General features: G+C 48.3%; 1 protein-coding gene and 1 long non-coding RNA gene across 2 annotated transcripts in view; both read left to right on the forward strand.

Annotated features, from left to right (window-relative positions):
- TLX1 (T cell leukemia homeobox 1) overlaps window positions 1-220 on the forward strand; it is a 5,289-nt gene extending 5,069 nt beyond the window's left edge. The window contains exon 3 of the mRNA XM_068549021.1: window positions 1-220. This exon is cut by the window's left edge and continues 3 nt beyond it. Coding sequence (XP_068405122.1) covers window positions 1-220 — 220 coding nt within the window.
- Window positions 221-7,464: 7,244 nt separating this feature from the next.
- Window positions 7,465-32,065, forward strand: LOC137767768 (uncharacterized). The gene is made up of 4 exons (XR_011074565.1): window positions 7,465-7,569; window positions 10,709-10,802; window positions 12,249-12,319; window positions 31,921-32,065. It is a non-coding gene; the product is annotated as an uncharacterized lncRNA (long non-coding RNA).
- Window positions 32,066-71,901: the final 39,836 nt, after the last annotated feature.

A 71,901-nucleotide genomic window follows, 5' to 3' on the forward strand; every position in this document is an offset into this window, starting at 1 on the left:
GCAGACCGCGGAGGAACGTGAGGCCGAGAGGCAGCAGGCGAACCGCATCCTCCTGCAGCTGCAGCAAGAGGCCTTCCAGAAGAGCCTGGCGCAGCCGCTGCCCGCCGACCCGCTTTGCGTGCACAACTCCTCGCTCTTCGCCCTGCAGAACCTGCAGCCGTGGTCTGACGACTCGGCCAAGATCACCAGCGTCACGTCCGTGGCGTCGGCCTGCGAGTGAGCCTGCCTGCTCCGCCCCGTGAGACCCGGGCCCAGACAAGGGTCGCGAGGCCTGAGAGCCGCGACTCTCGCCGCCCTCCTGCCGAAGACTGCGCGCAGCAGGGGAACGCCGTGCCCCTCCGCACCGGCCCGCGCTCCCGCGCCGACGCTGTTCTCTTTTTGGTGGAAAAGAAGAGAAGACCGTGCAAGAAAGGGACGCGCGGCCGCCTCCCAGATGCCTATGCGGTCCTGCGCCTGCTGGAACTGTTCGGAGTCCTCCGTTTGCGTCTCTTTTATTTTATTCTGATTTTTAACGTGGGACTGAGAGAGGCAGGAGAGGTGGAGGAAGAAGAGCTTCTGGGATCCCTAGAGGACAGCATGAGCTGTCATTTGAACTTGCCCTGGGGAGAGCACTCTGTTTTCCACTCCCCATCATACACGGACACCCACAGGCCCTCGCAGAGGTGATTTCACTGTTCCTCCTGGTGTCACCCCACAGTCACACACAGGGGACCTATGGCAGAGTGTTATGCACACACAGGGCCACAGCCTTCACACCCTTGACCCTTACTATCAGGGGTGACCCAGATTCATTCTGAACAGCATGGCACTTCTCACAAACACAAGGCCACGGTCACACTGTGACACATCGTCACACACACAGCAGTCACAACAGCGTCACTTGGCCTGCCAGACCCCCATCACATAGCCTAGCCGCACCCAGGTACGCACAGGCAGGCTTCCACACAAACTCAGCCTATTTCTCCAGATCCTGTTCGTTGGGGGCATTTAAGTTATGCACTTATAAGGTGTTTTCTGTGTAACCTTTTTATAAAGTGCTTGTGTAACTTATGTGAAAAAATAATAAAACCCTCCGGATCCGGAGTCAAGGCTGCCTGCTCCTTGCTGAGCCCAGCACCTTGCAGCTACTTGGGTTTGGTGTGAGCTGGTGCAGCCAGGGCAGCCCTTGGTACCTAAATTTGAGGGACATCTGGGGGCCAGGACCTACAGGCTCTGGAGAGAGGAAAGAAGGAGGGGAAGAAATGGAGAGAAGGCAGTGCTGAGGAAAGTTGGGAGAGCCAGGGTCTCCTGGGACAGCCAGTGCTAGAGATTTGTCTTTGGGTGTGAGAGTTATGCGTGTGCATTGTGTGTTTGTGATGGGTGTGGGCAATCAGGATTTCACTGATAATGAATGTTTGTAAGTGTTCAAGTATGTAATTTTGTTTGCAGTTGTGTGTGCTTATTCTGCTTAAGTTGCAAATCGAAACTACCGTTATACATACGAACTTGTAGTGGTGTATGTGTGACCATGTATGAATGTGGCTTTTTGGATTGTTGTGTAATCACCCACCAGTGTCTGTGATTGTGAACGAATCATGTGGTAATGTTTGTGAAAGTACATATTAGTTTCTCATTGTGCATCTATTTTTGTGTTAAATGTGTGAATGTTTGTGATTGTGTATCATCTATAATCGTATGAATGCAATCATGTATGAGATGTGTTTTACCGTATATATTTGTGTGGGACCGTATATAATTGGGGGAGTGAATTAACGGGGAGTGTGGATCATTGTGGGTGACTGTCCCTGCAGGTGAGTGTGTGTGGTGTTGTGTGAGTGGGTGTAATTGTGCACTGCTGGTGTACATGGTGGTGGGGGTCTAAGGTGGGGTGTGCAGATACATTGTGGGGGTATCAGCATCGGCTTGGAGTTTGGGGGTTCCAGGCTGTTACCCAGCAAGCTGGAGAGACTGGGGCATGCTGTCAGCAATCGGGTCAGGATCCTCTGTGGTGCTCAAAACAAGACTTCCCAGCTTCCAGCACTAGCCTGGCCTAGGAGGGAATCTGAAAAACAGACTTCCCAGGGACCTTCAGGGAGGCCCCAGACCACTTCAGCAGGGACAGCAGCCACAGTACACAACCCTCCGCATAACATTTAGTCCCCTGCCTACTAGACCAATCTCAGGATGCACAAAACTGACTTGAGCCTGCTTTTCTGGAAGAAGCTAGGTGGTGAAGGCTTTGGGGAACATGCCATCCTTGTATAGGAGGGTGGGGGCATAGGGGGCTCTTTCTTTGGGATGGGAGAGTGAGAGAACTTTGTGGCTAAAAACTAGAAGAGAGTGGGGTGTGGGGCTTGTTCGTGTATGCAGAGTTGTGTGCACCCACACTGGGGTTGAGTGGAGGAGAGTTATGGAAACCATTAGAGCCCTCATGCTCGCCCAGACTGCCATCCTGGATCTGCCATATGATATGGGGACAAAGCACAGCAACCTCCAACCCAAGGAGGTCCAAGGGGAAATTTGGCTGAGTGGGCAAAGGGCAGTGTTGTTCACCTCTCATCTGTGGCCCCCTTGGAGTAGGATCTGGGCAGAAGAGGATTCTGGGTCCAAAGGACTTCCGGGGTAGAGGGGCTACCCCACCCCCAGGCCCACCCGGTGACCAGGCCAGGCCCTGACGGTGTGTTGGTCGTGGGGAGAAAGTTCTGGCCTCAACGTCAAGTCTGCAGTGGGTCTCCCGCCGGCACTGGCTGCCGCATCCAGTACCGGGCCAAGCGAAATCTGGAAATGGCCTTCTGGAACCGCAGAATTTGGCTCCTTCTGCCTGGGCAGGTCTGGCTGTTCTTCCCCTCCCGCCGCCGGGACTGGAGCTGCCCAGCCCGAACCTTCTTCGTTCGGTGAGGTATCTCTCCTTCATTTGCGTCTTTAAGAGGCACCTTCAGTGCCTACCCGTTGTAGTATTCCAGAGTTGCCGACCCCAGAGGAGTCTGAGGTCTTCCTCCCACCTCCCAATCTCTGGGACCCCTCAAGAGGCTGGGCGCCCGAAGGCTCCTGGATATTTTCTGGCCGCAGACTGTCCAGCTGAGGAGCTGGGGCAGGAATGGGGAGTGGCTGCCCGGCCCAAACTCAACCCCCATATCGGCTCCGAAGTCCGACTCTTCACCACCACCCCTTCGCCCCTCCTCTTGCAAGACAAACGCAAGCAAAATTAGGCAGAACACACTTCCTCCCCAAATACCTCCTACCTGCCCCGATCTTCACAAACAGCTGGGGTCACACTCAAAACGGCGCGGGCCTAGGCCCCTCAGCCCCGCTGCTCTCGGACCCTGTCCAGCTTGTCGGGGACTCGCGGGGGATTGGGCTTCCGCACGCCGGATTGCCGGGCGCCCAGCGCGGGAGGCCACCCGACTCCGCGTCCCCACTCCCGGTTCCCGCGCGCCTGCTCCCGGCGCTCGCTGGCGGCCCGAGTCGCACACTCTCCCGGGGCCCCTCCCAAGCGCCCGGGCCCCGGGGCGAGGCGTCCCAGGGGGTGGGGGCAGACTCTCCGGGGCCCCGGGGCCCTCGGCGCTGAGGGACGGCGCGCAACTCCCTTCTCTCCGCCGGAAATTCGTTGGGGTGGAATCTCGCCGAATCCCGCGTCGGCCGAGGGCCGCGGCTAGGACAGGCCGGGAGAGCGGCGGGGCCTGCACACCCCGTCCCGAGGGGACGCAGGCTGGAAGGGAGTGGGCAGCCAGGGTCACAGCCAAGGCCAACTACCCGCAGCAGAAAGCTCACAAATCCCGGTCTGCCACCGCCCCTGCCGGAAATGGTCGGTCTCTGTTCAAAAAGAGAAGAGGAACAAATTATCCGAATAATGGTGTGTAGGGGTGCGGAAAGAGAAGAGGAATTAACGAACCTGCCTTTCTGCCCACTTCCTTCCTTGGCTTGAGTGAGATGATTGCACTGACCAAATTCCCCGGTGAGTGAGGCCCCCATCACCCGCTCAGACCTGGCTCAGCCCAGAGCAGTGGCTGACAGAGTGGTGGCCTTCGGGGGCCCAGAAACCCATGCAGGGCTGGGGTCCTAGCATTCCCCGTACTGTGCCGCGTGGCACACAGAGAATCTGGCTCAACCTGTTAACTATAATAGCGGCTTTGTGTGGCCGGATCTGTGCCTGGGGGCTGTGCCTGGGCACGGCCTGAGCACTGCCTGGTAAAGCCCCCACTGTAGTGGCAAGTGTGGGGTTTGCCCTGGGCCTAGGACTCAGATAGGCATCCTGTGTGTGGCGTGACTGACTTGCAGATGGGCAGGTCGGTTCCAGGTGTATGAGACAATTAAGCGGGGACCTCCAGGCTGCGCAGAACTGGAGCAGCTGGGATTCAGAGGCCATGCTGGAAGGCGGAGTGGGGTGGAGCTGTGGCCCCAGAGCTGCTCTGAGGGCCCCTGAGGCCAGATGCTGGAAGAAACCCACCCCCACTCCTGCTCTGTTCCTCCTGCTCTGCTCAAACCCCCGCTCCCCACACACACTTCTCACTCCCTCCTCGCAGACCCTGCTCTTAAGCAGCTTCTCACTCTCCTAGTCCTTCCTGATCAGCTCAGAGTTTGGTGCCTGGCGGCCAAGTCACTGCCTGGGCAACTAAGAGAGCTGCCCGCGATTTTCCTCATGGCTCGAACCCACTGCCCTCTGTCCGCCCAGGAAGGCCTCTAGAATCGCCCACCTGCACTCACGCCTGGATTCCTTATCCTGAGGAGTCCCATAGGAACAGGCTGAGCGATTGCGAGGGCTGGAGCCAGTTTGGATTTTCCAAGGAGTTCAGAGTGGACTCGGAAGATGTTGTGTGAGATTGGGGGTGTGGGGGGGGGCAGTGGTGAATGGAGGAAGCGATGAGTACCCATGTTGTGTTGAGGGATGGGTACAAACTCACATCCTCTCACGCACGGCCTGCGTCGCTGTGGACAACCTCACATACCTCCTCCAAATGTACAACAACTGAGGTGTGCGATGTTAAACAAGGCGAACTACAGGTGTGCCATTCGAAGCACACAGTCTCCACTTCTGGGTCCGCAGTTACCCCCAAAGCTCCCATGGGTGGTTACCACGCGGCCATCCTGCCAAGGGCTCTCCTCCTCTCCTTCTCCCACCTCTTCTCCCCCAGCTTGGAGGGAGGAGGGTCTAACTCGACTGCCGGTCGGCGTGGGGGTAGAGATTGCTGAGGCCTGCGCTTTGGTTTCTAGCCCCGCAGCTCCATCGGGCGAAGAGACCCCATGGGCTGAGAGGCTGGGCTTGGGGGCAGCAGGCCGCCCTGGATTCCGGCCGAGGACCCTAGCAAGGCCCAGAAAGTCCAGCGGCCGCCGCTGCCTCCCCGAAGCCCTTGGCAATCCGGCCTCCTTGTGTGTGCGAGAAGATGGGGGGACAGGGGGTGCGAGGCCCCCACTGATCTGTGCCGCTCTAGGGGAGGTTTGATAGGAGCTGCTCCTGCCACCTCACGTTTTCCGCCCTGTGGTCCCAGAGCCCACGTATCTTCGGTTCCTGCGGGAGGAGTCACAAGTCCCCATATCCGAAGGCCCAAAAGCGGGAGCCGGATCTGGGGCTTCACCGCAGAAACGCAGGACAAGTGAGTTCCGGGCGCCCTCTAGGGGCCGCGCAGGGAGAGGCGCCTCGAGCCGAGGCCCTGGGAGCTTGAGGCCTGAAGGACCCTGGAGACCTCAGGGGCGGCTGCTACCAGCCCCGGTGGAAAATAATAACGATAATAATATTAATAAGCAACATTATTGAGCACTTGCTGTGTTCCAGGCACTGTACTAGTTTTTAAAGGTATTAATACATTCTTAACAACCACCGTATGATGTAGGTGGTATTTTCATCCCACTTTACAGACAAGGAAAATTGGAGTCCAGAGAGGTTAAGCAACTTGCTTAAGAGCACGCGACTGATAAAAGGTGGGGCCAGCATTCGAACCCAGGGTCTAACCCTAGAGCCAGGGTCTTGGGAGGGATGGTAAGTCCAGGGGTGTGGTGGATTTGAGGAGGACTCCTCAAGGAATGTCTCATTTTGTGGAGGGAACTCGTAGCTCAGAAGTCCACTGGGATTTTGCTCCCCTAGGACTTTGGGAAAAAATGTTTCCAAGCTGCTCCAGTCCTCTGGTTCCCCTCCAGCTCTGACTTCTCCCCCCCGCCTTCCAGGATCCCCTCTGTAGCACTGCCAAGACCCTGAGACCTTGCCCTCCTCCTTCCCTGCACCTATCCAGTGCCCACCCTTTTGGCCTTCCCAGCCTGAGCTTGCCACCTTCCAGGAGCCCTTTGGGATTGGAAGGGAGTTCTGTACACTTCCACCCCTCCCTCTTCTGGGTCAGCAGGATGGGGGATTCAAATCAACAGAAAGTTAAAAATAGAAGTGAATGAATCACACTTTATTGGACAAAAGAGTGGAGAACCAGGAAGAAAAATCCTTCCTCTCCTTTTCCATCTGCTCTGTGCAAAGCCTGTAGCTGGGGGAGGTTGCTCTGGGCTGGAGGATGGGAGAGCATGTTAGTGGGTCAGAGAGTTAGCAAGGGCTTATGCCGAACTTGTAAACAGTAAGATTCAGTTAGAATATGAAAAGAAAAGAGAGCACGTTCTTCCCTTCTTCCCTGCCTCCTCCAGAGTGGTAGAGGAATTGGGGGGGAAGTGTCCCTGGCGAGGCTCTTTTATATACAATATAAGGTGTATCCATTTATACATAAATTGCACCTGACAGTCTTAAACTTTAAGGTATATAAGAAACACTTGGGAACCTTGTTAAAATGTAGATCCTCATTCACTATGTCTGGGGTGGGGCCTGAGATTCCAGATTTAGGACAAGCTTCCTGTGGTGCTAGTGCTACACTACCACCCTATGTCTGAGATTCATTCCTGGGTTCTCAAGCTTGCCTGTCAAATATGGCCTGTAGTTTTATTTTATTTGCCCAAGAGGATTTTTTCTATTTTATTAATTTAAAGAAATGAAGAATACAGACACAACAGATACACTAAAATTCACTCTCCAGCACGCCACAGACCTCACCACTTCCCTGTTACCTGCACGGCCCCTCTCTTTCCCCACACCCTCTTCCTTCTGCACCTGTCCCTCTGTCTAAAATCCTCTTTCACTCCCAGGCGGCTGCTGAGGTGACTTTGGACATCAACCTAGGTTTTGAGCTCTTCTCTGCTTTCTAACCTCGGGCAAGTTAATTAAATTTTAGGAGCCTGCAGTTCCCTTCCCCAAATGATAAAGCCAACTCTTCCCCGCATTACAGAAGGGATTAAAGAGATAACGCAAGTAAAAGCGTTTGACTCTTCGCTGGTGCTCCAGGAGTGGCGCCGGGAGCCCCCGGCGTAGCTTGACCTGGTTTTTCTGCGCACCAGGCTGGGTGGGGCGGTAGGGGGCGGGGGCGGGGCTGGGGGGCGGTGGGGGCGGGTCCTACAAGCTGCAGGGGCCCCGCCTTCCCCTCCTCATTCCCGGATGCTTGATTTCCGGGCGGAAGAGTCGAGGGGCTGCTCTTCGCGACGGCAGCTTTCCGGCCTCAGCGCTTCTAAGGGAGCCTTACTGTGTATTTAGGTGCCGCGCTTCCCGCCCCTCCTCGGAACAAGGAGCAGGTTAGCGAGTCCCCGCGTTCACAGGCGCCCGACTGTCCGCTGGGGTGGGCCGGCGGGGTGAGAACTGGTACAGACCCAACAGGGATGGGTGGAGACTGGCCCAGCCCTAGAGGGCCAGAGGGCCGGAGGCCCGGACAGGGTGGGGCCGCTGCAGAGCAGTGTCTACCACCGTCCCCTGCCGGTACGTGCACCGCACACCTCCGCGCTTGCTCACAGGCACACACGGCCCTCTTCCTGTCTCAGACTCAGGCTGGGTCTCAGACTGACCAGTGCGTCCACAGAGGGGGACAGTCCTCCGCATGTCTACACATTTACCCACTCATTCCTTCGAGATCCTTGGTTACACAATAGCTGATGTCCCCAGATCTCACCCTCATGTTTGCCTCCAGTTCAGGGAAACGCAGGATTGCAGGCATTCACCCACTTGTTCCCAGGTGGCCACAAGGCCACACCTGACTGCATATGGACTTGGAGGTGGGTCCCACAGGTTCATAGGAAAACACTTAGGGGCCTTCGCAGAGTCCTCTCACCAGTTCACTTGCTGTCAGGGGAAAACCGGCTCTTGCGTGTTGGCACATTTGTTCAGGAGACCAGCCCACGAGCTCACAGACGCACAGCGGTACCCTTGAACCCATTTCTACCCACAGGCTTTCCTTCTCTGCCTTTCACATCTCAGGTCAGAAATTGGGTGCTTTCTGGTCAGCGCAGGGGTGGCATGTTTGCTCCACTGAGACGGATTCTGCAGGTTGGTGGGCAGGAGCAGTGGGAGAGGATGGTTTATTAACCCCACAGAAGCCCTAAGTCAGCTCGGCGTCCTCAACTACTGTCCTAAGGGAGAGTAAGGCAGTGGCCCACCTCTGTGCGCAGGGGCCCTGGGACAGAAGGCAACTCCAATCCCATTTATAGCGCTGGTGCACACCAGCCACCCTAGGTGCAGTGGGAGAGGCTTCTAGCCTAGAGAAAGTGAGGGGTGGTGGCTCCTGAGGGACTGGATGATTCTCAGTTGGGAGTGGGGGGTGACTGAGGCAGCAGATCCCTGGAAGGCCGGGGGCCTTTGACTGCACAGACTGAGCAGAATACTCAGTGCAGGCCCCCACCCCCAACCGAGTCCCCGAGCCTTCTGCCCTGGGGTGGGTTCCACTGTCCCCTCCACACAGCTTGTTGCGGGGTATCACCACCAGTTCACAGGAGTTCATGGGACTCCAGTGAGCTCCAGCGCCGACCTGCATGGAGCTGCCCCGCCGTGCACAGAAGACAGCCCAGGGCGAGGGGAAAGCTCTGCTTTCGCATACACACAGCCTGGAGCCTAAAACGTAACCAGGCCAAAAGCTCAGCGGAAAGCTCTGTAGGGACCATTAGTGAGCGACTCAGAAGCGCCCCGTCGCCTCCACCAACCAAAGGGACTGTCGGGGCCAGACAGCAGGGGACACTCGGAGGCAGGGGATGACAGGTTGGAATTGCAAGAAATGCGACAAGGGTGAGAAACTGGCTCTCATTTTGAAGCCCGGTACCGGGGAATCCGGGATGAGGAATATAAACAGGTTCTCGGAGAAGAGGGGCATCTTGTACTTCAATCCCCCAAAACTGGTCCTCTGGGGTGTCGAGAGGCCGGGCGGCCGGGGAGAAAACACAGCCTGCATCCTTCGGCTTGGATCCGATCGGTACACAAAGTAAAGCCTCCACCCAGCCCTGACGCGGACTCCCCGGGCCCGGGGGGTGTGGTCTTGTCGCCACAGGGCTGGGGAATTACGCAAACCTGGCCCTTTCTTTAGTGAGTTGCTCCGCTCGGCCACGTGGACTTGAGCGCGCCGAGAGGCCAGGGAATCCCGCCGCCCTGCGCTGACATGGGCTGCGGGGGTCGGCGCCCTGGGCCGCCCGCAGAGAAGGGCTTGCCTTTTATTCCTGCGCTCCAAGGACACGTGCCCGAGGCAGCTCCGGGCCTCAGCGAAATCTGCCATCGGGTTCTCCTGTGGGCTTCATCCCTTCCTGGGACCCAAGACCCGGGCCTGGGCAGGAAAGTGCGCGGCGACCTTGCTTTTTCTGCCTACTCCTGGACTCCCCATCCCACCCCCGCATCCAGAAATTGTGGGAAACGCGCGACTGTACAGAGGCCGTAGAGGCCCCGGGCCCTGCGCTGCCCACCCCGGGGACCTCCCTGGCCGCGGATTCGCTCCTGTGGGTTTTGGGGCAGGGACTCGCGAGCAGCGCTCAACAAACGGGGATCCGCCCAGCAGCAGAAAGGTAGACGCTTGAAAACCCGCGGGAGGAGCAGGGTCCTGCGGGTGAGCATTCATTCTGTGGCCTGGAGGAGGGTTGCAGGTTAAGAGCCCGGAAGGAAAAAGGCACACTTGCCTGTGGCTCTCCGGCACAAGTAAGCACCACCCTGAGCCTCTTTCTCTCTAGTTGTACCTTCGTCCCGGGCCCTGTGGGGCACCAGGAGGACCTAGGGAGGGCATTACTCCACTACAGAGAGATGACAGCCCCAAGGGGCCCCTATGGAATCCTCCCCCAATAAGTTCTCCCCTTACTTGGCCCAGCTGGCGGCATCCATGAAGGATCAGGGCAAAGGCAAGTCGGATAGAGGAGTTCAGGTACCCATTATTTTTTTGTTGAGGAGAGAACACCTTGGGCTCCTTGTTACTGGGAAGCTCCCCTATAGCCGGGTTGTGAGATTCATTATAGTGAACGCTGCTGTCTCCTCTTCACATTCCTTGGAACAACCAGCAATCCCAGGAAAAAGAAGAGCTAACCCAGCCCTGACTGCTCCGCCCCAGGTAGCTGAGCCTTCCCTGCCTCTCTGCCTTTATGGCCCTTGGATGTAGGGTGTAGCAGGTAGGAGTGCTGAGTCTTTTGGATCTCTGGGCCACAGGTCTGGCAACTGTCAATAGCCACCCCGGTTGTCCTGACAAATGAGTCTTCTTAGTGACCAGAGTCCAAAAAAGGGACCTTAGGGAAACAGAATCTCTCTCCAGCCAATACAGGACAGAAGCCCTTCTCACCTACAAAAGGTTCAGAGAATACTTCTCAACCCTAGACTGCAAAGAACACTCCCCTTCTTTGAATCCTTGATTTTCCCCATGCCCATCAGTGTGTAAGTGTGGGTTCAACTAACTCAAGAGAAAATTTAACTTATTTTCAGGGATACTGGATAGTTTACAGGATCAACATGAAGGCTGAAGAATCGAGGAAAATCATTTCAGGAAACACCACAAGGTCACACGCAGGAAAGCCTGGTTAGTGCACTGCTGCTGGCATCCCTGTCACTAGACTCTTGGCATAAGTATCTCTCACTATGTGTAATCTTTCAAGTCTACTTCCATCCTTACTAACTTTAATCCTTCAGATTCAAATCTTGTGTGGGATTGTTTGATTGGCTAAACCTAGGACATATGTAGGTGCCAGCTGTCAGAGATGGGTAGAAAACAAACATAGTCCTTTAGGTTTCTATATGAAAAGCTAAAACTCCCCCACCAATATTGACCTTCTTTGGGGAGAGTCTCCCCAATCAGGAAGAGTGTTCAGAAGCTAGGAAAATGATAAGTGCCACTACAGTCCACCCCTTTGGCCGCCCAACATCCACACATGCATTTCTTTCTAAATTTACAGTCCTTTCCCCCACAAAATGCTCCCATCCAACATCATGCTACTGTCATTCATACAGAATGTATTCAACTTGCCCCCAAGGGAGACAATCCAAACCCTCATAGCTCTAAATTCAGGATCTTCATTCTATTCCTCCTCTAATTATTCTGGAATTCTATCTCAGCATTCTGCAACCTGTGAACTAGACAAATTGTAAAGTTAATCGTCATCACACTTAATAATACAATAGCAAGGGAATAAGAACTAGAAGAAAATGCAACTGAGTTCAAATATATAAATGTCTAATATGACAGAAGGTCAGGAGGTAAAAGCCACTTTCTGCAATATGAGATTCTATTTTGTATTTATGACATCCCTCCTCCTTTTTCCATTCTGTGTTTCTTTTGCCTTCAGCTATCACCTGAGCTGGTTTGCTCTTTACCCAGGGGAGGAGCAAGCTTCTATTCCTGAGCGATCTGGGCCCTTGATGGTCCTGCCTATGAAGGGTTGTAGTTAACTTTAACTTTTACTTCCATTAATGTTTTAAACTTTAGTTTCCATTAACTTTTACCACTGGACATAACAGCATTAGGAGACACCCCAGGGGAACCCTTTGGTTCCATGAATACTTCATTTTGCCTATTGTGTAGAGAAAAAATCCTGCTTGACCTTAATATTCAGAATTAACCACCCTGGCCAATCCCATAATCCCCCTTTAACCTGTTCATCCATTGGCATGAGCAACCAGAAGTGACCAGGTAGCAGTTTCTGCTTACAATTCAGTAAAAATATTGTTGTTTCTCCTGGTGGGAACTTTCTTCCTTTGAGGACTCCCTAACCCCAGTCCAGCAGAAACAAGGGTCATAAGAAGTGAGAGGGTGATTAGGTACTTGTAGGAAGTGCTACCCCCTCTTTTTGGACCCATATAGTTGGGTTATGGGAGAAATAGCATTCTATATTTATCACTAGCCCACAGCATATACCTCATCCTTGAAGTACTATAGCACACCACCATAAAAAGCTAAGTTGTTCTAACAAAGAGTCCCAAAACACAATGACTCAAACTAGATAAAAGTTTATTTTTCTCTTACAACCAGGGAAGAGAGATAGCTCTGCTCTATGAACACATCTCAAGACCTAAGCCAATGAGGAAGCTCTGCCATCCTCAGTAAGTACCTTCCAAAGTTTTCGGTCCTGGCCAGCTGGAAGGAAAGGGTACAGCAACACCAGGGCAGGCTCTTCAAGATGACTTGAAAGCTGTACTTATCAATTCCACTTACATTCCATTGAGGAGAATTAGCTACAAGGGAGGTTGGGAAATGTAGTCCCTATGTGTGCAACCATATGCTCAGGAGAAAGGGAGGATGGGTTTGAGGGGACAAGCCATAGTCTCCACTATACCATTTCATTGATCTGTAAAGTCAGCTGCTTCTGGATGATGGAATACATAAGTAAGATCGGTGAATATCACGGACGTTAGCCTGGTTTTTAAACTGCAATATGAATTCTTGTTAAGAAGCAGTGTTGTGTAGGAAATCAGTTATAGGGCACAGACTAAAGTCATGGGAAATAATATTGGCAGAAGCTTGATGTTCAGTGAAGGCATATCCAAACCTTCTACTAGATCCCTCCCTGGTCCCCCTGGGGTGATAGAATAGGGGACCTGGGGTTGATTGCTGCTGCTGCTGGCAAATTGGGCACTTTGCCGTGATGGTAACCAGGTTAGCTTTGGTGAGATGTTGAGTTCAGGTACAGCTGTCATTTCAGTCTTGGGGCCATTTGTTCGGGAGAAGATTGAGCAGGCCCTGGAGTTCCCTGGGGAAAGAGACTCAGATCCAGAGTGTGTTCTCTTGTCTGCCTGATTATTAAGAACCCGTTCTATAGTGGGGGACTTTTGGTGCTCAATTTCATAAAACATGAATATTTTCACACTCTGTATCCATCTCCAAAGATTCTTCTTTATACTTTTTCTTTCCACTTCCTTGCCCCAAGTCTTTAATCTCATTCCTTTCAAGTCCTTGACCATCTGTCTAAACCATCGGCCACCACCCATATATTCACTGCAAATCCTTACCTCAGGCCAGCTCTTGTCGACAGACAGAGAGAGCCACAAAATGTACTGTTTAACATTCTGCCCACTGGGAAAGTTTCTCTTCTCTTGCTTTTCACGGCCACCCTTGAATGGGACTGTACAGCAATGGTCTGTTTCTGGCCAGGGTTGGTGTATTGCACTATAAACTAGACTTGAAACTTTTCTTCCTCTATCACTTGGTGTTAGGGTATTCCCCATGAGATCATAGATGTGGAGTGAGGGGTGGCATATTGTGGTATGCGTGAGGGTGAGGCAAGTTGGCTGCCTGTTGTGAAAAATACAAGGAGGCATTTACTCTCAGGGTCGTGCAAGTACTGGGTCAGCCCCTGAGTGAATGCCTCCATAAATTTTACACCATAGGTATCTTGTCTACCTCCTAGTCTAGGCCCTGGTGAGTGGCCTGCACAGACACTTACTTACGCCTTCAGGACCTACTTGGACCTGATTCCATAGATTCCACTTCTACTTGATGACAGACTCTAAAGGGTACAGCCAGCACATGGCTAGATAGATCAAACAGCAGCCAGCTCAGTTCATCTTGGTGTCTCGTGTATTCCTAGTGATTTATAGCAAACCAAGCCCCCTTCTGTGAGTAGCTATTTTCTTTTGGGGAAAAAAAGGCTATTGGTTCTTTCCTGGACCATGAGAGTTACCTACACTGTGATTATTATTATTATTTTTTAAACATTTATTTATTTATTTATTTATTTTAATTAATTAATTAATTTATTTAATTTATTTATTTTTATTTTTGGCCGTGTTGGGTCTTCGTTTTCTATGTGAGGGCTTCCTCTAGTTGCAGCGAGCAGGGGCCACTCTTCATCGCGGTGCGCGGGCCTCTCACTGTCACGGCCTCTCTTGTGGCGGAGCACAAGCTCCAGACGCGCAGACTCAGTAGCTGTGGCTCACGGACCTAGTTGCTCCGCGGCATGTGGGATCTTCCCAGACCAGGGCTCGAACCCGTGTCCCCTGCATTGGCAGGCAGACTCTCAACCACTGCGCCACCAGGGAAGCCCCCTTACACTGTGATTATTATATCGTGACATGCCACAGGCTCCACGTAGCACCCCTATGTGCTCTAGGAACTTTGAACTTTCTCTGAGCCTTATTCATGTTCTTCTGTCTCTTGATAATTAAATGCAGATATGATAGGAATCATCACCCTTCACTTTTATAGTCTTTCATGGTATAATTTTTGCAATTCATTCAGGATGTAGTTTTTGATCTACTATTTTGGTACAAAGTGAGAGCTCCAGGGGCTTCCACTGTGCCTTTCCAACTACTAGATTGCCAGTGTGTGTTTTTTGCTAGTTCCTGAGGATAGAAAGGAAGATAACCATGGAATGGTTTATACTGGGCCTGCTGTAGGGCAAATTGAGTCAAAAATTATCTCATGGAGATTGGTTCAAGATGGCGGAGTAGAAGGATGTGTGCTCACTCCCTTTTGCGAGAGCACCAGAATCACAACTAACTGCTGAACAGTCATCAACAAGAAGACACTGGAACTCACCAAAAAAGATACCCCACATCCAAAGACAAAGGAGAAGCTGCATTGAGATGGTAGGAGGGGCGCAATCACAATAAAATCAAATCCCATAACCGCTGGGTGGGTGACTCACAAACTGGAGAACACTTATATCACAGAATTCCACCCACTGGAGTGAAGGTTCTGAGCCCCACGTCAGGCTTCCCAACTTGGGGGTCTGGCGATGGGAGGAGGAATTCCCAGAGAATCAGACTTTGAAGGCTAGCAGGATTTGATTGCAGGACTTCAACAGGACAGAGGGAAACAGAGACTCCACTCTTGGAGGGCACACACAAAGTAGTGTGCACATCAGGACCTGGGGGAAAGAGAGTGACTAAACCAGACCTACCTGCTAGTGTTGGAGGGTCTCCTGCAGAGGCAGGGGGTGGCTGTGGCTCATTGAGAGGACAAGGACACTGACAACAGAAGTTCTGGGAAGTACTCCTTGGCATGAGCCCTCCTGGAGTCCGCCATTAGCCCCACCAAAGAGCCTGTAGGCTCCAGTGCTGGGTCACCTCAGGCCAAACAACCAGCAGGGAGGGAACTCTGCCCCACCCATCAGCAGACAACCAGATTAAAGTTTGACTGAGCTCTGCCCACCAGAGCAAAACCCAGCTCTACCCACCACCAGTCCCTCCCATCAGGAAGATTGCACAAGCCTCTTAGATAGCCTCATCCACCAGAGGGCAGACAGCAGAAGCAAGAAGAACTAAAATCTTGCAGCCTGTGGAACGAAAACTACATTCACAGAAAGAGAGAGAAAATGAAAAGGCAAAGGACTATGTACCAGATGAAGGAACAAGATAAAACCCCAGAAAATCAACTAAATGAAGTGGAGATGGGCAAATTTCCAGAAAAATAATTCAGAATAATGATAGTGAAGATGATAGAGGACCTTGGAAAAAGAATGGAGGCAAAGATCGAGAAGATGCAAGAAATGTTTAACAAAGACCTAGAAGAATTACAGAACAAACAAACAGAGATGAACAATACAATAACTGAAATGAAAAATACACTAGAAGGAATCAATAGCAGAATAACTGAGACAAAAGAATGGATAAGTGACCTGGAAGACAGACTAGTGGAAATCACTGCCACAGAACAGAATAAAGAAAAATGAATGAAAAGAAATGAAGACAGCCTAAGAGACCTCTGGGACAACGTTAGATGCACCAACATTCGAATTATAGGGGTCCCAGAAGGAGAAGAGAGAGAGAAAGGACCCGAGAAAATATTTAAAGAGATTATAGAAAACTTCCCTAACATGGGAAAGGAAATAGCCACCCAAGTCCAGGAAGGGCAGAGAGTCCCAGGCAGGATAAACCCAAGGAGAAACTTGCCGAGACACATAGTAATCAATTTGACAAAAATTAAAGACAAAGAAAAATTATTAAAAGCAACAAGGGAAAAATGACAAATAACATACAAGGGAACTCCCATAAGGTTAACAGCTGATTTCTCAGCAGAAACTCTACAAGCCAGAGGGGGGGGTGACATGATATATTTCAAGTGATGAAAGGGAAGAACCTACAACCAAGATTACTCTACCCAGCAAGGATCTCATTCAGATTTGATGGAGAAATCAAAAGCTTTACAGACAAGCAAAAGCTAAGAGAATTCAGCACCACCAAACCAGCTCTACAACAAATGTTAAAGGAACTTCTCTAAGTGGGAAACACAAGAGAAGAAAAGGACCTACAAAAACAAACCCAAAACAATTAAGAAAATGGTAATAGGAACATACATATCGATAATTACCTTAAACGTGAGTGGCTTAAAAGCTCCAACCAAAAGACACAGGCTTGCTGAATGGATACAAAAACAAGACCCATATATATGCTGTCTACAAGAGACCCACTTCAAACCTAGGGGCACATACAGATGGAAAGTGAGGGGATGGAAAAAGATATTCCATGCAAATGGAAGTCAAAAGAAAGCTGGAGTAGCAATACTCATATCAGATAAAATAGACTTTAAAATAAAGAATGTTACACAAGACAAGGAAGGACACTACATAATGATCAAGGGATCAATCCAAGAGGAAGATATAACAATTATAAATATATGTGCACCCAACATAGGAGCACCTCAATACACAAGGCAAATGCTAACAGCTATAAAAGAGGAAATCGACAGTAACACAATAATAGTGGGGGGCTTTAACACCTCACTTACACCAATGAACAGATCATCCAGACAGAAAAGTAATAAGGAAACACAAGCTTTAAATGACACAATAGACCAGATAGATTTAATTGATATTTATAGGACATTCTGTCCGAAAACAGCAGACTACACTTTCTTCTCAAGTGCGCACGGAACATTCTCCAGGATAGATCACATCTTGGGTCACAGATCAAGCCTTGGTAAATTTAAGAAAACTGAAATCACATCAAGCATCTTTTCCAGCCACAACGCTATGAGATTAGAAATCAATTACAGGGGGAAAGAAACGTAAAAAACACAAACACATAGAGGCTAAACAATACGTTACTAAATAACCAAGAGATCACTGAAGAAATCAAACAGGAAATCAAAAAATACTTAGAGACAAATGACAATGAAAACATGATGATCCAAAACCTATGGGATTCAGCAAAAGAACTTCTAAGAGGGAAGTTTATGGCAATACAATCCTACCTCAAGAAACAAGAGAAATCTCAAATAAAAAATCTAACCTTACACCTAAAGGAACTAGAGAAAGAAGAACAAACAAAACCCAAAGTTACTAGAAGGAAAGAAATCATAAAGACCAGAGCAGAAATAAATGAAATAGAAACAAAGAAAACAATAGCAAAGATCAATAAAACTAAAAGCTGGTTCTTTGAGAAGATAAACAAAATTGATAAACCTTTAGCCAGACTCATCAAGAAAAAGAGGGAGAGGACTCAAATGAATCAAATTACAAATGAAAAAGGAGAAGTTACAACGGACACCACAGAAATACAAAGCATCATAAGAGACTACTACAAGCAACTCTATGCCAATAGAATGGACAACCTGGAAGAAACGGACAAATTCTTAGAAAGGTGTAACCTTCCAAGACTGAACCAGGAAGAAATAGAAAATATGAACAGACCAATGACAAGTAATGAAATTGAAACGGTGATTAAAACTCTTCCAACAAACAAAAGTCCAAGACCAGATGGCTTCACAGGTGAATTCTCTCAAACATTTAGAGAAGAGCTAACACCCATCTTTCTCAAACTTTTCCAAAAAATTGCAGAGGAAGGAACCTTCCCAAACTCACTCTATGAGGCTACTATCACCCTGATACCAAAACCAGACAAAGATACTACAAAAAAAAGAAAATTACAGACCAATATCACTGATGAATATAGATGCAAAAATCCTCAACAAAATACTAGCAAACAGAATCCAGCAACACATTAAAAGGATCATACACCATGATCAATGGGATTTATCCCAGGAATGCAAGGATTCTTCAATATATGCAAATCAATCAATGTGATACACCATATTAACAAATTGAAGAATAAAAACCGTATGGTCATCTCAATAGATTCAGAAAAAGCTTTTGACAAAATTCAACACCCATTTATGATAAAAAACTCTCCAGAAAGTGGGCATAGAGGGAACCTACCCCAACATAATAAAGGCCATATATGACAAACCCACAGCAAACATCATTCTCAGTGGTGAAAAACTGAAAGCATTTCTTCTAAGATCAGGAACAAGACAAGGATGTCCACTCTCACCACTATCATTCAACATAGTTTTGGAAGTTCTAGCCACGACAGTCAGAGAAGAAAAAGAAATAAAAGGAATACAAATTGGAAAAGGAGAAGTAAAACTGTCACTGTTTGCAGATGACATGATACTATACAGAGAGAATCCTAAAGATGCCCCCAGGAAACTAATCAATGAATTTGGTAAAGCTGAACTAATCAATGAATTTGGTAAAGTTGCAGGATACAAAATTAATGCACAGAAATCTCTTGCATTCCTATACACTAACAACGGAAGATTAGAAAGAGAAATTAAGGAAACAATCCCATTCACCATTGCAACAAAAAGAATAAAAAACCTAGGAATAAACCTACCTAAGGAGGTAAAAGACCTGTACTCAGAAAACTATAAGACACTGATGAAAGAAATCAAAGATGATACAAACAGATGGAGAGATATACCATGTTCTTGGATTGGAAGAATCAATATTGTGAAAATGACTATACTACCCAAAGCAATCTACAGATTCAATGCAATCCCTATCAAATTACCAATGGCATTTTTTACAGAACTAGAACAAAAAATCTTAAAATTTGTATGGTGACACAGAAGACCCCGAATAGCCAAAGTAATCTTGAGGGAAAAAAACGGAGCTGAAGGAATCAGACTCCCTGACTTCAGACTATACTACAAAGCTACAGTAATCAAGACAATCTGGTACTGGCACAAAAACAGAAATATAGATCAGTGGAACAGGATAGAAAGCCCAGAGTTATTCCCACGCACCTATGGTCAACTAATCTATGACAAAGGAGGCAAGGATATGCAATGGAGAAAAGACAGTCTCTTCAGTAAGTGGTACTGGGGAAACTGTACAGCTACATGTAAAAGAATGAACTTAGACCACTCCCTAATACCATACACAAAAATAAACTCAAAATGGATTAAAGACCTAAATGTAAGACCAGACACTATAAAACTCTTAGAGGAAAACATAGGAAGAACACTCTTTGACATAAATCACAGCAAGATCTTTTTTGACCTACCTCCTAGAGTAATGGAAATTAAAACAAAAATAAACAAATGGGACCTACTGAAACTTAAAAGCTTTTGCACAGCAAAGGAAACTATAAACAAGACGAAAAGACAACCCTCAGAATGGGAGAAAATATTTGCAAATGAATCAACGGACAAAGGATTAATCTCCAAAATATATAAACAGCTCATGCAGCTCAATATTAAAAAAACAAACAACCCAATCCAAAAATGGGCAGAAGACCTAAATAGACATTTCTCCAAAGAAGACATACAGATGGCCAAGAAGCACATGAAAAGCTGCTCAACATCACTAATTATTAGAGAAATAAAATCAAAACTACAATGAGGTATCACTTCACACTGGTTAGAATGGGCATCATCAGAAAATCTACAAACAACAAATGCTGGAGAGGGTGTGGAGAAAAGGGCACCCTTCTACACTGTTGGTGGGAGTGTAAATTGAAACAGCCACTATGGAGAACAGTATAGAGGTTCCTTAAAAAGCTAAAAATAGAATTACCATATGACCCAGCAATCCTACTCCTGGGCGTATACCCAGAGAAAACCATAATTCAAAAAGACACATGCACCCCAATGTTCATTGCAGCACTATTTACAATAGCCAGGTCATGGAAGCAACCTAAATGCCCATCGACAGACGAATGGATAAAGAAGATGTGGTACATATATACAACGGAATATTACTCAGCCATGAAAAGGAACAAAATTGGGTCATTTGTAGAGATGTGGTTGGACCTAGAGACTGTCATACAGAGTGAAGTAAGTCAGAGAGAAAAACAAATATCGTATATTAACGCATATATGTGGAATCTAGAAAAATGGTACAGATGAACCAGTTTGCAAGGCAGAAATAGAGAGACAGATCTGAAGCTGTACTGTGTGAGTTTGAAATTTGTGTCTTAGTTTCTTACACTGTAGAATGGGAGTAAACAGTGCCTACTTCATAGAGTAGTTTTCCCCCCAAGTCATGTTTAAGATGTAACTTGCATACAGCAAAGTTCACCTTTTTTAGTGAACAGTTTTATGAGTTTTCACAGTGCATCCATTTGTGTAACCACTGTGGAGACTCACAAAGTAGTAGTAGTGTGTGGTGAATACCATTCTCAGTGTAGCCAGCCAGAGGTACTCTCGAACTGACCTGGGAGGGGCGACGGGATAGACTTCTTGGAGGATGTGGTCTCTCAGCTGGGTGCTGAAGGGTGAGGAGGAGTTTGCACAGTCAAGATATAGAACATTTTGGGGACTTCCCTGGTGGCGCCGTGGTTAAGAATCTGCCTGCCAATGCAGGGGACACAGGTTCGAGCCCTGGTCCGGGAATATCCCACATGCCATGGAGCAACAAAGCCCGTGCACCACAACTATTGAGCCTGCGTTCTAGAGCCCGCGAGCCACAACTACTGAGCCCGTGTGCCACAACTACTGAAGCCCACTTGCTTAGAGCCTGTGCTCCGCAACAAGAGAAGCCACTGCAATGAGAAGCCTGCTCACAGCGGCGAAGAGTAGCCCCTGCTCGCCGCAACTAGAGAAAGCCCGTGTGCAGCAACGAAAACCCAACGCAGCCAAAAAGATAAATAAATTAATTAATTAATAAAAAATATATAGAACATTTTCAACACCATTCCCCTCAAATTCCCTTATACCCTTTTGTAGTCAGCCTCTCCCTCATCCCCAGCTCCTGACAACATCTGTTCTGTCTTCTGTCCCAGTAGTTTACCTTTTCTAGAATGCCATGTAAATGAAATCATACTGTAGGTGGTCTTCTGAGCCTGGCTTTTTTCACTTGGCATGATGCAGTTAAGATTCATCCATGTTGCTGTGTGTGTCAGTAATTCATTACTTTTTATTGCTGAGTAGTATTTCATTGTATGGATGTACCACAGTTTGTGTATCCATTCACAGTTGAAGGATGTTGGGGTTGTTGCCAGTTTGGGGCAATTAAGAACAAAGCCAATATGAACATTCATGTTCAGGATTTTCTGTGAACGTTCAAGTTTTATTTTTCTTGGGTTAAATACCCAGGAGAGGGATTGCTGGGTCGTGTGATAAGTACGTATGTATATCTTTATAAGAAACTGTCAAACTGTTTTCCAAATTCCACCAGCAATGTGTGAGAGCTGTAGTTACTCCATACCCTGGCCAACACTTGGTATGTTTAGTTTTTAAATTTTTAACCATTTTAAGGTAGTGGTATCTTATTGTGGTTTTAATTTACATTATCCTAATGGTTAATGATGTAAAATCTCTTTCCATGTGCCTATTTGGTAAAGTGTCTGTTCACTTTACCAAATCATCTGCCCATTTAAAAAATTGGATTGCTTACTTTCTTTTTATTGAGTTTTAAGAGCTCTTCATAAATCCTGGATACAAATCCTTGATCAGATATATGTTTTGCAAATATTTTCCTCCAGTCTGTCTTGTCTTTTAATTTTCTGAGCAGTGTTTACTGAAGAGCAGAAGTTTTAACATTTTTATGAAGTAGAATTTATCACTTTTTTCTTTTATGGATAGTGCTTTTGGTGTTATGGATAAGAAATATTTGCCTAACCCAGAGTCATAAAGATTTTCTCCCATGTGTTCTTCTAGATGTTTTATAGTTTTAAGTTTTACATTTAGATCTATAATGCATTTCAAGTTAATTTTTGTTAATATGCCAACTTTTTTTGGTATATGGATTATAGGGTAGTTTTGAGGATTAAATAAATTAATATATGTAAAGCAATTAGAATAGGGCTTGGCACATAATGAAATTCAATAAATGATAGCTATAATTATAATTTTTTTAAAATAAAATTATTTATTTATTTTTGGCTGTGTATTTTTGGCAGCGTGCAGGCTTTCTCTGGTTGTGGCGGGTGGGGGCTACTCTTCGTTGCAGTGCACAGGCTTCTCATTGCAGTGGCTGCTCTTGTTGTGGAGCACCAGCTCTAGGTATGCGGGCTCAGTAGTTGTGGCACTCAGGCTCAGTAGTTGTGGCTCGCGGGCTTTAGAGTGCAGGCTCAGTAGTTGTGGTGCATGGGCTTAGTTGCTCCACAGCATGTGGGGTCTTCCTGGACCAGGGCTCGAACCCGTGTCTCCTGCATTGGCAGGCGGATTCTTAACCACTGCGCCACCAGGGAAACCCTATCTTCCTCTTACTTAAGGGTCTTTGGGTCTGTGAAATGACTCAGGTCTGGGAACTGAGGGAGGTGCCTCATTCTCTATCATTGGGGTTTACTAATCTATCACCATTACTTACCTGCGAGTGACAGAGACCTAAAATAACAGTGTCTTAAGTGAGATAAAAGTTAATTTCTTTCTTATGTGAGTGTCCAAATGTAGGCTGTCCAGAGCTGGATGGTATCTCTATTCCACAAAGCCATTCAGGGACCTACACTCCTTTTTATCTTGTTTTCTCACCACACTACAGTATTGCCCTTGTCCACATTCCAGAATGCCTCATAACCACTTCTATATTGTGAGCAGCGGGTTGCAGAAAGAGGAAGAAGAAGGGTGCAACCCCTACTTTTAAAGACCACCCTGGGAATTATACATGTTACTTCCACTCATATTCTGTTGGTTAGGGTTTTGTCACACAGCCATACCTATCTGTAAGGGAGGCTGGGAAATGTAGTCTTCATTCTTGGTAGCCATGTGTTCTGCTAAAAATCAGAGGTTCTATTTCTATGAGAGATAAGGGAGAAATAGATATTGGAAAAGAATTAGTTGTCTTTGCAACAGTAACTCAACTCAAGCCTCTACTCACCGGTTTTTACTATTAAAAAGTACTGATCAAGTGGCATCTTTGTGGGCTGTTTTGATTCAGGCACTTAATTTAAAGAAGAAGCAAAAATAATTATAATGGTCAGGGACCTTTGTCCATGGGGTACCTGTTAGCTCTGTTGACTAATGTGTTATTTATGTTCATTTGCCTGTGCTCTTGTGTCACTACTTGGTCTAAAGCACACAGAGTTCTTCATTTTCTTTGACACAAAGAGTCACACACCATCTTCCAATAGCACCCCTAGCCTGCAGAGAACAGCTTACAATGCTTTTTGGTGCTTCTGTTATTTTCTTCACCAAAATATTTTTAAAGTTATATGATAACAAAACATATGGGGCTTTTTCCAGGGACGTAATGGGGGGTGGGGTGGCCAAGTTGCACACAGTAAATCTTCTCCAATGTTCCTTTCTTCATAAGTCTTCAGATTCCTTTGAGGTTATACTGTTTCTGACACTGTGACTTTAGATGAAGCTGAATTTAATGCTGTATGAGAACTTATCAAAGATTCTGAAATTGCTGTTCTAGTTTGAGCAGCTAGGAGTCCAGGTTTCTGTCACCCATCTGCTCCTTCAAACAGAATCCTCCCCTAAATTGGCATGCTGGGATTTGACATACCTGGAGAAAATGTTGGGTCGGAGGGGTGGGGCATGAGGATAAATGATGTCCTCTTGCAAGGTAACTCCAGAAGAAGTCACAGCCTTATCAGTCAAGGGAGGGGCATTGCCAGACAATGGACAGGAGCTGCTTCAGCTGATAAGGGAATGCTTGGGGATTCCCTCCGAATGTCTCTTATATAGCCCTATTGCAGTTCTTGGGGTTCCATTTTTTCCTATCAGTGTCTTAATTTTATGACTGTGATTTCTCTAATATTATGATTCAAGAACCATTAGATCAAATTCTGAGACTGGTTTTTATTTATGTTAGCCCCGTTGCTACAAGATTTTTCAGCAACAATAGAAAGTCCATGGGTTTAAGTCATTACTTTGAGCTGATAATTTAGGGCTTGAGATTGTTATCCAGTTTCCATAAGCTGTGCTGTGTTTTTAGAAGCAGGTACCCCATCCCATATAGTCTCCTAAAACCTGTCCTCAGTGGAAATTTCATTTTAGGTGACCACAGGCAATAATTTAATTAGCTGGTTTGCATTATATGGCATAGGCTACCGAATTCCCATTCCTGAATCCCAGTAGACCTACAGCCCTAAGGCAAATAACCCATCCCCATTTCTTCCATTCCTCTGATAACCCTTTGGCTGCCGTCTTTTTTCTTGTACCAACTTACGTCTGTCCCAGTTAGGGTTCTTGGCAGCAAGCACAAAAATTAACTTTGGCTACTCTAATGATAAAAGAGTAAAGAGTTCTTGGAAAGATTTTGGGTAGCTCATAGAATCCACATAAATGCCAAAGAACCAGTGTGCTGGAACCAGGAAGGCAGCAAATGTAGCCAAAGTCAAGCCACAGGGTGTTCTGGCTGGGAGTCCCCACGGAGTACTTAATGCTGCTGGTGCTGTGTTCTCAGCCCCATTGCCCTCACTTTGAAACATTTTTCAGCTGTCCCTATATCTTTGAGTCATCCTTGGTAGGAGCATTAACTGGCTCAACTTGGGTCATCTGCCCACAAGCTAGCTAAGAGTAAGGCAGAGAAAGAAAGCTCTGGTCCCTTTGCTTCTCTAGTGGCAGATGAGAGTCTGCCTCCTTCCAAGACACATACAAAGGGGGTACCTCCCAAACTGGAGGGAATTCAAATGTGGAATAACCAAGCATACACACACACACACCCCTGTTCACTGTAGTTGGGAACTGCCTGGCTTTCCCTTCCTTCTCCATGCAGCCAAGAACCCCTCTCCACCTGCAGCCTGTCCTTTCATCTAACCCAAACCATTGACAAACCCAAGCCTGGAGCCGCATCACCATGTCCTGCCTCCTCTCTTCACCAGGCCACAGAGCACTGATGGAAAAACTCACACAGATGGAGGACAGGTACATCCATGGGGTCCAGCTTTTGTTAAATCTGCCCAGGGCTTAGAAACCCTTTTATGTGAGATATCATACTATTTACCTCTAAAAAATAAGATTCTTTTCATACTTGCCTAAAATTAACAATAATTCTTTAATAACATCTAATATCCACCCCACATTCAAAGTGTTCCCCAAATCTTGTGAAGGAGATCTTTCTGTAAGGTAAATATGGTTGTATCACTTCCTTCATTAAATTATTTTAATATATTAGTATCATAAAGTAACGCAAATGCAAACAGTACAAAGTGGTATGGAGTAAAAAGGGGGCACACCCGTCTTCTCCTCTCCCCTCCTTCTCAGCCCACTCCATCTCCCCTGAAGTATCAATTGTTTATTTCATGTGTTTTCTTCCAATAAGTTTTTAGACATTCACATGCAAGCACGTACGTATATATGTACAGGTAGGTCCTTGACACAGAATACAAAGGGATCACAGCATACACATTCTCATGTGACTTGCTTTATTCATTTGATCACCTATCTTGGACATCCTTCCATGTCAGACAGTGCCTCCTGTCTCCCTCTCTCACTGGTGTCATCTTTACCAAAGAGCATGGATTTCGCTGAGTACACTACATTTCTCATACTCCGTGGCCATGTACATGCCATTTCCTGTCTGAAAGGCCTTCTTCTCTTTTATGGGGCCCAATAAACCATTACTCACCCTCTATGAAGCCTTCTCTGTCGTCAGGAAGGAATTAGGCTTTCTTCCCAGCTCCCAAAATGTCCTCGGTATTCTTCTCTCATCACACTCATCATGGGGTTTTGTGAGTGCTCATTTACTTATCTTCTTCTCCCACTGGACTACAAGCTCCCGAGGCCACCCTCGGAGTTGTAACCAACTCTGTCCCAATGCCTGTCTCAGGGCTGAGTCAGAACTGGTGTTTAATAAATGGTTGTTACTAGGCTTCTTCTCCCATCCACAGAGATCAAGGATATCTTAGGGCAATAGAAATGCAGGGACCCCGCTCTGCCCACATTATTCAGTCAGCAGGATACTAGGAGACAGGACTTGAAGACCAAGAACTGAGATTCTCCAAGACTGGTTGGTGTTGAGGGGGACGCTCTGAGTGAAAATGAGCCAAGATCCCTCCACTTTGGGGCTCTTTCAGGTTCCTCTCAATTAGGGCCTGTGGAGTAAGGGCAGAAATTTTGGTAAGAATAGCTGGGAACATGGGTAACAATGATCCCAAGCCCAGCAGACTGACCTTGGCATTTCAGGGGTAGGCAGAGTGAGAACTGCTGAACAGTGATTCTAATGGGAGAACAAGGCCATATTAGACCAAAATAGATAAGACATCTTTACAGTGGGTGGGATAGGGAGGGTCCTTCCTCCTTGAGATAGTTAGGCTGGGGCTGGGGAAAATGGTGGGGGTGGTGGTGGGTGTGGGGTGGTTGGGTTGAGTCCATGGAGTTTCTGGGAGGGAGAATGGAGTTCCGTCATCAGTTGGAAGGTGTGGTGGATACCGTGAATTAGTCCATTCTACATTCATCCAACCCTCTTCTTGTGTGCATTCCTCTCACAAGGCTACAATCAAGGTATTACCTGGGGCTGCAATCTCATCTGAAGGCTTGACTAGGGAAGGATCAACTTCCAAGTTCATTTACATGGTTGTTGGCAGGATTCAGTTCCTTGTGGGTTATGGGACTGAGGGCTGAGGACCTCAGTTTCTCACTGGCTGTTGGCTGGTAGCTTCCCTTGGTTCCTGTCCCTCAGTTCCATGTGAGCCTCTCTGTAGGGCTGCTCACAACATGGCAGCTGGCTTCATCAGAGCAAGAAAGCAAGAGAGAGCTTCCCTGGTGGTGCAGTGGTTGAGAATCGCCTGCCAATGCAGGGAACATGGGTTCGATCCCTGGTCTGGGAAGATCCCACATGCCGTGGAGCGGCTAAGCCCGTGTGCCACAACTACTGAGCCTGCACTCTAGAGCCTGTGAGCCACAACTACTGAGCCCATGTGCCACAACTAATGAAGCCCGCACACCACAACGAAGAGTAGCCCCAGCTCTCTGCAACTAGAGAAAGCCCACGTGCAGCAAAGAAGGCTCAATGCAGCCAAAAATAAAATTAATTAATTAATTTATTTATTTAAAAAAAAAAAAGAAAGCAAGAGAGCCTGAGAGAGCAAGAGGGAAGCCAGTCTTTTTGTGACCTCATCTCAGAAGTGACATCACTTTTGCCATATTCTATTCATTAGAAGCAAGTCTCTAGGTACAGCCCACACTCAAGGGGAGGTGATTCCACAAGGAGAGGGGGATTACACAGAAAGCAGGGATCACTGGGCACCATCACAGAGACTGCCAAAACACCCCCACTTGTAAAAACCCTCAGCACCCGGGCTAACTCCTTTCTCTTCCCACCTGCATCCCTACTGTCTCCCCTATGACCCTAACCATACAAGCCACAGCCTCCCCCTAGTCCTTGCTGCCTCTCCCAATTGAGGATCCAGGACAGTCTCAGAAGACAGGGACCCAGAACTCAGGAGCCCCAGCTCATGGAATGGATAGAAGTATTTGGTATGGCCATTGTCACTGGTTAGCAGACAGGCTGGGTATGGAGAAGAGCCAGGGGCCAGTCTGGGGCCTGGAGGCACTGTCTCTCCTGAGGCTGGTCAGATGCAAAAGCCATACCAGTCCATAAGTCAAACTCAGAGTCTTTTGGACTTCCCTGGTGATCCAGTGGTTAAGATTCCTTGCTTCCACTGCAGGGGGCGTGGGTTTGATCCCTGGCAGGGGAGGTTCCACATGCCATGCAGCACGGCCAATAAAAAAAAAAAGACTCAGAGTCTTTTCCCAAATGGGGGGCTGATCCTGCCCAAGTTGGCCGGGTTTAGGCCCTGCTTGGCTGGATGCTGGTTTGAACATCACCGTCTTAGTGGCAGAGAGGTGGGTGTCTGGGAACTCACAGAGGTCTATAAGGCTGGAGAATGAAGAAAGTACAGTCTTTGTAATTTCCCTCTAGGGGCAGCCCATTTTGGTGCACCCATTTTTCCATCTCCAACCCTCCCGTGTTTTTTTGTAATCTCAAAAGATTGGAAACAAGAGATCATCAATAGAGAACCGGGAAAATAAATTATGGTATACCCATCAGTGTAATGTGTGCAGCCATGAAAAGAATGAGAGAGCTCTAATTACACTGATGTGGAGCAAATTCTAAGATATAATTATGTGTAAAGAACAAGAGGCAGAACAGGGTGTGTGCTAGGCTGCCCTCCACGTGTGCGTGTGGGGAGAGAGAATATGTGGGCCTGAATATGTATAGAAAAGCTTGGGAAGGACACATAAGAAAATGATAACTCTGGTTCTCTGGGGAGAGCAACAGAGTGACTGAGAAAGAGGGTGGAAGGAAGGCTGCTTTGAACTGTTTGAATTTTGTGTTGTGTGAGTATATTATTTATTCAAAAAAATTTCAAGAGCACACGTTTGGAACCACAGACTTGGATTGCCATCCCCGTTCTGCTACTTACCAGCTGTGTGATAGTGAGCAAGTTACATTACTCTTTGAGTCACAATTTGTTCATCTGTAAAACTGAACTGTTGCAAGTCTTCCCAGCACTCTGAGAGTGTGCCAAAGGTGTTTCTGTGGCACATTTGGGGAGCCCAGGGTGGCACTGGACATCTTTCCATGTCAGACATGGCACTGCTGCCATTTCCACCACTACATACAGATGACCAACGAGGATAAGCCTCTGACCAGGAGAGACCAAAGTCACTTACTAAAACCTCACAAAAGGTAATACGGTGAGAGATCAGCAGTGTGATCCCTGACCCCACTGAACTTGGCCCCAGTTCAAAGAGCCAGCTTAAATGACCTCTTGGGTTTCACCTGCTGGGTGACAGTATCTGATGGACTCTCTTCCCCCACTTCAGTGACCATGCCCAGGACCAACCCTCAGGGACTCCGTCCTAACTCTACGTGGTTATGTCCTAAAATTCCTCCCGTGTTTCCTCTCTCCCTCTGTCGTACCAATGAGAGAACAGTGCAAATATGAAGGAATATAACATGTAGTCGTCTGGGGTTTTGCAGGGAGAAGTGCTCAAGATTTCAAGCTTAATGGTCTTTAGAGACTTTCTCCCTGAAGTGAGTGGCCACTTGGGGCACTGCGTAACTGCACTGCTGTGACGTTGACCCTGTGTCCAAACTATGCATGCCAGGCCAGGAATACTCTCTCTTTCATCATTTATTCATTTGACACAAATTAATTCAGTCCCTTCTCTCTGCGAGGGATGTAATGGAGACTAAGATAGAAGTTACAGTCCATTGGTGAAGGTAAACAATCAGATAAACAAATCATAATGAAGTGCAACAGGCATCAGAGAGATAGCCAGGCTTTCTAGAAGCACCAGCAGAGGTACAGGACCCAGGGGCAGGGGTCAGCAGGCTCCTCTGGGAGGAAATGAGGTTTCAGCTTGCACCTGAGGGTAGGGGGTAGAGGACGAGAGCAGGTGAAGAGAAGCAGTTTTCCTTCAGCTGTTGTGAAGGTGAGACGGTAGGTGTAAGGCTCGTGCAAGGCCCAACACACTACCAACACTCCATAAATTCTAGATGGTAGCTGAAGCAATCTTCCCAGATTCCCAGACCTGAGTTCAGGGCTGTCATTTCACCAAAATGCCACAAGAGGGAGCTCGTCCCCTCTTATTGTACGTTCCTGCTCCTGTCCCTGGAGCGGCAATGCAGCCGTTCTCCCCACTAAGGGCTGGTTATTTACACCTTACAAAGCTGTTACAAAGCGCCCCCAGACACCCACAGCCCCTGCCAAGGCCAGTGTGTGCCTGAGCCTAAGTGGCTCCTGACAGCCTTGTCCTTGTGTTTTCTCTTAAACCCCAGAATTTGTTCCTCTGAATTCTTACCACCTCAAAATAACTCCAATTCCCCAAAATAGCCACCAGTTATGATCTTTTCACTCTTCTTGGTTCTTCCCACACACACGAGGCATCCACAGGGCCCGTCCCCTAGAGCAGCACCCATGGGGGTGAGGCACTGGCCACTGACACCTCAGGGCCATCTAGGCCAGCAGAGCTTCATTTCTCTGCGTCTGTCAACCCCCAGCCAGGCCCCCAGTCTCTCTCCAGAGAGGATGAGAAGGTATTCTCCCACAAATGTCCTTCCTCAGTTAGGAATGTACTCTTTGTTGTGAACCCCACAATCTCTGCCCTGATGGCTTCTGGAGAGGATTTGATGGCTACATGCTCTGGAGTGAGATGGATCTGTTGTCCAGTTCTCACTCTGCGGGTGACCTTGGGCAAGTCCATCCCCTCCATGGTCACCATCCGTGAAATAGAGATGAAAAGAAGATCTAACGTCTTACTTATAGGATGGTTGAAAGGACCAGGTGTCCCCGGAAAAAAGAATATTCATAGGTGACCTTATTCCTTGTCTCCTCTCCCCATGGAAGGTTTTTAAACACACGCTGAGACTGACATACAGGTAACTCCCAAAAGGAGAGGGGCCATGACAGATGGCTTCAAGCCAAAGAGATAAACGTGGGTTCAGGTGGAGGCTGGCAGGAAGTTACTCCCTTTCAGCTTTCTCCCGGGAGGAGTCTGGTGAGGTTGAGGACTGACAAGCACAGGGCTTGACGAGGTCAGAAAAGGGACAGTGGAAGGATTTCCAGGTGGAGGAAGCACAGACGTGGATGGACTTCACAGGTCAGTTATTGGGGACTGTCCCCTTGGGGGCAGGAAGATGACCTCAACCACCTGAGTCCAGCTCAGTGCCAGGCACATAGAGGGCAGCCTCCTGGGGTCCAGAGTGATCGGAGCCTTTGTCCCCTGGGCACTGGTTCCATCAGTACCCATTACAACCAACTGATGATTTAGCCCCCTTTGGAAGATGACAGGCCATCCAAAGGTGCCCCATATGAACTTCAGTTTGCCCCTCAGTGAAACAAAGGTTGGATCAGTTTGAAGGTTTTGAAGCTGTGTTCCTCAGAACCCCTCAGAGACAAGGAGGCAGGGAGAGGGAGATGACGAGGTGGGCAACAAATGCTCAAAGCCCCCTGTGTCTACTTCACGAGAGAATTACAAAAGAGATCATGTTTTAAAATGAGGGGAAAAGAAAAATAAAGAAAATCCATACAACTTATTTGTGCAGTTTAACAATTAGTTATAAAACGAATATCCCATCATACAGGGCAAGAACTAGAACATTACCTACAACCCAGGATCCCCCTGAATACCCTTCCCTTGCCACCTGAGAGGCCCTAGACCTGATTTTAAGGAAGCCAACTGGTCTCGTATAAGATGTAGCTTTAGTGTGTGTGTGCGTGCGCACGTGCGGTGTCTGTTTTAGCTGGGGTGGACCTCAGATGCAGGGTTCAGTTAACTGACCCAGATCATGCAACATAATCATAGGCTCATACATGCCCTTTCTTTTATATGCTTATTTTTCTTCCCTTCATCTCCACCACTGCTCATATTTTCCCCTTTCCCCCGTAGACACTTAATATATTGTATTTGGCCTATGTCCTTGGGTATATGTGTCTTTGAAAAATATATTGTGTTTTGAACGTGTGTGCATTTTAGATCTCTTTTTATTCCTTACTTTTTCACTGCTTTTAAGTCTTATCCATGTTATTATACATACCTCAAACCCATTGCTTCCAACTGCTACTTATTTATTCCACAGAATGCATTTACCCGTCACGGTTTACTTATCCATTCTCCTAATGATGGATACTTAGGATGCCTCCATTCTCTGCTGACGCAAACAACACTCATACATGTTCCCCCATGGACCTGAATTTGGGTTGCTCTGAGGCATAAGACCAGGAGGAGATAAGACAAGACAAGGTAAGCAGGTCTAGGATTGGTTAGTTGAAATAATTTCATTGGCTTCTTGGGTATAGGATCTGTCTCTAGTTGCCTGGTACCTGGCCCTGGGTGATTAGGGCAAGGGAGTAGTGGCCTGGAGTGAAAGAGCCCAGAGAAGATGGAGTGGGGTGTGTGGGCTCTGGATTGGTTAGTTTGCAGATGAAAGGCATGCTCACAGGTGAGTCGTTTACTATCTCTAGGAATTGGCTGGCCCTTGGATGTCAGTCTCTCCAAGGTTAGCAAGGTCCCAGATATTAAAGCATCAGAATAAAAAGACACACTTAATACTATGGGTTTGGTAGAACTTAGCTACAAAGTCAACTGAGCTGAGAAAAAAATTTTAAGGTGTTAATTTTGATTACCATTTCAATTATTTTACTGGTTGTTGGCTGATTTGCTATTTCTTCTTGTTCAAAGTTTGGCATTTTATGTATTTCAATAAACATTCATTTCTTATAGATTTAAAATTTTATTGGTATAAAGCTATTTCTAATATTTTTTTACTTTTAACTTTGTTATGTAATTATGAAATTTTCTAACAAGCAAGAAAAGAGAAAAATGTAAAAACATATGAGTATCCACTATCCAGCTTTGTCAAATTTTAATATTACAAAATACCAGCTTCAGAAGTTTTACTGAAAAACTTATAGATACAACTGAGGCTGCCATGTACCTCTCCTCTCTCCCACCCCACTCCCTCCTTTACCAGAGGAAACCGCAATCATCAATTTAGTCTTTATCATTCCCATGTACAATTTTGTATTGTACTTTCATTCCATTTTTGTGTTTCCCTAACTATCATATAGTTTTGTTTTCAGAAAGTTTAAATTCAGTAAATAGTATATAGGAGCTCGGTGCTTTGTGACCACCTAGAGGGGTGGGATAGGGAGGGTGGGAGGGAGATGCAAGAGGGAGGAGATATGGGGATATATGTATATGTATAGATGATTCACTTTGTTATAAAGCAGAAACTAATACACCATTGTAAAGCAATCATACTCCAATAAAGATGTTAAAAAAAAAAAGTGATAGTGGAACGGAAAAAAAAAATAGTATATAGGGACTTCACTGGTGGTCCAGTGGCTAAGACTCCATGCTCCCAGTGCAGGGGGCCCAGGTTCGATCCCTGGTCAGGGAACTAGATCCCACATGCTGCAACTAAGAGTTCGCATGCCACAGCTAAAAATTCCACATGCCGCAACTAAAGATCCTTCAACGAAGATCCCGCGTGCTGCAACTAAGACGCAGAGCAGCCAAATAAATAAATAAATAAATTTTAAAAATAAAATAAATAAATAGTATATAATGCACATATTATTCTGTAACTTCTCTCTGGCTTCCCAAATTGTGTTCTGGAGAGTGTCCATGTTAACAGATCATTTTAACTCCACTTCATTTGAACTGCTGTGTAGAACTCCATCATGTGGCTGTACATCCAGTCTGCTGTTGATGGACATTTAGATCATTTTAAACTTGTTGCAATCAATGGTGAACATTTTAGTACATGTCTTCTTGTGAACACAGGTGAGAGTTTCTGCAAGGTATACACCTGGAAGGGAAAGGCAGGGCTGTGTGCATGCACATTTTCCGCTTAAACTCATGTGAATTTACACTCCCATCAACGTGTGAGTTCCTCTTTCCCTACGTCCTTGACAACACTTGGTCTGGTCAGATGTTAAACAATTTTCCAAACATCCTTCTGAATTGGTATCTCATTTTTCAAAATTCACATTTCCCTGTCTTCTAGTAAGGTTGGACATTCTTTCACATGTGCCTTGGCCATTGAGTTTGTCCTTTCTACTGGGCTGTTTGTTTCTTATTGACTTGTCAGAATTCCTTATATAGTACTCTGTGTTCTGACCCTTTGTAGGTTATGTGCACAGTAAATTTCTTCTCCCAGTCTATGCCTTATTATTCAACATTGTCTCCGTCATTTTTTATGTGCAATTTAAAAATTTGAATGTAGGCAAACACAGCAGCATTTCTATTAATGATCTGAGCTTTTATTCCTTCTTTAAGAAATCTTGCTAACCCCCATGATACTAAAAAATATTCTCCTATATTTTTTCCTAAAGAATTTAGTTTTGCCTTTCACATTTATGTCTTTAGTACATCTAATTTTTTTTGTATATGATGTGAAGTAAGAATCTAATTTTTTTCTATATGGAGAGCTAACTAATTCAGAACATGCAATGCCAACTCTGTTACATTGCATGTATCCATAGACAAATGAGTCTTTTTCAGGGCTCATTATTTTGTTCCACTAGATTATTTACAAGTCTAATCTACAGCACATAGTATTAATTGCTTTTACTATTTTTATAATCTTTGCTGTGACTGTAGTTATCTTCCCCTACTTTATTATTTATTTAGTTTATTTGCATCTTCTTCCTTTTTTCTTGATCAGTCTTTCAGAGATACCCCTATCCTGTCAATTGATTCAAAGAACAGGGCTTTAGTTTTGTTAATCTTTTATATTTTTTGTTGTAATTTTCAATGTGATTGATTTTTCCTTATCTTTTTTTTTTTCACATTTGTATCTTGGTGTGTATTCCACTGCTTTTTTATCTTCCTGAGTTAAATGCTTAGCTCATTTGTTTCTATTTCTTTATTATTTTCTGATAAACATTTTTGAAGCTATATATTTTCCTCTAAGTACTGTTTTAATTTTGTCCCACAAATTATGACATGCAGTGCTTTCACTGTTTATTTTCAAGTATTTAAAAATTCTCCTTATCATTTCCTCTTTAAACAAAGAGTAATTTGGAAGTATTATTTTAGGATCTATTAAAAATCTCTAACTACCATTGTTGATTTATCTATTCCCACCCCAAACCCAATTTTGTCAGTTGCCATTCATATACTTTAATCTGTGACACTAGGTTTATATATATTCATAGCTATTTTATCCCTTTGACTTATTATTTTACAAATATATACTATCCCTCTTTGTCCTTTATGATCTTTTTCACCTTAAAATCTTTTTGGTCCAATACGAAAACTGCTACAATGGCTTTATTTTGGTTGATGTTTTAGTTTATCTTTTTTTCTCTTTATTTTCAACCTTTCTGTATCCCCTTTTAAAATAACATGGTTTATTTCAATATATTATTTACTTTTAATTTGATATGAGATTCTTTGTCTTTTGATTTGTAAATTTAACCCATTTATATTAATTTTATTTGCTGTTATATTCAGACCTATATCAGGGCAGCATGTGGGATCTTAGTTCCCTGACCAGGGATTGAACCAGTGCCCGTTGCTGTGGAAGCGTGGAGTCTTAACCACTGGACTGACAGGGAAGTCCCTATATCAGCCAACTGATTTCATATCTCCTATTTACCATATTGGATTTTTCTTTTTGTCTCCTTTCATAACTTTCATTGGATAGACTGAATTTTCCTTTGTTGGTTTGAAAGTTATACATTCTGTTTTCATTCTTTTGGTGTTACCCTTAGCTTATGATAACCCTTACTTGTGTTTACTTTTCCTTGTCAATTTTGAGCTTATCAATAGCTATATCTTTCCCTCCAAAAAAAAGTGTGTGCTCACCTCCCTGTGGACTTCACAAACTTCCAGACACACAACCCTGTCATGTTGTATCATCTAGAATTTTAGTGCTCAATGATGGATATAGCTTTTTGTCTTTTTATTTTATACTTAGACAGATATATACCTTATTAAATACTTTAGTCAACCTTCATTCCAGTATCTTGTGTTCTCTGGGATTTAATTCTCTTTGCTAGTGTACTTCCTCCAAAAGTATTTTCAAAGAGGGCCTTTAGGGAAGTAAATCTTCTAAGACTTTGAAAGTTTGAGAATATCTTTATTTCACTTTCATACTAAAATTCTAATTCTAAAGTTCTTTTTTTTGATTTCTGTATTACTACTGAGAAAACTGATGTCAGTATAATACTTGTTCCTAGTGGGTAGTGTGTGTGTGTGTGTGTGTGTGTGTGTGTGTGTGTGTGTGTGTGTGTGTTTGGCTTCATTGGGTCTTTGTTGCTGTGTGCGGGCTTTCTCTAGTTGCAGCGAGCAGGGGTTACTCTTCATTGCGGTGCATGAACTTCTCATTGTCGTGGCTTCTCTTGTTGCAGAGCACGGGCTCTAGGCACGCAGGCTTCAGTAGTTGTGGCTTGTGGGCTCTAGAGCACAGGCTCAGTAGTTGTGCTGCATGGGCTTAGTTGCTCCACGGCATGTGGGATCTTCCCAGACAAGGGCTCAAACCCATGTCCCCTGCACTGGCAGGCGGATTCTTAACCACTGTGCCACCAGGGAAGCCCTGTTGTTTTTTATTTTGTTTGTTTGCCTGTTTGTTATGATTCTCTAGAAGCTCTTAGAATTTTATTTAATTTAACAAAAAAAATTCTATTTAAACAAGGAATAAAAGCTCACACTTTATTAAATTTTACTGTAATATGTTCAAGTGGTTTTTAAAAAAAAATCTATCTTGTTGGTACTCAGCCTGAAATCTTACACTTTTCTCTAATTCTGGGACATTCTGGGAATTGTTTTACTCAGTTTTTTCAAATATTTCCTTCCTTCCAGCTTTTTCTCCCCTCTTCTTCTAAAACTTTCATTTTAAAGACATATCTATCTTCCATATCTATTAACTTTACCCTTGTATTTTTCATCTCTTTATTCCTTCCTGATACCTTTTGGGAGAGTTCATCAACCCTGTCTTCCAGTTTATGAATTCATTCTCAGTCTGAATCTATTTTGCCATTCAACTTACATATTGAGTTCTTCACTTCAGCTATTATAGTTTTCATACTTGATAGCGTCTTTATACATTCTCATTCCCTATTTCAAAGTTATAATATTATCCATGATCTCTTCGAGGATTTTTATTATGATTATTTTAAAGTCTTATTGTTGATGGTCCATTAATTCTGCTTCATTTCATATAGGTTCATTTTTCTGGATTTTCTTTTATAGGGATTGTACTACTCAGTGTCTTCTTATTTTTCTTTATGAGCTGATGTTCCCCTGGGGTATCATTCCCTTGGCTGGTGGTGTGTACCTTGGAAGGGGACTACTACTATCTGGATCCTTAATTTTGCCACCACCTCCAGTGACCACCCCCCCCACACACACACACCCTGTTTGCTTCGGCAGGAGAGGATGTGCCTTTGGATGAGCCCACTGGGTTTCGATCTGGGTTCTGCTACTCCTGAAATGCCAGTCTCCAAGGTGGTCCTACCTTTACTCTGGAGGTTCAACATGGGATGGTTAACAGGAGGTGAGAATGCCTAGCAGTGAGCTAGAAGGAGCCTGGTCCCTCTGGTGGCTTTGTACTATGTAACCTTGGTTAAACTGGAGGTACATTTTAAAACACCCTTCCCTGTATGGTTTTGGGCTAGAATTTGTTGAAGGAGAAATTTGCTCGAGATGTGGAAGGTGGATGTAAGATAGCTCTGAAGGATTTCTGCTTCTGAAGGTTGTTGTGGCTAGAGGCAGTAAGAGACAGACGCAAATGTGCCAGAGGGCTTGTCCCTTCCTCTTTGTCCTTACTCATCTTCCTCATTGCCAGCCCTGATAAACAGCAGAGACCCCAGGCCCACCACTAGACACAGGGCAAGAACTTGCAGCAGTAGTATCTATGAAGAGACAACAGCCTTCCACAGACTTCTACAGCAGACACTTCTCTATCCCCCTCCAGGAAACAAGATATATATTGCTTCCTTATTTCCCTGGGAGCACTGGCTTGTCTCCCAGCAGACACACAATCAGTACTTCTAGATGGCTAAGTAGTGACTTTTCCATGATCTTCCAACTCCTTTTTGTGATCTTTACTTCTCTAGTACCTCCAACAATTGTGTAAAGTCTAATTCCTATAATAAATTATTGACCCTGTGATATAGTCGTTCTGCTTCCCTAATTGAACCCTATTAGATACAGTCCCTGCAGACTTCATGGAGCAGAATATCTGCACCAACCCTGGCCTCTCTACCTCTGGAGCTTTGCAAGAGAGAGAAGTATCTTTCTTATTTAAGCCACTGTTATTTTTGTCTGACTTCAGAGTCAAGACACCTATTTGTTTTTGACCCTGCCTACCTCTAGACCTTTACAGGAGAGAGAAAGCATTTCTATCTTATTTGATCCATTGCAGTTTTCAGTTTCTTTCTATCAGTTTAGCCTATAGCTTAAATAATTCCCCCCTCATCTACGCTACCTCACTCTTCACCTGGTTGACTCTTACTCATCCTGCAGTTTTTCCTAACTCCTAGCTAAGCCTGATCCCCTTCTTGTAACAGCACTCTCCCGATACCCTGGGCTTCCCCCTTCATAGCATATTCATAACCTAGTAAATATTTTTCCATGTCTGTCTCCCCCACTATACTAGACCTTGACCCTCTTATTCCTGTCATACCCCTAGCCCATCACATGGAACTGACACAGAGCCACTGACTAAATGAATGAACCTTCTCTAAGGTAGCTACAGAGAGAAATCTTTCGGTGGGTTTTCCTGGGAGTGTGCAGCAGCTCTGAATCCCTTGGATGGAACATGGCTTGTCAGAGTTTGCAGCCCCGACATTCTCTCCCTCATCCTCTCTCATTCCAAAACCTTGAACTACTGTCTAAACATTCGGTGCTTCACAACCAGTTATTGTGCATTAAGAGGGGGTAATATGTGTGTTCCCATCAAGGCACTGGACCCCACCAACTATGTGTGATGGGTAGAACCACCATTGGCGTGTACCCAGCCCAGGCTAAGTGTCTACCAAGCCCCTCCTTGCTGAGGAGTGGGCCCAGCCTGGGGTCACCACTAGCCCATAGAACACTTATGTAAGAACTAGGGAGAAAACGTCCCTTTCTCAACACACTTTATGACATCTGCTAAAATGGTATCATTATGAATATGCATATTTACAGTGTCTACAATGCCAGTGGGACCCCTTGGGTTGACCAAAATGTTCGTTTGGTTTTTTCCATAAGGTGGCTCTAGTAGCACCTAGTTGTCTTTAACTTCATTCGAAACAATTTTGTTAGATTGTATGTGACAGCTGTCATATCAGCATGCATTTTTAAAAAATTCTTATCAAAATTGGTGAATTTTTGTGTAGCCATTTTAATATTGAAAATGGAAGAAAAAAAGCAACATTTTCGGCATATTATGCTTTATTATTTCAAGAAAGGTAAAAATGCAACCAAAACACAAAATGGAGAAGGTGCTGTGACTGATCATGTCAAAAGTGGTTTGTGAAGTTTTGTGCTGGAGATTTCTCGCTGGACGATGCTCCACGGTCAGGTAGACCAGTTGAAGTTGATAGCGATCAAATCGAGACATTGAGAACAGTCAACGCTATACCACGCGGGAGATAGCCGACATACTCAAAATATCCAAATCAAGCGTTGAAAATCATTTGCACCAGTTTGGTTATGTTAATCGCTTTGATGTTTGGGTTCAAAATAAGTTAAGCAAAAAAACCTTCTTGACCATATTTCTGCATGCAATTCTCTACTTAAACGTAATGAAAACGTTCTGTTTTTAAAACAAATTGTGACAGGCGATGAAAAGTGGATACTGTACAATATGTGGAATGAAAGAGATCGTGGGGCAAGCAAAATGAACCACCACCAAGCACACCAAAGGCCTGTCTTCATCCAAAAAAGGTGAAGTTGTGTATATGGTGGGATTGGAAGGGAGTCCTCTATTATGAGCTCCTTTCAGAAAACCAAACAATTATTTCCAACAAGTATGCTCCCAATTAGACCAACTGAAAGCATCGCTTGACAAAAAGCAACTGTAATTAGTCAACAGAAAACGCATAATCTTCCATCAGGGTAAAGCAAGACCGCACGCATTGTTTCTTTGATGACCAGGCAAAAACTGTTGCAGCTTGGCTGGGAAGTTCTGATTCATCCTCCATATTCACCAGACATTGCACCTTCAGATTTCCATTTATTTAGGTCTTTACAAAATTCTCTTAATGGAAAAAATTTCAATTCGCTGGAAGACTGTTAAAGGCACCTGGAACAGTTCTTTGCTCAAAAAGATAAAAATTTTGGGAGGGTGGAATTATGAAGTTGCCTGAAAAATGGCAGAAGGTAGTGGAACAAAAGGGTGAATAAAGGTGTTCAATAAAGTTCTTGGTGAAAATGAAAAATGTGTCTTTTATTTTTACTAAAAAACCAAAGGCACTTTTTGGCCAACCCAATACATTCTGCACAGTCTGCATAACCATATGTGGATATATGTCCTGCCAGCCTCCCCACTGGCCTTATCAGCATTATGTTACCCTGCCTTCTTTTGGAGCCAGGCTGATTGGACCAGGAATGGATACCTAACTCAGCTGGCCAATCAGATTGGTTCTCCCAGGAACTTGAAGTTGGGATACAGAGCTCTATTTTGTCATTATTGCATTGAGAGAAAATGCAGAGTCATGGCTGGGACAGCCATTTCCTGACATACATCAGTTAGAATTCCCTGATTCCAAGCAACAGAAACCAAGTTAAACTTAAATAGCTAACTTAGTTTAAGCAAAATGGAACGTTTTGGAAGCAGTCTGGGAAATCTGGAGAGCCCAGGGACCAGGAAGGAGGAACAACGGGAGTAGCTTCACACAAGAACAATCTGGCTAGGGCTCCACTGCAGGGGTGAATGACCTCCATCCACTTCCTCCTCCCCTGTGTCTCTCCCTCAGGACCCAAAGTCTTGGGAGAGAGCATCTGACCAGCCAAACTTCACTCCGGTGCCCAACCCTGGATGTACAGCGATGATGAAAGGAGGGGTCCATCCTTGGACTGTTGGGTTTTATCCTAACTTAAAGGACACTTTTTGATTTATAAAATTATTTCAAAAACATGAAACAAAGCAACATTTTCTCTTTGTTCTCACCTTCTGATATAGGATCTGGTGGTAGCACCTCCAGACACTGTTGCTCTCCCAGCCAGTGTCACCATCACCGTTCCCTCTCTCTGCCATACTGTCCACCCCTCCTGCCCGCTGTCCTTGTCCTCAGGAACAGATGTGCCTTCTTCACCATTCACTTGGCTTTCTGTCATTTCTTCAAGGTGTCCCCTCTGTCGCCAGTGGAATGCTCTTGCTTTCTTTCTTTTCTTTGGTTTGTTAGCTGCTTGCTCTTCCTCAGGAACAATACTGACTGGACCGCAGTCAGCTTGCTCTGCTGCCTCTTTCTCCCTTTCTCTGCCCTTTGTGGGCATGTTCCTCTGCCTGTGCAATTTCAGCTGCGATTCTCTCCATATCCACTTCTAACTTTAAATGGCACAAGCTTTTTTCTTTTTTTTTTAAATTGAAGTATAGTTAATTTACATTGTTGAGCTGGTTTCTGATGGACAGCAAAGTGATTCAGTTATACATATATATCTATCCTTTTTCAGACTCTTTTCCCATAAAAGTTATTATAGAATATTAAGTAGAGTTCTCCGTGCTATACAGTAGGTCTTTGTTGATTATCTCTTTTATATATATTAGTGTGTATATGTTAATCCCAAACTCCTAATTTATCCCTCCCCCTGCCTTTCCCCTTTGGTAACCATAAGTTTGTTTTCTATGTCTGTGAGTATGTTTCTGTTTTGTAAATAAGTTCATTTGTATTTTTTTTAGATTCCACATATAAGTGATATCATATAATATTTGTCTCTCTCTGTCTGGCTTACTTCACTTAGTATGAAAATCTCTGGGTCCATCCATGTTGCTGCAAATGGCAATATTTCATTCTCTTTTATGGCCAAGTAATATTCCATTGAATATATGTACCCATCTTCTTTATCCATTCATCTGTTGATGGACACTTAGGTTGCTTCCCTGTCTTGGCTATTGTAAATAGTTTATATCAGCTTTATTCATAATTGCCAAAACTTGGAAGCAACCAAGATGTCCTTCACTAGGTGAATGGATAAATAAGCTGTGGTGCATTCAGACAATGGAATATCATTAGCACCAAAAAGAAGCTATCAAAGTAGCATACTATCGGGACTCCGCTAGTGGTCCAGTGGTAAATAATCCACCTTCCAATTCAGGGGACAGGTGTTCGACCCCTGGTCGGGGAACTAAGATCCCACATGCCTCAGGACAACTAAGCCGGCACGCTGCAACTACTGAGCCGGCGCGCCACAACTACAGAGCCCATGCACTCTGGAGCCCCCGCGCCACAACTAGAGAGAAGACTGCAGGCCGCAACGAAGATCCCGAGTGCCACAACTGAGACCCAACACAGCCAAAAATAATAAATAAATAAATAAATAAATAAATAAATATTTTTAAAAAAAGTTTGCAACAACTAACCGCCTCCCTCCCTCACCTTTCCTATAATAGGGCTCTGCTGAAAGCTTTCAGGGAGTTTGGGGGTTTTATTTTTATTTTATTTATTTATTTTTAAAAATATATTTATTTATTTTTAAAAATAAATTTATTTATTTATTTTTGGCTGCGTTGGGTCTTTGTTGCTGCGTGCAGGCTTTTCTCTAGTTGTGGCGAGCGGGGGCGGTGCGCCAGCTTCTCATTGCAGTGGCTTCTCTTGTTGCAGAGCATGGGCTGTAGGTGCGCGGGCTTCAGTAGTTGTGGCTCGTGGGCTCTAGAGTGCGGGCTCAGTAGTTGTGGCGCACGGGCTTAGTTGCTCTGCGGCATGTGGGATCTTCCCCAACCGGGGCTCAAACCCGTGTCCCCTGCATTGGCAGGCGGATTCTCAACCACTGCGCCACCAGGGAAGCCCTTGGGGTCTAAAAAAATAAAAAAGTAGCGTACTATCAAGCGTGAGCTCTCAAGCCATGAAAAGACATGGAGGAAACGTAAGTGCATATTAATAAGTGAAAGAAGCCAATCTGAAAAGTCTACATACTATGATTCCAATTATATGACATTCTGGAAAAAGCAAAACTATGAAGACAGTAAAAAGATCAGTGTTTGCCTGGGCTTAGGAGGGAGAGATGAAAAGGTAGAGCACAGGGGATTTTTAGAGTGGCAAAACCATTCTATATGATACTATAATTGTAGATACATGATATTATACATTTGTCAAAACCCATGGAATGAAAAGAGTGAACCCTAATGTAAACTATGATCTTTGGGCAATAGTGATGTGTCAGTGTAGGCTCATCAGTTGTAGCAAATGTACCACTCTGGTAGGGGATGTTGATAGTGGGGAGTGCTGTAGAAGGGGAGGCAGGGGATATACAGGAACTCTCTGTACTTTATGTTCAATTTCACTGCGAACCTAAAACTGCTCTAAAAGTCTAATTAATTAATTAATTAAAAAGAGACTCTTCCTCTAAAACAGCTCCTGCATGGCTTTTTTCACTTATGTAAGGAAGGTATGATGTGGAGGAATTATGACAGGCCTTCATAAATTCATTCTATTCTATATTTTCTGCTTCATAGTTGTTTAAATATCTTTGTTTCTCTTCATCAGTGAGTTCTCGCCCTATGCCACCAATAATCTTGCCCATTTCCCGCAACTTTAGGTCAGGGTTAGAAGCCTTTACTTGGTCCCAGACTTTTGTGCTGTTTGTCATGTAGGGCATCGGTGGCTTATCTTTGGTGGTTTTGAATCATAATACCAGAGGACACCATGACCCGGATGTTAGTGCCCAGGTTCCTCCCGGCCTGTAGTTGTAGGTGAGATGACTCTATGGATTGTTTCCCACAAACCCTAGTGTGCTGGGCATTTGGGTTGTAGGAGCTGGAGTGGGAGGTGGTGTCATAAGATGATCTTTCTGACATTGTGAAAGATTAAGTTCTCAGTTCCTTAAGAATGACTATGAGACACAGAAACTGTGCCCACAGCTCCAGCTTCACTCCCATCTCTCTGGTTTTATAGAGGGAGGAAGAATGCCTGTACTTACCATCCCACCAAGGTCACATCCAATGTGAGTGGGCTAAGTTCCTGTATTCATTATAATTTCTTATTTTCTATATTCTTTTTTTTTTAAGAAGTGTTTGATATTTGTTTGTTTGTTTGTTTGTTTATTTGGCTGTTCAGGGTCTTAGTTGTGGCATGCGGGATCTTCGTTGCCACATGCGGGATCTTTAGTTGCGGCATGCGAACTCTTAGTTGGGGCATGTGGGATCTAGTTCCCCGACCAGGGATCAAACCTGGGCCCCCTGCATTGGGAGTGCACAGTCTTACCCACTGGACCACCAGGGAAGTCCCTTATTTTCTATATTCTTGATTCTCTGGCAGCTGGGGCCTTACTGACTGGGGAGAGATGGCTCATCCTAGGGTTAACCAGTTCTTAGAGATCACAAACAGGGAGGGTGCCTTTCATATATGAACTAACCAGTCCATAGTCCATACTCCAAACCATCTCCTCTTACACTCCAGGAGACAATATCCCTCTGCCCTAATCATCCAGGGCTAGATACTAGACTACTACAGACCATCCTATAGCCCAGAGCCCACCGAAATTATTCAAATTTGCAAATTCTAAATCTCCTTACCCTCCCTTGCCTTGACTTTCCCACAGAAATCACAGTAAAGGCTTGTGCCCATGCATTCCCCTTGCTCCTTCTGCCTCCTGAATGACCCTGGTGCTTCCCCATGTGGCCCTGTGTGGCAGGCATGGCCCCTCCTCTTGGGATCTATGAGTAACAAATTATCTTTTCAATGGCAGTCATCTCCTGATCAGTTGACCTCATCATACCTGAATAAAAACAAAAGCCAGAGTACATTTAAAAACAGTCCTCCAGGCTTCCCTGGTGGCACAGTGGTTGAGAATCTGCCTGCCAATGCAGGGGACACGGGTTCGAGCCCTGGTCTGGGAAGATCCCACGTGCCACAGAACAGCTGGGCCCGTGAGCCACAATTACTGAGCCTGCGCATCTGGAGCCTGTGCTCTGCAGCAAGAGAGGCTGCGATAGTGAGAGGCCTGCGCACCGCGATGAAGAGTGGCCCCCGCTTGCCACAACTAGGGAAAGCCCTCGCACAGAAACGAAGACCCAACACAGCCATAAATAAATAAATAAATACTTCAAAAAAAAAAAAAAAAAGGAAAAATGCAAAACTATTTAAAAAAAAAAAACAAAAAACAGTCCTCCATAGGAAACAGGGGTGCTACTAGGAAGGGGATATAGATGTTGAGTAGCCCCAAAGTGACAAATGTCCACTACAAGAGTGCAAAGAGAAGCAGCTAAAACCAATTGAGAGAGAGAGAGCGAGAGAGATCGTATGACACACAGTGGGTAAGCTTGCATGACATTTGGATATAATAATCCCAGTTATCACTTTCAAGTGCCTGTATCTAGGTCCTTATTAGGCCCAGCTTCATCCCTGAAACTTGAAGTCTACGACAGACTTGCTGCTATTTCCTTCTATTAAACCCTGTTTTGGTTGAGCACGTTGAGTATGTTTCTGCTCCTTGCAGCCAGTGATTCCTCGAACAGGGAACTTTGTTCCCACACAGATGCACCTCAGCCTATAAAAAGGTTTTTTCCCAGATGGTGGCCAGTCGTTCTAGGCCCAGGCACCTTCTGCCTCCCCCACTGCCCTGCCCTCCTTGCACCCTGTCTTGTCCTCTGGTCTTAAGATTCAAGGCCAGTGCATTTCTAGCCCTGATGCTCCCTCCTCTTCTCATTCAGCTCCCTCTCACCTTGTTTGCCTTGCCCCCTAGTTTGACCTCAGGGTGGGGTTTCCTTTTGCAGAGCAGAGGCCCCTCGTTCCCCCTTTCCACCACTGCTGCTGGGGCAGCCCCTCAACCCCGGCTGGCAGATGCTGGCTCTGTAACTTCTGATTGTCGCCCCCCCAGTCTTGCTGCCCTACCTTTTTTAGCCTGAATTCCAGCCCCTACCTTTAGGAACTGTCATCCCATTTAATCCCACCTCGGGAAGACCCCCTCGACCTCCCTAAATGGAAGGTATTCCATTACACGGTAAAGTGTGGATTAAGTAGCTGTAGGGAAGTGTGACAGAATGTCTGTCAGAGTTGGGCTGGACTTGCCAAAACTTGGTGTAATGTGGGGACCCCATCAACGTGCCCCCTAAGGAAACGTGAGTTGAGTGGAGCCTGGGGCGGGTCAGGATGCTCCAGGTGAGAGGCAGGAAACGGTGTGGGGGAGGGGCAGACAAAGCTCAGGCCCCGGGGGGCCAGAGAAAGAAGGGCTCCTGGTGGGTGGGGGCAGGAACTTCCCCCTCGCAGCTGTCTGAGGCAGTGGACCCTCAGGATGTCCCACTGCATTAGGGTGGGTTGGTTGGGGCCCAGCTCAGCTGCTGGTGGGGTGGGGGAGGGGTATGGAGGGGGTTGGGAGGTGGGGGAGGACAGTGAGCCAACAAGTGATTCAGCCTGAGGCCAGAGGCACCTGACCCCAGAGGAAAGGCCCTCCCTCCAGAGATGAGAAGCTGGTGGTTGCTGGTGGGGAGGGCCCAAGACTGGCCAACAAGAATATCCAACAGGGTTGTCTAAGCCCCAAGAAAGCAGCTGAGCAATCCCCGAAATGGCGCCAGCCAGATTCTGAGACCTTTTGGTCTCAGCGCCCGCCCCACCCCCGGGCCTCCTCCCACATTCCTTTGTCCAGAATGGACACTCCCAGCCTCCAGCCCCTCTGTCCGTCTGGGCTGGTGGTCAGTCAGGGCTCAGCCCGGCTTTCCCTCCTTGGCCTCATCCCTGCCATCCTCCCACTCACGCGTGGAAGTCGGCCCTCGTCCACCTCCGGGGCAGCCCAGGGCCTGCCAAGCCAAGCCTACCTCGCCCCAGCCTCGCCTCAGCCGGGACACGGCCCCTCCCTGCCTTGGTAGGCTGAGGCACCCGAGGCTTCAATTACTTCAAAGGCTTTCTGGAAGCAGGTGAGAGAGAGAGTTTAAACGAGTGAGTGAGTCATCCAGCCCTCCCAGCCCGCATGACCGGAACACCCTTCCTGCCTCAGTCTCACCCTCCCCGCCAGCCTCTCCAGTGACCAACCACCGGTTCGCTCCTCATGTGGACACTGTCCTGGGGCCAGGGCCCTCCAAGGCTCCTCTGTCGCCCACCATCACCTACAGCATCTTCCTCTGCAGCACACCCCCACCGTTGATGGAGCCAAAGCTCACCTGCAAAGCACTTTCCACAGATTTGTTCATTTAATCCTTACAACGGCCTGAGGTAGGTACTATTATGTCCCTTTTACAGATGACAAAAGCAAGGCCTAGAGATGTTAAATAACGTATCCAAAGTGACACAAATTGATGGTGGACCCAGGTTCAAATCCCAGCAGTCTGACTCCAGATCAGCACTTTTAAGCATGACCTAGCCTCTCTCCTCTCTCCCTTTTAGAATTCCCAGCTGTAACACACACACTCACACACGTGTGTGACATTGCAGTGGCCCTGTAGCTTTGCCTCTGGCTCTCCTCCCATCACAAGCACTTCTTGTGCACATTGCAAAGCCCGGTTCATCCCACACTTACTCTCCCTCTTCTCCCAGATCAGGAGAGGAGAGAGCCTCTTAACTCTGGTGTGTGTGTGTGTGTGTGTGTGTGTGTTGGGAAAGGGGGCAGTTTAATTGAGGTGACATTTTTTTTTAAACTGAAGTATAGTTGATTTACGATATTGTGTTAGTTTTGGGTGTACAGCATAGTGATGCAGTATTTTTGCAGATTGTACTCTATTATCGGTTATTACAAGATAATGGGTATAATTCCCTGTGCTATACAACATATCCTTGTTTCTTATCTGTTTTATATATAGTAGTTTGTATCTGTTAATCCCATGCCCCTAATTTGGCCCTCCCCCCATTAAGGTGACTTCTTTGTGAGATTTCTGCTCTGAATATCAGTTGTGGAAGGATCATGAGGGGACTAGGAGGGAAAGGCTAGGACATGGGTGGGGCGGGGGGGGTTACAAAAATGACCCTGAGGCCCATTTCTTTCCATCCAACTGTGACCAGAGCCTCAGCCTCAAATTTAGGGAAAGGAACAAGGAAGTAGCGTGTTCAGTGGGGCAGACAGGGTTGAGAGACCATCTCATCACCTCTCACAGCTGATGGCTTGGAGGGGCAGCATAGCAGAAGGATAGAAGAAGGGCAAAAGCACAGGCTCTGGAGTCAGACAGGCCTAAGTCTGAATCTCACTGCTTTGTGGCCTGGGACCTTTAGAGCCTCAATGGTTTAATCTGTAACCTGAGATAATAAATAGCAGCTGATTCTAGCTGTTGAAAGGAGTGAACTCCATTTCGCAACTGTCATAGTACTTGTTGATCCTGGAAAGAATCATCAGTGGATGCTAAAACTACTGGGCAAGAGTTTATGGGGGGGAAAGACAGTCTCAAAGCATCTCTCCACAGAGCATTTATTAATTTCAAAGGGAAGGGACTTCCCCAGTGGGGCAGTGGTTAAGGCTCTGCACTCCCAATGCAAGGGGCCCGGGTTCGATCCCTGGTCAGGCAACTAGATCCCACATGCATGCCGCAACTAAGAGTTCACATGCCACAACTAAGGAGGCCACGTGCCACAACTAAGAAGCCAGTGAGCCGCAACTAAAGGAGCCCGCAAGCCATAACTAAGGAGCCTGCCTGCCACAACCAAATAAATTAATTAATTTAATTAAATTTTAAAAAAATTCCAAAGGGAAAAATGTAACCTTTGGCAGGGACCACATTAACCTAGTGACCAAAGTTAATATCACCAATAATGGGACCAAATGACATCCTGTGCCTCTTGATGGATGTACCAAGGAGGACGCAGAATCACTCATGTGGTATCCCTGTCTAAATGCAGAAACCGAATCTAACCATGAGAAAGCTGTCAGACGTCCAAAACTCTTCCAAAAAGTCAATATTATAAAAGGCAAAAGAGATGAGAAGAATGTTTGCAGATTAAAGGAAACTAAAGGGACATGACAACTAACCACAGCATGTAATTCTGGATTGGATCCTGCATCAGGAAAAAACAAATGCTATAAAAGACAGTATGGGGACTTCCCTGGTGGTGCAGTGGTTAAGAATATGCCGGCCAATGCAGGGGACATGGGTTCCAGCCCTGGTCTGGGAAGATCCCACATGCTGCAGAGCAACTAAGCCCGTGTGCCACAACTACTGAGCCTGCGCTCTAGAGCCTGCGAGTCACAACAACTGAAGCCCATGTGCCACAACTACTGAAGTCCATGCACCTAGAGCCCGTGCTCCGCAACAAGAGAAGCCACCACAATGAGAAGCCCGCGCACCGCAAAGAAGAGTAGCCCCCGCTCACCGCAACTAGAGACAGCCCGCGTGTAGCAACGAAGACCCAACGCAGCCAAAAATAACAAAAATAAATAAATACATTTATTTAAAAATAATAATAAATAAATAAATAAATAAAAGACAGTATGGGACAAAGGGCAAAATTTGAATATGGACCATATATTAGATACTAGTGTGTATCAATCACATTTCCTTAGTTTGGTAGTTGTCCCAAGGAAATGTCAGAAAATATACTTGTTCTTAAGAGATATGTGCTGCTGCGGGGTGGCGGGGGGGATGAATTGGGAGATTGGGATTGACATATATACTAATATGTATAAAATAGATAACTAATAACAACCTGGTGTATAAAAATAATAATAAAATTTTAAAAACAAACAAAAAACAAACAACAACAAAAAAGAGATATATGCTGCTGAAGTATTTAGGGATATGATGTTTGTAACTTACCCTCAAATGGTTCAAAAAAAAATACTAAAATAATTATATCTCTTTGTGTGTGTGTGTGTGTGTGTGTGTGTGTGTGTTGGAGAAAGAGAGGGAGAATAAAGCCAATGTGGCAAAATATTAGTTGTCAGTGAATCTTGGTAAAGGTCATTTAGGAGTTTATTATACTATAGTTCTAACTTTTCTGTAGGTTTAAGATTTTTCAAAATAAAGAGGTTGTTAAAAGAGAGTTACTGATTAACACAGCCTGGCACTGATTTAGACCTTGTTAGATGATAGTTCATATTTTTGCAGGACAGTGGGTCCCAAAGGCAGCACAACCCTGGGCTCGCAGTGAGACCCAGGGTCAAGGTCCTCACCTATCATCCGGCTTCACTGAAATCCCCAAGCTTCCACCTTTGTATCCACTCTCAGAATCTTCCCGGCCAGAGCTGAGAGGTGGGGAATAGGAGGAGGTGGCCAAAGGGTGTGAGGAAGACAGTCCTTCCTCTTTCCTCACCCTCAAGAATTGTATATTTTGAGAGTCTGGACAGATTTGTCCACATGTATTAAGTGGTTTGTGTTGAGCGATTTGCCAACAGAAAAGATACTGATTGAGAAGCAGGAATGTTCCACTGGCTCACCCTCCTGCCTCTCGGCGATGCCTGCACCTCCGAGTACCAGAAAGGTGTGACACACCCCCACCCCAAGGCATCACTCAGCCCTGGGAAAGCCAGCCTGAGTGTCAACACTGTGGCAGAGAGAAGCGCTAAAATGTATATTTAAAGATGTCTGAACAGACTTGTTTGAGAGACAACTGGAGCTGTGAAGTAATCCAGATGTCTCCCCATGTCTCAGTTTTGAAGGCAGGGTTTGCCTGCAGGCCTCTGACCTTTAATGTCTTTCTATTATTGTCAGCATTTAACAAAACTTTGCTTAAGACTTGGGGATGACAGAAATCAACACAGAGAGGAGCTTATAACTGCTGCTAGCGAGGCTACTTACTCTTAAGACCCTCTCTGGGACAGAAGTCAGCTCAACCTAGGATTCTGCAGGCCTAATGCCTGGGCCAGTGACGCTGCACCAGGTACACACATTTCTTCCATAAATTGACCTCCTCTGGAGCCCTAGTGGCCCCGTGAGCCAAGGTCTGCAGCCCCAGTTGGCAATACTAACCCATGGGGAGAGTTAACAGGCTCTTGCTCAGAGCCCTGCTTCTAGAATCCTCCCCCAGAGTGTAAGCAAGGGTCCAAGAGCCAGTGGGCTGAGGCCAGGCAGAATAAGTCACAGCAGGAGATTAAAGTTCCAGGGAGAACAAGAACATAGGAAACCAAAGGGCTGTTGGCAGAATGATTCAGATCTACAAAGACAGGGCTCTGAGGGAGAGCTGATCAGGAAGACAGAAGAGGAGGATCTGGAGCCATTACTACCATCTTTCTCACACAGCTTCCCTGCTGGTTATCTGCCACACCCCTGGCCCCTGAAATGAAAGGGTGTGGGTGGGCTGGGGGGGGGCGGGTGGTGTCTCACTGCAGACCAGTGGACACTCCCAATCAGCTCTGTTCTTTAAGGAAGCCCCCTTCCTTCCATGTGTGCATTGAGGGGCTGCCATCACACTATCCTTGCCCTCCTGGCTACAATGATCAGCCACAGGAAGGGAGTGTGACTCAAACTGAGTTATTAGCTCCTTAACTGGGATTTTGCATACAGGTAACAGGAGAGAGAAGGCCTTTTTAAAATCTGGGATCCCTTTATTTACTCTGGGTGATACAAGCCTAGAGTTGTCAGCCTTCCCCATATTCCACGTAAAGGTCCAATATGAGGGAATGAGGCCAACACAGAGGGGAGTAGAGCACCAGTGACATTGTTGGCATTTCTCCATCCAGTTGTTCCTGAAGTCCTTTCCAGTCTGTTCATATCAGTTACATGAACTAATCTGTTCCCACTTTTCTTCTTGGGATACTTAGAGTTGGACTTCTGTCTCTTCTTTAAAAAAAAAAAAAGAAAGAAAGAAATGGTCCCTGACTAATACACTGTGTGAGACTCCTTGTCCCCCAGGCTAAGCAGAATCTCTCTCTCTCTCCCCGCCCCCCTCTATCATATTTTAACTACATGCAGAGATTACAGTTTAGTGGCTAAAGCTAAAAGGTTGTATACATTCAGGACTAGGGCAATCACTTGGTTTGAGATTCACTGATGGAAACAAAAAAGAATATCGGTCTGTTGAGATAAATGTAGGCAAGAAAAAGAACGAGATGGGCACACTGAGAGAGAGAGACATGATTTTTCCAATTCCTGAGCCCCAGTGTGCTTCCTGCATTTCCTTTCTGTGATATTCTGAATTCCTACAATACCTACAATGTCTTAGGCTTTCTTGGGTCTAAGTGACAGAAACCCACCCAGGCTAACTTAGGCAAAAATGGTAGTTATCATAAGGATAGGTGTCTCCTGGAACCCAGGGACAGGGGCACCCCTGACCCCAGGAGGGCCTAGAAGCCAGGCAGCCCTTCTCTTTCCTGGTTCCGTGGTCTCAAGCATCTTACTTGAGACCCACTTCCTTCAATTCTCCATGTGCACGAGGCTGAGCATGGCTGCTTCACAGCCCCGGAGTGTACACATTCAAGTGGTCACAGAGATGACCTGATGATCACCCTCTGGCCTTTGTCCAAATGAGGAGAAAGGCTCTGGCGGGCCCAGTCTGGGGTCAGTCTTCACCTCTGCTCTGATCAGCCACATCTGGTAGAGTGGGGGTCGCATTGTACCCCGGCTTCTGCAGCCCACCTCCGGGGAAGGCTCAAAGAGGAGTCCTCTATGGCTGTGTTACATCAAGCTGCTTTGGGTGGGTTTCCACTCACTGCCATCAAACAGAGTTGACGAAAACAGCTACCGATAGCCTTGGGGGCCAGTTTGCCCCTCACCTCTCCCTCCCTATCAGGATGTGGGGCTCAGGGGCGTGACCAGCTGGATCGAAGGACCCGTTCTTCCTAAATGAGCGCAGAGAACATTCTTCCTCAATCAATCTCATGTGAACAACCAGCATTCATGGTGGTGGCAGTTGACTGTCCCTTCCTCCCCCACCCACAACCACCCCTGAAGGAGAACTGGCCAGATGTTTCCCATCTGGACCCATCATGCATCCTGTGTAGGGTGGCTAAGAATCCTACAGAACATTCCATAAGCAGGCTCCTACCTGGCATGTACATGACGGTTGTTCATAACTTGCCCTTTCAGGAAGGACAAGTACCAATGTTTTACCATCTCTGGACAATCCTGGAACCATACAGACTTAGCACTGAATGGAGAATTCTGGAAGTTGAACATGATTCTACAGATTTCACTAGGGCTGCAGGGGCTGAGGCAGGTCAGCATGAATCTTGGGCACCTCTCCCAACCCTGCACTGAGGACTCTAAAAGATATCAGTTCCACCCGGAGGCCAGAGGTTTCTTTCCTGAGCACCTAGTCTGCTTGGTGGAGGCCCTGGAGTATGTCTTTAACATCTCCCTCTTCCATGATTACTTGGCAACAGGAAGCCCTGGACCTAGGGTAGGATGGGGGCTGCCTGATGGAGCACAGGCTGATTGAAGGCTCAAAGTGGGAAGGGCAGCAGGATGTTTCCCATTCAGGGCTGTTAGTATAAAATGAAAATATGACTGGCTTGCATCAAAGCAGAAGCACATAATTACAGCCTAATATGATTGAAAGGGATAATTCAGAATTTAGAATAAAATATAAAGAAATGCAAACATTCAGGTGTGTCTAGATATCTCCCTCCCTCACTCATCCAGTATTGTCCTGTTCCCCATCACTTTCTAATCTAATTTTATCCTTCAACTTGTGTAGAATACACTTTCTTAAATCATTCAGAGCATATCTTGGCTTGTTCAAGGCCCAGCCTCCTGTTTGCCTCCAGGCCCCCGTGGGCAGCTTCCATTTAGCTTTTAGGCTTCATGCTGGCAGGAGACATGTGACTGCCTCAGTGCTTCCGTTGGCAGAGGATGTGTTCCAACAGGACACCTCGTGAGTAATAAAAGCATCAGAGCAACAGCCTAAGTGGCACAGGGAGGAATGCACTGGAGAGGGGGTTGGGGAGGTGCTGCGGTACAAACGTGTCATTAACGACTAAAACGATGACAAACCACCAGGAAGGAAACGATAGAGACTTGGGGAAAGAAGAAAGGGAAGGTTAGGTGGGGCAGGACCTCGGCCAGATGATCGGGTTTAACACCATCAGTGATGAGTCACGTTGATTACATTTCCCCGGATGTGATGTGATATGATGAGGAGGGCACTTCACCTCGGCGGTCTTCTTCCCAAAATCCATAGCCCCAGTTTAACCATGAGAAAACCACCAGGCAAACCCAAATTGAGAGACAGTCTACAAAATCCTTGACCAGTACTCCTCCAAACTGTTAGGGGCATTAAAAAACCAAGGAAATCATGAGAAGCTGTCACAGACCCGAAGAGACTAAGAAGACGTGATGACTAAATGTAATGAGGTATCCTGGATGGAATCCTGGAACAGAAAAAGGACATTAGTGGAAAATCTAGTGAAATCAAATAACGTGGAGTTCAGTTAAGTAGTAACACACCAATATTGTTTGCTTCGTTGGGATGAATACACCATGGTAATGTAAGACATTAACAACAGGGGGCGCTGGGTGAGGGGTATATGGGAACTCTGTACTACCTTTGCAACTTTTCTGTACAGTGTTTGGTTTGGTTTGGTTTGGTTTTTTAAGGTAATGTGGGCATTGTGGGGGTGGGGGCGGGGAGGGCAGGAGGATCTGGCTTTCTGGTTGGAAGGAGAGGGAAGTTCTGAAAGGAAGAAGTCCTAGGGAATCTGAAGTAGGACCAGAGAGGCTGCAGGTCTTGAATGAAACAGGCATCCCTGCCCCCAGCAGCCCTAAGGAAGCGGCTTCCTACAAATAAGGTTAGCAAGGTTTCCCTTACCTGTGGATGGCAGAGAGAGATCTAGAGTGAACTTCTCCAACTCCAACGGGCACACGAATCACTCAGGGAAATCCTGTTAAAATGCAGATTCTGACTCTGCCATTCTGGGTGAGGTTGAGATTCTGCTTTTCTAACTGGCTCCCAGGTGATGCTTGATGCTGTTGGTCCCAGGACCACACTTTGAGTTGCAAGAGGCTGGAGAGACGGATGTCACCGCTCGCCTGGGAGGAGAGGAAGAGATGCTGAAAGGGAAGCTGCAACCTGAAGGCATGATTCCCAACCTCCCCAGGGCCTGAGTAGAGGGGCGGGCTCGTGCGGTGGCCCCGTAAGCAGGAGCAGAGCGCAGACTCTGCAGAGTCAGGAAGCGGGTCCAGTTCTGATCGCCTGCAAACTGCCGCACTGGGCGGTGCCTTCGTCCCCAGCCTCGCGTCCCCATCTGCACAAAGGGCATCCTAACTCCCAGTGCCTGTGTCTCTAGATTGTTCTGGGGATTGAATGTGAGAGTCTCGGCACACAGAGCAAGTCCTTGTTGAAATGACTGAGGCCCTCCAAAAGAGCTTCAGATGACTTACAAAGATTGTGTTTCCGTGTTTTATTTATTAACATGGCTGTACCCTCACATGAAGCCACTTTTGCTTTATTTATTCAATCATTCAGTCATTCAACAGATATACATCGAAAGCCCACCATGTGCTTCCAAAGAATTTGCTGTCTGAAATCTCCAGTCTCGTGGAATACAGATTTAGAGGTTAGAGCTGAAGAAAAGGGAAAGGCCAGCTGGATCTCGCCTCTACTTGCCAAGTCCCCCTTTGTCTTTCTCCATCTGCTATGCTCCCTCCCTCTGACCTCCCTCCCTGGCTGGGTCCACAGAAGAGAGAAAACTGCACCCGTGGGCCACCTCCAGGGACCCTCCTGCTGGTGAAGGTGTGCCCTTCCCCGCCCAGCGCCCTTCTCCCTGGCATTTACCTCCCCTTTCTCTGGCTGTAGGGCTTTGGCCGGAACCTCAGCCACATCCTGACCACTGTCCTCCCAGGGACCAGGGCTATGGAATTCCTGCTCATCCTCAAATTTAACGTATACAAACCCATTTATATGCACAGTCACAGGAGTTTCAAAATCAAATCAAGGTGGTTTCCTCACAGCAGATACAAGGAAAACAGAAAGAAATCAAGGCTGTTGACTTCTGCTGTGTCACAGACACTTTAGGAATCTGATAACAGCATATAATGCGTCACCACCCAGAAAAACACACTTAAGCACAGCTGCAGGGGTTTCTAGGCACTGGGTTAAGAATGCCAGGTCTAGAGGCTCCTGTAAGCTTAGGGATACAGGGAGAACACAGCCAGACAGGCTAAGGTAGTGGGTATGATGAAAGCCCCTAGTTTTCAGTGTCATCACACGGTCTGTATGCCCTCAAGTCCCCAGCTCCATCGGTGGTCACCCTCAGCCACCCTTCACACCATCCCACAGGTCAGGGTGAAGACTTGCCCAGTGGTGCATCCTGTCAGCTGCTTCTCCTGGGACCTTCAGGAATCTCAGTGCATTGTCCCATTGGTGTGGAAACCCTGGGCCACTTCTTTCTGGCCTGTGGCTGATTCCACTCTCACTGCCCTCCAGCATTATTCTTGGTCTTCCTCCTCTTGGGCTCAGGCTAGCACAAAAAAATAATGCACCTTTTTTCCCAGCACAGAAGTCCACAGACCTTTACTCAGAACCCAAAGAGATTAGAAGGAAATAAACAAGACGATCCAAATGCATAAAAATAGTCCATCATCCCCAGGACATCTCTTTGACTCCAGACCTTGGCCACAAGCCGGTGGCCCTGGGTCTTGGTTTCTGCCCTCCCATCTCCTTATCGCTGTCTCAAGGACTTTCCTTCTTTGCTTGCAGGATCTTAGCTCCACAACCAGGGACTGAACCCAGGCCCCAGGCAGTGAAAGTGCCGAGTCCTAACCACTGGACCGCCAGGGAATTCCATCAAGGACCTTCCTTCCTAAATGATCCCTTTACTGCTTTTTTCCTCAGGCTCCCTCTCACTCATCGCTCTATCACTGTCTTCCTCAGGGGCTGTATATGAGGAAGATGTGGCTGCCCCCAGGAACAGAGAAGAAAATGCTAGTTTTTCTACCAATATCCATGATCCCTTTCTTTAGCACACCTGAGTTTTAGCTGGCACGTGGTCACACAGCTGAAGATTATACTTCCCAACATCCTTGCAGCTAAGGTGAGTCTGTGCAACTGAATTCTGACTGATGGCTATGAAGAGGTCAGCTGTAGGCCACTTTTAAGTTATGAGCTTAAAAGAAATGGGTATATGCTCCTCTTATTCTTTCCTTCTTCCCACTGACTGGGAGGCAGACATGATGGCAGGAGCTAGAGCAGCCAATTTGAGCCCGCTCACGGGAGCCACCATGGGCCTCAAACAGTGACTGATACACAGTAGGTGCTCAATAAAGAATTTTTGGAGGGACTTCACTCATTTACTCTTCACAAAAACCCTATGAGGTAGAATTACTGTGTCATTAACTATTATCATCCCAACTTTACAGATGAGGAACCTGAGACACAGAGAGGTTGAGTAACTTCTGTAAGGTCACAAAGGGTAGGATTTGAGCCCAGGCAACCTGGTTCCAGAGTCTGCTCTTAATTGCGATAGCATATAGACTGTTACATGAGGGAGAATAAACATCTATCACATTTAGCCTCTGTATTTGGGGGCCTCTTTGTTATAGCAGCTTAGATATCCCTTAATATACCCTCTGTGACATCCCAGATGTGACTGTGGGTCTCCCCATTGCCTAAGGCCCAAGAATGAGCCCCTTGAAGGCCAGTTGCCAAGGAGGCAGACTCCTAGGAGGCAGCTGAGGGCGGCTCTCTAGGGGCTGAAGACTCCAAATTGAGTCCCTCCCTTTTCACTCCAGGCTCCGTACTATTAAAAATCAGCAAAGTCCCCATCCTGCTTGGGTCAGCAGCTCCTGAAGCACCCACACGTGCTCACTAACCCTCCCTTTCCTCCAACTTATCATCTCAAAGACATGGGCACACTCACACTACACCCCAATGAGGACACAACCCCTGAACCCTCCCCAAAGGGTAATGTTTTGTCTGTTATTTAAATCAACCAACATTTCAACGGTTTTGCAGTTTACAGTTTACAAGGTACCACCACAGAATCTAAGCATGGAAAGATATCCAGGGTCTATTATTAAGTGAAAAAAAAGTAAGTTTCAGAACAATATGCATGTTCTTTTCTTACTTCTACATACATATGCACACATCTATATGTTTGTGAAAATGCAACCCCCTCTCTGGAAATAGTGGCTACTCATGACCATTCTGGAATAGAGCAGGTCTGAGTGTCACCCCCATTTTACAGATGAAGAAACTGGCTTTAGACAGGTCAAGGCCCAGACCATAAGGCTAGCATGGGTGAGACCCCTGTCCCGCACCTCAAAGCCCTGCTCTTTCCATCAGACCTGCCTCCTGTCTTTCTAGGTCAATGTCTAGGTTATTGTCCCCACAGTTCACCCAGCTCACTACTCCCTACCCCAACCCCAGCGTCTGCCCTAGAACGAAACCAGAGACAGGCGGTCTCGGGGGGAGCTTTTCTGGTAGGGCCTCACTGCCTTCTTATGACCAATAACACTAGATAGTCTCGGGCAGTGGACCTCACCCAGTGACAAAGGAATCCCAATTGCCTGGAGAGCATGATAAAAATGTACTAGCCAGCACCCCCCGAACCAAACTCCTGATCCAGGCTCAGCCTCCTGTGGGGTTTTTTTATAACAAGTTCTCCCCAACCCCTGGCAGGTGAACTTAACCCGCAGCCACTTTGTTAATATTGGAAAGTGACGCGAGGTAAGCCCCTTCGTGTGAAGGGTAAGGCCATGGCTGTTTTCCCCTTCGTTTTCCCACAGAGATCAGTTACATTTCTTTGGTGGGAGAGGTGGGCTGGGAAGAAAACGTGGGAACAGTGTGGAAACCTTGGGGCACTGCAAGAGAGATGGCCTCACGTGCCCACAAGGCGGAGAAATCTCTGAAGGAGGGTCCCCCTGAACTTATTAACATCTTACATCTAGCGCTGAAGTTCTTGAATAATAACCGGCATTTGTACTGAAATGTGCCTTTTACAAAGCTCTTTTGGGGAACATTAGGCTCACCCGGCCCTCATGCAGCCCTCTGAGGCAGGGATTACTGTCCCCAACTCACAGATGGAGAAACTGAGGCTCAGAGAGATGCAGTGACTTAAAGTCCCACAACTAGGAAGTTACAGGCTTAAACCCAGGATGTCTGATCCCTAATGACAGGCATGATTTCCTCAGCTGTAAGCCATTGTGTGTATGTTGGGGGGGGGTGTGTATGGGAAGCTGGGGATTCTGTTCTTCTCACAGACTAGTGCGCATAAGAATCCAGGAAGGGGGCTCCCACACCACAGGGAAGATTCTCAGGCCTGGTTCCCAGGGATTCCATTTCAGTGGCTCTGGAGTACAGCCCTGAAATCTGCATTTTCTCAAGCTCAGATTGGCATACAGCTGGGCACATCAGCCACGGCTCCCCTGCTGCCTTCTCCTCCCAGACCTATGGAGAAGGGGACACGAGGTGTCCTGGCTCAAAGTGTAGTGACTCTAAGGCCCCCCAGATGTCCACACTGGAGAGAGGAGGAAGCACTGTGCCCCCTCACGGGAAACTACTGAAGACCCCAAGAGAGAAAGGATAGGAATGGAAAAGGGCAGAAGCCCCACCACCACTTTCCCCATCTAAGGCCTGGGTTTAAGGAGTCTCATCTTCCTGGACTACTTAGAGTAACTGGAAATTCCCAATAGTTGTGGCTTACTTTGATCTGTGTCCAGATGAGCAGGAGGGGCCTGGATCAGAGCTCTGGGAGACCTATACACAATCACAGAGCATCACCTCAAATGGAAGGTTGTCACCAGATCTCATTACAGGGGGACCTTCGAAGCCCTGTACCCCTCCTTCTGTCACACACACACACACACACACACTGCCCCCCTCTCTTCTCTAAGGACAGTGCCAAAATTAAGGGCAAAGACCCAGAGTGACCTTTACGGACTGCCTCATCCCACAGCTGTCCAAGGTTCCTGCCCACTCTGACCTTGCTTCTCCTAGTTGTTCAGGGCTAGAGAATGTCCTGCAGTGGGGTGGGAGCAGATACCAGGAGTGGGGCTCTGGTGAGTGTAGCTGTGCCAGGGTCAGGGGCTCAGGGTCAACAGGAGATGGTGGCAGCCTGGGTCAACAGGAGGAAGTACTTTGGGGAGTCAGTGTGTGTCAGGCATGAGAGGGACCTTGTGGGGTTCTCTGCCAGGGAATGGCTGGCTGTCACCTGGAAACTCAGGGATCTTGGCTCTTGTAGAAGTGCCAGACAGCACTGTCACCACCTCTCACCACTTTTTAGATAGTCTCTGAATGGACTGACCTGTTGGCACTCACCCTTTCCCTGACATTTCCATCTGTAGATTACTACCTAGAAAATACAGCCTGTCCTGTCAGGCTTGACAATCATACTGTGGAGGAAGAAATTTATAACTTGCCAGACACCGTATCAGTTGGGCAGGGAGGCAGCTGGCCCAGCAGCAGAAGAGAAAGAGCACAGAACTAGCAGTAGTGGTGAAACTCAGTAGCACTGAGTCATTTCTTCCCTGTGCAAACCCATAAAGACCAGAGAAGCCTCTTCTTCCAGTTTGGGTAAGGGACCTCCTTCCTGAAGGCAGAGGGATGGCTAAGATGACCACCGGCAGATCAGATCAGGATCAGAGAAAAACAGATCCTGCTTTTTGCCTGAGTTTTGCAGCCTTGGAGGGCGGCAGCCTGCAGCAGTACCGAACTATGGACAGCAGAGGGAGCTCTTGCCTAACCTTTCCCGGGCGGAGGAGGTTGCAAGGACCTGAGCTTTGCGAGCCGAAGGGTTCTGGTAATTTGCTTCCGAAGTCTGGGTGACTGCAGAGCAGCGCATTGCTGGAGTAGGAATAGAGATGACTAGGGGCTCATAACTTCGCCTTTAGGCACTCACCCAGAAGTAGTGGCCTCTTGCGATGCCCCAAGGAGGACCCTTTTTATGCCCCGCGCCAGCAGAGACATGGGCTTGCGCCTTTCTCAGCCCCACTCCATATCCGATCCCTGAAAGAGCGTCCTCTGCATCTGAGGGTTCCAAGGAGGTGCACCCCCGACCCCCCGCTACCAGCTGCACCCCTGCTCTTCCTTGCTGTGGCCCTCTCCTAATGTCTCAGTGCCAGAAAGTGGAGGTGTAGCGTGCTCACGTAAGGGCTTGTGGTGTGAGAGTGGGACTACGTCCGGGTGGGCTTTGGGGTTCCAGGTGGGTTAGGGGGGAAAGGGGTGGCTGAAAGGTGCATGCAGCTGTTGAGCGCCTCCACAAATGCCGCTAGGTGGCGCTCAAAGCCCGCATCTCAGAGAAGCGCAGGCTTTTTGAAGACCCTGGCTCAAGTGCAGGGGATTTGGCTTGAAGACTTAGGGAGGGCTGCAGGAAGGAGCCAGCTGAGTCCAGGGATCCTCCTCACTGCAACAGAGGGACGGACTTCGTATTTGGGAGCTATGGAGCAGCCATGGTTTCCAGGAGGCTTGGAAAGGGCGAGGAGAAGCGGGGGGCCGAAGGCATGGCACATATTGTGAGGGATAAAGGATGAATCCCCCAGACCTTCCCCAGGAGCTGGAGAGGGGTTGGAGGATCCTCCATCTTTTAATCTGTCGTCGGATTAAAACCTATAAAACCTCCGGATTTATAGGTTTTGTTCTGAGGCCACTGGGAGAAGAATTCGGGGTCTCAGAATCCGAATTCGGCCTGGGAATAAAAAAATCCAAGATCATGCCCACGTCTGTCCATCTGTCTGTTTTTCTCCCAGGATGTGTGGGTCTGTGTATCACCTCCTGCTCTGGGCCTTTCATACTCCACCCCGTGCAACCGGAAGGCGTGGGGGGGGGAAGGGGGGGCGGGGAGAAATCTCCGGATCTTTGGCCTCTCTTTCTTTGCTCTTCCTTCAGATACTCTCAACGGCTTCCGCTGACTCTGGGAAATATGCCCAAGCTTTGCCCTCACCCCCCTCAGAGTCCAGGACAGAAGGGGAAGGGGCTCTAAATGCATCTGACTCCGACGCATTCCCTGGGCCAGAATTTGTCTCTCCAGGACACCCCGGAGTCAGGTGCCCTAACTCTGCTTGAGGCCTTCCCTGAACTGATCCATCGGGCCCCAGTTTAGCTTCTCGCCAAGGCCTGCAAATTATTGAGACCCTGATGCCCCAAACTTGTGGGATCCTCCCTCGGCACCATCCCCGTATTCGGAGGCTTGACCCAGCGGTCTTTTCCCCTCCCAGCTCTCGCCCTCCGCGTTCAATCGGGAGCCCGTCTGGAGGGAAGGGAAGACCTGAAGAGGCCGAGGGCACCTGCTGCCAGCAGCGCAAGCGTTAATCCCACCCAGCCGTCCAGGAGATCGAGATCCGATGAAGGGCGATAGAAACTGTCACGCGCTGGCAGCCTCATGAAGTGCGGAACGCCGTCTGGCCTGGCGGACTGGAACTCCTAGGTGAGACCCAGACCCGCCGGCTTCCTCCTCTAAAGTAGGGGGTGGCGGGGAGAGGTTGCGTTCTCGTTATGGGGACATAGAAATCTGGCTTCAGAGACTGAAGGGAGCCGGGACTGGGACCCAGAGAGGTGGTGCTTCCCCTGCGGTCCACGCTTACCCGCCTAGCTCCAGAGGCCTTAACAACGTCCCCAGAGGTTGCCAACCTCCTGGAATGGAGTAGGTGGGCTTGAAAGGACGCTGAATCTCCCTTTGGGCCTGCAGAGTCCCCTCAACAACCCGGGTCCTCGCTCCCTGTCCCTAGCAGTGCCAGCGCGGCGGGAGCTCCAAGGTCAGCGCGCTGGGACACGGGAAAGTGAGGGCCTGCCGAGTGGGTGACCTGGGGCAAAATGAATCCAGGGTTCTGGGAGAAATTGGGAGAAGTGGAGGTTTGGATGACCGCCGCCCCAAGGTGCCCCTTTTCGAAGCTTCGGCACCACATGCTGCCAGGCCCCGCCGGGGTGGGGGTGGGGGAATAGAGCCCGCCCCTAAGAGTCCCCTCCCCCTCCCCGAGGCCGGAGGTATTTGTGCTGCTTGATCAGACCTCATTTCCTGCGAAAATGGAAACATATCCAGGGTCCTTAATAAAGTGAATGACGAGGCTTCGGCTGTAATTGGGCTTCCTGTTGGTGGCTATTTCCTTAAACTGACAGTGCAAAAAATGTAAACCCACAGCGCCCAAATATAATTATATGATTGTCAGAAAGAGGTGCAGGATAGATTCGCCCAGACACAGAGGCAATCACCTGAGAAATGGGCACAAACGCTTACCCAGACCAAGGGACCCAGGAACCCCGGACCTCCACACCGACCCCACATCCAAGCGGGCGCCTCAGCAAGCTTTGGCCTCTCCTCCCATCCTGAGACCCGCTCTGCCGCTGCCATAGGAAAACGCAGGGCCTTTATACGCTGGGGCGTGGGTGGGTCTTTTCCTTCTGAGAGGAGGAGGGTCCTCCAGTTCGGGGGGTGGGGGGTGGGGGGCGGCCTGGCTGAAAGTCCCCGGACCGGTGCCCCGGACCGTGTACGCCGGCTGCATATTTCTGTGCATAATCCGATTTTCTCCATGACTATTTAGTTAAACTCTTTAACAACAGCTACATAATTAGAATTTGGATTCCCATTAATTTTCCCTGGGCCTCGAACCATTTGCAGCTCACACTGGTAATTAATGCGATACATCACTAACTTTACCCAGCGCCGGCCAGCCGGGCTCAGATCGCTCGGCCCGCGCCTGGCGCCCCTGTGCGGGTCCCTGACACCGGACTCGACTTTCCGAGTGGGGGCCGTTTCCCTCCCTCCAAAGCCAAATGCCTCGGCCCGCGCAACCAAAGCCTTCTTTCCAGGAAATTTCACAATTAAAAATATTTATCGGGAGCAGATTTACGTTTCTGGGTTTCCAGTCTCGGGGCGTCTGGGTAGGCTATTAAGAGTAATTAGCATCTTTTGCGCGTGCAGATTTACTTCGCTCATTGCCACATCACTCATCCCTAAAAGCCAGCGCAGGCGAAAACAGGCGCCGCCGCCAAAGCCGCTGCCAGAGCTACCGCCCCCGTCTGGGTCTGACTAGGGCTCCCCCCGGCCCTGAGCCCCCGTACGCTGACCGCTCCTAGTTAATCTGGCCGAACTGCTTGCTCCAGGCCCAGGAGGGTGCGCGCCAAGCGAAAAGGTTCCCACCCTGGAGACGACTGACGCAAGGTCGACCTCAGGCGGCGGGGGAGAAGGCCCAAGCCAGGCTCTCCCCGCTGCCGGAGCCCACGGTCTGGACCCGAGGCTTCGCGACAGTGCACTTGTGTGCGCGGGCGAGTAGGCGTGTCTGTATATGCAAGATCTCGTGCGCGCGAGTGCACGTGCATGTGGTTGTTAGTGCGCGTTCCTGAAAATGCACGAGGCGCGCGTGGAAAACGAGCGCCTCTGCCCCCACATCCAACAATCCCTTCCCAGGACCACAGCTCAAATGCCAGTCCTAGGCCACTCAGCTAGGGCACTGAGGTTCAGAGGGAAACTCGGACCCCTACCTTGCCTTGATTTCCTTTCTACAGAGCCGGCCCCAGCCAGTCAGAGGGCCTGGAACGCGCAGCGCAGGGCGAGAGGGAAACTGGGAGGCCTGACGCCCGCTCACGTCCGAGCGCAGGTTGCCTGGTGCTGGTGAGAGGCCGCCAAAGAGAGGGCAGGCGGAGCAGGGAGTCACTGAACAGCGGCTGGCAGGACCGCTGGCGGCGGCCGGAGAGGTTGGGACCAGGTGGGAATGGGGTGGGGGTGGGGTTGGGGGTGGAGGGGATGGGAGTGGGGGGCAGGCCAAGGTGCAGAGTGGTGGTGGGAGAACCAGGGCCAGCAAGCGCCGCGGTGGCTCCCGAGCTCCCGGCCAAGGCACCCACTCCGGGTTGGTTATTAACGCGCTGGGAAGTGCTCGAGCCGCCCAACTTTCTTCTCTTTAATGAGCCTAGAAGAAGAGGCTGCCCTGAAGGGGTTTCTTCATTAAAGATGTAGCTGGAGGAATATTGTCTCATTAATTATCTGGTTTTAATTACACTCCTACCCTTTGAATCCAGAGATGGGAAAAGTTGATTCAGCGGCGCCGCCCCCTTTAGCTTTAAGAGTCGGGCGGGGCAAGGGGACCAGGAGGGGGTGGTGAGGACTGCGTGTGCCCGGGAAGATGTGAGCAGGCCTTTGGGGTGTATCTGGCTGCGAATCCCCATGCGAGAGGGTCCTAAGCCTGGGGGTGTGTGTGGATGTGGTCTGCGTGTAGATCTGAAAATGTGCGTGTGTCTGAGTGTGTGTGACCACGTGCGCCTGAAAGGCCTCGTGGACGTGACTTGGGTGTCTATGTGTGCTTCCCGCCTGTGTGGGGTTCTGTGCGTCTGGGTGTGCTTGTGGGTAGCTGAGTGTGTCTATGGACAGGCCCGAGTGGGGGGTCTAAGTGAACAGGAGTGTGACTGCTGCGTAGCGGTGCCTGCATGTGTCTAAGAGGGTGGCTTCCTGCCCGTCAGCTCAAGTGACAGTGGCTGACCGCGTCTCTGGCTCTCTGCTGTGCCTGTATGTGGCCCCATGTGTATGTGTTGAGGGCGGATGCTTCATGGCTAGAGCCTCCCACGAGCCAGGACCTTCTAAGGACATAGCTTGGTTCTCCAGGGTCCCCAGAGCTGGGGTGCCATCCAGAAACCCCAGTCCTTCTGGAAGGGGAGTTATTTAAAGGGGTGCTCGTCCCTGCCTCGTCCCTTGTCAGGCCAGCTCGGCGCTAAAGTGGGGGCCGTTTTCCCTTTAAATCGCGGACACTTTGACAGGGGACATTAAGGACCCGGCTGCTCAGGCTGAGCAGATCATAAAACCGGACAGGCAATTTCTGCTCCCGCCAAATAGCCGGGCAAACTCGTTCTGCATCTTTGGTTTTAATGCACTAAACTGGCAGCTAAGCAGGGAGTGAACAAAGAGGGGGTGGGGAGCACCCCACATACACGGGCGCACACATCAGCACATGCACACGTGCAAACACCCCTTCACACCCTCTCGCGACCCACGCCCCGCCCCGACCCCCCCCACCGGTGGAATTATCAACTAGAATTTGATTAATATGCAAATCGCAGGCAAACAGCTCCATATAATTCTTTCAGTGGAGAGTAATTAATCACCAGTTAAAGCAAATTAATACATATATCAATTTTGTCAGAAACATGCTTAGTTCAATCGCCCGTAAAATTGAAGTTTGAAGTATTAAGAGGCTCTGCAGAAACGCCAGGACTAAAACTTTCAAATTGATCCTATTTAGTAATCAATCAGGCTCTCCCCTCAGGTTAATCTGCCTAATTTTTCATCTCAAATCATACACTTTACTGACACGCCATCTAGCAAACAGTCGATAAAAAGTTAACAAAAATGATAACGACTCCAGCCAGAGCCATTGTGCAGGGTGGGTGGGTGACGGGCAGCTTTGATTGCGTTTCTGGGGTGGTTGGGGACTTGGTTTTTTTCCTGGGCCAAAGGCTAGGAGCTCTCCCGGACAGCTTCAGCCTCCCTGCCCACCACCCTTGTCTGCGATTTGCTACCCTCCATCGCTTTTGGATTCCTCTCAGAACGTCAGAACATTGGCAGCATTTTCCCCAGAGTCGCCTAAACCAGCTAGCTCCCTCTCCATGCCTGTGGTTGCACAGAATGTGTGGAAGCACGTGTGTGTGCTTGTGGTAATTGTGGGCTTTGCCTCTGTCACTGTGTCTGTATTGTGTGTATAACAGTGGGGATGGTGTAACCATTAAACAGCAAAGGTTTATCTGTTTAACTGTTGTGTGTGCTACTGGCTACCTATATTTCCATGGGTGTGCTGTGTCATATGTGTCTGCACTGTTTCTGGGCATTCTGTATGTCTGCATCACTGTGTATGTGTTTGGGGTTTCTGCATTGTGAGTCTGTGCAACTCGGTGCCTGCCCTTTGTGTTTGCATTGTTTCTACGATGTCTGTGTGACACTGTGTGTCTGTATTGTGTGTGCCCTGGATTGGCCGTGGCAGTATCCCTCATCTACATGTGGGCATGTGGTCCCAGGGGGTCCTCAGGCAACCAGATCAATATGCCCCATCACAGACATCAGGAGAGAAGGAACAGTCCCTATGGAGACGTAGGCACTTCACTGTGAGCAGCCTCTGAGACATGGGAGGGGGGGTCACTTCTTCTCCACCCTACCCTCCCTCCTAGCCTCTGTGTTGGGGGGTTGTTGCGGGGATGGGTAAGGAAGGGGAGGGAAGGCCTCTCTAGAGGAGACTCCCAGCCCTAGATCCCTCTTCACAGAGCCCTGGACCCACTGCTTCTGACTTGAGCCCTTGAATTTTGAACCCAGTTGGGTATAGGCATATACCCATGTATTCAGATGATACAACAACACCCAGATGCGGTGACAACTCATCTCATCTCTATCTACACATGCTCGTAACTAAACCCACACAGGTCCCAGGATACTCACAGGTAACTACTCTTCCTTCCCTACTGCATCCACACTCACTCAAACAACTAGCCACATCCAGCTCTCCATAGGGAAGCCTGCACACGTCCACATGCACACACCAATGCACAGCAATCCCTGCACACACTCGCACACACACACTCCAGATTCCAAAGCAGGCAGGACTCATTCACTCCCAACACTGCCGGCAGCATCACCCACCCACCATCCACCATGCACACCTGTGCACATTGCCATTTGTACCCTCCCCATTTGGGGCAGGGAGGAGCCCCTGCAGGGAGGAGTAACTTAGCTGGGGGAAGCTGGGACTTCTAGGGCAATGTGGGACTGGTACAGCCAAAGGTAGGTCTGCAAATTACACTAAGGTTCAGCCTGGTGACCAACTTGAGTAGCAGAGGGCAGGCTGCATCCTAGCCATTACCCAACAGCAAACAGAGGACACCCCCCCCTTCAAAAGAAGCAGAGTCTGTGTCTATATAGTGTTTATTCACTGCCTCAACTGCCTTCAGAGTAGACTTAGGCTCAGGCTGAAGTTCTCCATCCCACTTTCTGCTTGCTCCTCTCATAAGCCCCCCTCCCTTCCCATCATGTGCTCTACTCCACCCCCCACCATAAGTGTAAATTTGAGAATTTGAGTAGCCAGCTTGGTCAGGCTGTTTGGAGCTAGGATTCTGGTTGTCTGTAGCTTCAGTTCCACATCAATGTTCATTCTCCCGGTTATCTTCTCACACCCGCTCCCTGCATACATCACACACCCCGGGGGGTATCACTCACCTGCTGGTCACACCCACCCCAGTGATAGCTTTACTTCTTTTCTGTCCATTGTACAAACTTAGTCACACCTAGTTTGCAACAGTTACACGAACACAGCAGCACACACTCAATCACCCCCAGCTGCACATGCTCCGTTTCATCAGCTGCACATGTCCAGTCTCTCAGTTGCACACACTTTCCTGACACACTCAGTTGATGCTGGAGAACCTGGCCACACACACACACACACCCTCAGCCCCAAGTTCTCTCCCTGGACTGGCAACTGTTAGGTGGAGACAAGGTAACTTGCTGATGGCAGCCCTGGATCTGGAAATGCAGAGGTGGGGCCCCAGGAAAACTCAGGGTGGGAATTCTCCATCCCGAGTATTGCTCCCCCCTCATACACATGCACCAGGCCCAGGACCACTACCTTCCTTTGCTCTAGTCCCAGGAGCCTCATCTATGGGAGACACAGCCTGTGGACCCATCCGGGATCAGGCTCCCAGCTCCCCCAGGCCTGCTAACCTCTGCCCAAGACCTCATTCGTGCACATGCACAGTCTAGGGAGGCACCCATTTTGCACACAAACCAACCATCCACAGTTCTACAGCCCAACCACCACTACCCAGCACACCCACAGTTCTAACCTGGATTCACACCACCTGCAGCCGGCCAGGGGACTCTCCACTTTACCACAGCGGCTTCCAACCTGCTGAACCTCGTGACCCCAGTTTGCTCAGGTTCCAGGTCCCCTCTCCCTCGTCTTGCAGTCCCTGCCCCTGTCCATTCTGGGTCCCTAATCTAGTCACTCCCCCTACACCTCATGCTTCCTTAGGCCCCTTCCCAGGTGTGTGTGTGTTGGAGGAACATCCGTATTCTCAGCACAAACCGCTTTCTGGGCCGCGAGAAAGAGGGGTTGGTTGTTGGAGTAGGGAGCAAAGTCAAGGTACCCTGGGTTCCAACGGCTGGAGACATGCAGGGCGATGTGAGTGGACTTCCCTGGACCTGGAGGCTCCGAAGGGTGGGGAGGAGGGGGTCCCCGCGGTGACTGGCAGGGGCGGAGGGGAGGCGCGCGGCCCCAGCCCGTCCCTTTCAGGGGGGACTCATGCATCAAACTTCAATTTTCCGGACGATTGAATTAGTGATTTTTTTTCTCCTGAACTAAAATACACTTAAGTCTTTGGGATTAATTACCACGTTCTGGTCCCTCAGACTGGAGTATTACTTATCGGAGCTGCGTCTGACACCGGCCCGACACCTCGTAAAATAAGGAACTGCGCCTCCTGGCCTCACCCGGCGCCGCCCGCAGGACCCCGGGTCGGAGAAGGCGGAGCAGGGAAAGCCGAGCCAGCCGGATCGCGGGGCCAGGCCCAGCCCGTCCGCGCCCCGCGGGGTCCCGGGCGGGAGAGCAGAACCCGCCCGCGTCCTGGGACTTGGCAAGCAGGGCCGAGGCCCCGGACCCAACCGGGAAGGAAGAGGCAGAGCCGGGCCGCTTCCCTTGGGCAGCCGGGAACCGAAAGCGGGTCTGCAGAGAGGCCAGAGTCCTGAGCAAGCAGGCCTGCGACGGCCCCAGGCTGTAAAGTAACTCCGGCCACAGGGCTGGAGGCCCGGAGGGTCCCAAACCTTAACGAACCTCGCTCCGAGAATGGGCGCAGGGCCCACAGCCCCTCACACGATCCACGCCACACTTGTACGTACACTCACACTCGGAGAATAAACACGTAATGCACACGCCCGGCTCCCACAGAGCGCACATATGCAGTGCACACACCACGCACAGCCGCACCCGAGGCAGGCCCGGCCGGCGCCTGTTAGGAGACCAGGGCCTGCACTTGGATTAGAGGCCCTCTCCCCATCACAGGTCCCCGCCGAAGCACCCGAAGCGTGGCCAAGGCCATCCCAGCGCCCTGGGCGGCGTGCGGGTAGCTGCTCTCATCAGAGCCGGGATTGCCTGGGAGAGGGTGGGCTAGAGCCCAGGCCTCCCTGGATCCCCAGCTCCTCGCTCCCATCTCCAGACAAGCCCTTCAGCCCTTGCCTTCGGTCATCGCCGCCTCCCTGCGCGATAGGGCCAGGAAACTAGACCCGCGCCGCGCTGCCCGCTCGGACCAAGTCGGGATGCCATGGCCACACGCGCTGTCGGCCGGGTTCCGGAAGCCCACCGGCAGCCTGGCGGAGGCATCGAATCCAGCACAGACGAGAAGACTGCGGGGCGGCTGGAATCCGCTACCCAAAAGGTGTGCGACCCAGCGCGGCGCCCTCTCTCCAGGGCTCCTTGGGGTCAAGCCCTGGGCTCCGCGTTCGCCTCTCTCCCCTTCCCTCCGACGACGGTGCGGTCCCGCCTTCCGCCCGCCCTCGTTCTGGCCTATAGAAACAACGAATTCCTCCTCATCTTTCAAGGCCTGGGTCCAAAGCCACCTCCTCCGTGAAGCCCCCACTACCCCGGGGCCCTAAGTCGGTTCTCCGAGCTCTGCAAAGGGCACTTCCCTGCCCCTAGGCCCAGGTCTCCTGTCTGCGCTGGGGTGCGGCGGGTCTCGTCTGCTAGACTGGGAGCTCCTTGAGGGTAGGAACTGGATCTGATTATTTTCCATTTCCCCAGCCCCCAGCGTGGCCTGGCGCAGAAAAGAGGCACAACAAACATTTGCTGAATTGAATGGATTTTCCCCTTTATTTTATTAATCCTTCCCCTTCCTTCTTTCCTTCTTTCTTTTCCTTCTTCCTTCCTCCCTCGTTACTTTTTATTTCTTGGTTATATTCAATTGTCATGTTTTTCAGGCTCATTAAATCCATTTAGAGACAAAAGAATAAAAGGCAGAAGGGGAAGGAGGGGGAGGAGGGAAGGGGGAGGGGATGGGAGGGGGAGGCCAGAGAAGCAAACAAATAACCCGCTTTAACTAGACGGGCGGATAAATGGCCCCGTTTCTCCTCAGCCCCGATGCGCCTGCTTAGCTGCGCGCCCCGCGGGCTCTGCAGCTCGGGTGGGCTCAGCCCCGGGGCCGCCGCCCCCAGCCCGAAGGGACCCAGCAGGACCCGGCCCGGGGCCGCGAAGCGGGCAGCGGCCTGAGGTGCCAGGGCCGCTTCATTGGGATTCATGGGCGTGTTGGGCGGGCGGCCCCGGGCTCAGGGCGCGGGGCGGGGGCCGGGCGGGGGCGGGGTGCGCACGGCGGGCGCAGATGCCCGAGTGACCGCCGCGCCGCGGTCCCTGCGCCGCCTTTGTGCCGGGGAGGCGCGCGCGGGGACCTAATCCATCAAATTGTCTACAAATTGTGAAGAAAATTCAAAAACCATATGGTCGCCAGCGCCGGCGCGCTCTGGGCTGCGGAGGGCCGTGGCCGCGCCCGCACCCGGAGCCGCGGGGGGCTGGGCCCGGCTATTGTCGCCTGTCAGCGGCCGCCCGGGTCCATTCGTCCCGGCCTTCATGGTCCGCGCTCCGAATTACAGACCCATCCATCCTGAGAGGGCGATTTACGTCGCCCGGGAGGAACCGGCCGTACGCCGGCCCCGCTGCCCGGCCGCCTCTTTGCTTCTTTCGTTCTCGCCTCTCTTCTCTCCCCTCTCCCCATTCCACTTTTCTCCCTCTGTCTCTGTCTCTGTTTCTGTCTCTCTCTTTGTAGCTTTTCCTCTTTCTCTTTCTCCCCCGTCTCTGTGGCTCTCCACTTTCTCGCTCTGCTTTTGAAGTGTTCTGTTCTCTTTTCTTGTATTTCTCTCTCTTCGTTTCCTCGTGGACTCGCACGTTCCCGATTCAGGCCCCGGGGCCCCATCGCCTGCCCGAGACCAGATGCGCATTTCTCACATCAATTTTGCTTAGAAAGAGAGCCGAGTGGCCTGGAGGCGGGACCCTCCTCTAGTGACAGCGGCCACTTGCCAGCCCAGCGACAACAAAAGCCCAGAGAGAAACCCGCTCCGTTCGGAAAAGTAAAAGCTGCCTGTGTTCCTGCCCCAGCCGCCCTCGGGGTGCGGGGACTCCCCCAGAGTCCTTGGGAGATTGATGTCTCTGTCCCCAGCCGGGTTCGGGGCCCAGAAT

This window comes from Eschrichtius robustus, chromosome 7 (genome assembly GCF_028021215.1).
Source record: "Eschrichtius robustus isolate mEscRob2 chromosome 7, mEscRob2.pri, whole genome shotgun sequence".
Classification (NCBI taxonomy): domain Eukaryota; kingdom Metazoa; phylum Chordata; class Mammalia; order Artiodactyla; family Eschrichtiidae; genus Eschrichtius; species Eschrichtius robustus.